Below are 55,344 nucleotides of genomic sequence, written 5' to 3'. Positions count from 1 at the left end.
TTTTGAGGCCATGAAGGAGGATCATTTTAGGTACCTTCCTCGCAATGATCATGAGAGTAACTGGTAGGTCCTGGCTCCACCAGAGAGTGACCCAACTCTAGAAGCAATAGTGCAACATGTCCATGCCATGTAGGGGGTGGATGAAGAGGTCAAGGGAGAGCTACGTGCATCACAGAGGGCCGAGAGACGTCTCCAAAAGCAAGTTGATGAACTATGTGCTCAACTTGGGCAGCCACCGATCTACAAGAAGAAGCGCCGGTCGTTCACCATGATTGACACCGCCCCATAGGTGTTAGGTGCCTTGTTTAAGATTACAACGTTGTTAGTTCGTGAGTCATGTTTAGACTTGTTGGTCTTGTGAACTTTGATGATTAGATGTTTATAATTGTGAACTTGGTTGATTTGGAGTTTGGTTGTTTGCTGGAAGTTTGTGGGCATGTCCACAAATTCCATAGATTGGAACCTTAAGTTTAGATGAAATCTTAATGCAGATGGTTTGCTTTATCTTATCTCTGTTGTGCTATTTTCTGGAGCAGCCTGTGATCTTTATTTTGTATCTCAAAATCTAGGCTGTCAAAAATTCTAAAATTTTTGTGGAGATATCTACACTTCTGTATCTTTCAAATGTCTCTAGAATCACGTCAAAAATTATTCAGGTTTGTGAGATCTAGCTATCACAAGTTGATGTTCCTGCGTAGACTAGAACCCAGAACAGATTCGGTTTAGCTCTATTTTTGACCATGTGTATGTTAGAATCTGTAAAATGATCTAAATAAAAGTTGTAGCTGATCTCCTAAGCTTTCCAACCGTTCTTGGTACACCTCTGTTGGATCTCTAAAACTCAAGTTATGATAGATTTACTGAACTGCTGTTTTTGGAATCTTGTCCAGAAAATTCTCAGCATTGTTTCTTATCTTTTGTAAGCTCTCTATAATTTGGAAATCTCTAAATTTTACGCATTTGTTGGAAAATAGATGACTGTAAGTGGAGGAAGAGGCAAAGGGTGTGGTCGTGGATGTGATGCTCTCATAAATCCACTACCACCGCCACCAGTGACTATGGAACAATTGATGGGAATGCAAGCGCAGTTGATGAAAGCTATGATGTAGCGCTTGGATAATGAACCTGCAAGAGGACTACCGCCTGTTCAGGTCAGAGATAAGCATGGAGAGTTTATGAAGGGTTGCCCACTAGTGTTCACCCATGCCTCAGACCCTATGGACGCAGATGATTGGTTGCGTGCTGTGGAGAAGCAACTTAACATAGCACAATGCAATGATCTTGAGAAGGTGTTGTATGCTTCTGGTCAACTCTAGGGAGCAGCTCAGGATTGGTGGGATTCTTTCCAGTATGGATGCCCCAACAATGCTCCTGCTATCACTTGGTAGGAATTCAAGGACAATTTCTGGTCTTATCATATCCTTGATGGACTCATGGAATTGAAGCAGGAGGAATTCAGGTCCCTCAAGCAAGGATCCATGACTGTGGCGGAGTATCGTGACTAGTTTGCTCAACTGTCATGCTATGCTCCAAATGATGTAGCTGAGGACAAGGAGAAGCAACACCATTTCCTCAAAGGACTTTATGATGGCCTGCAGCTCCAGCTAATGTCCAACACCTACCCTAACTTTTAGTCATTAGTGAACCGCGCTATTGTGATTGACGATAAGCGCAAAGAGATGGAAGCCAAGAAGAGGAGGCTTCAAGGGCAAGCTTCTAGAAGTAACACCTGCCCGCGTGCCTATTCCCAGTAGGGTTTTCAACAAAGGAATCAAGGACAATCTAACTAGGGAAACCATGGTAAGTATCCTCAGCGTAACTAGTTCCAGCAACGCCCTCAGTACCAGCAACAGTATGGTAATCAGTGTCCCTTGCAATAGACTGGCAATCCGGCAACACGCCAGGGAATGCCCAACAATGCTCCTATGAAGAGTGGTGCACCCAATAACCTCAATGCATGCTACCGCTGTGGAGATGTAGGTCACTATGCTCATCAGTGTCCAAAGAAGCAGAACTAGCAAGTCCCTCAGAACTAGAATGGCAATCAGAAGTTCAACGCCTGACCACCTCACACTGCGAAGGTGAACTATGTGTCATCTGATGCAGCTCAGGAGACGCCCGAGGTTATGTTGGGTACGTTCAGTGTCAACTCTATCTCTGCTATAGTACTTTTTGATTCCGGTGCTTCGCATTCATTTATTTCCCAAGCTTTTGTTGGAATGCATAGCATACCTTTGTGTGCCATGAGAAACCCCATACTAGTAAATTCACTGGGAGGTAGTATGCCCGCTTCTTATTGGAGTCCCTCAACTAGCATTTCCTTAAGGGGGTAGACTTCAAAGTGAAACCTATTGTGTTGAGAACAGCGGAAATTGATCTTATCCTAGGAATGGATTGGATGAAACAACACCGAGTAATGATTCAGTGTTAGGAGAAATCTGTTGTTGTGACATCACTCAATGGAGATAGAATCTATGTAGAAGTGGTAGTGCAAGCTCAGCCTATAGCCACAGTGAACCAGCTGGATGGTGATGCCCATAAACAAGATCATGTTATGGAGGAGTTCCCGGATGTCTTCCCCGATGACTTGCTAGGTATGCCACCTAACTGAGACATTGAATTCATTATTGAATTATCACCTGGAACTGCACCAATAGCTAAACGTCCATATAGAATGGGGGTTAATGAATTAGAAGAGCTTAAGAAACAACTAAAAGAGTTGCAAGAAAAAGGTTTTATACGCCCAGTTCTTCCCCGTGGGGGGCACCTGTGATCTTTGTGGATAAGAAGGATGGTAGCCAACGGATGTGTGTGGATTACCGTTCACTTAATGAGGTTACAATCAAGAATAAATACCCTTTGTCTAGGATTGATGATTTGTTTGATCAGTTGAGAGGAGCCTATGTGTTGTCCAAGATTGATCTCCGCTCAGGATACCATCAGCTTAAGATTCAAAACTCGGACATACCCAAGACATCATTCACTACACGGTATGGCTTGTATGAGTATACCGTTATGTCTTTTGGATTGACCAATGCACTTGCATACTTTATGTATCTGATGAATAAGGTGTTCATGGAGTTTCTAGATAAATTTGTGGTGGTATTCATAGATGACATACTGATATTCTCCAAGACCGAAGAAGAACATGCTGAACATATAAGGTTGGTCTTGCAAAAGCTTAGAGAACATAAGTTGTACGCTAAGCGGAGCAAGTGTGAGTTTTGGTTGAAGGAGGTCTCTTTTCTGGGTCATGTTGTCTCAATGGTGGAATAGCAGTGGATCCAGGCAAAGTACAAGATGTGTTGAATTGGAAACCACCAACCAGTGTAAGTGAGATTTGTAGCCTTTTGGGATTGGCTGGATATTATAGGAGGTTCATTGAAGATTTTTCCAAGCTTGCTAAGCCTATGACAGCCCTATTGGAAAAGAATGCCAAATTTCTATGGTCTGATAAATGCCAAGCAAACTTTGATGAGCTAAAGAAGAGATTGACTATAACTCCAGTATTGATTTTGCCCGATTGAAGCAAGAACTTCTCTATATATTGTGATGCATCCCGTTTGGGCCTTGGATGTGTGCTTATGCAAGAAGGAAGAGTGGTGGCATATGCATCTAGACAATTGAGGAAGCATGAGTTGAATTACCCTACTCATGACTTGGAATTGGTAGCTGTGGTTCATGCTTTGAAAATCTGGAGACATTATCTAATTGGGCATAAGAGTGATATCTATACAGATTACAAGAGTTTAAAGTATATCTTTACCCAATCAGATCTGAATCTGAGACAACATCGTTGGTTAGAATTGATCAAAGATTATGATTTGGAAGTGCATTATCACCCGGGAAAAGCAAATGTCATAGCTGATGCACTTAGCAGGAAGAGTTATGCTAATGGACTTGGGATGACATTTATGTTAGCAGAGTTGTGTGCTGAAATGGAGCATCTCAACTTGAGTTTTGTCACTAATGCAATGGAATTGGTGATAGAGCCTACATTGGAGCAAGAGACATGCAAGGGTCAATTGGAGGATGAGAAACTAAAAGAGATAGCGGAGAATGTAGTGCTTGGAAAGGCACCAGGATTCAGGATGGATGAGAATGGTACTCTTTGGTTTAGGAAAAGAATATGTATACCTTAAGTGAAGGCTATCCATGATGCAATTCTGCAAGAGGCACATGAATCTGCTTATTCTATACATCCCGGAAGTACCAAGATGTATTTGGATCTCAAGGAGAAGTATTGGTGGTATGGTTTGAAGAGAGATGTGGCAGAGTATGTGGCTTTGTGTGACACTTGTCAAAGAGTGAAAGCTGAGCATCAAAGACCTACAGGGTTGTTACAACCAATGAAGATTCCTGAATGGAAATGGGAAGAAATTGGTATGGATTTTATCGTAGGTTTGCCCCGCACTCAAAGAGGTTATGATTCAATATGGGTAATAGTGGATCGACTCACCAAGGTTGCTCACTTTTTACCAGTCAAGACTACCTATATAGGTGCAAGGCTAGCATAGTTGTACATGGAAAGAATAGTGTGCTTACATGGTGTTCCCAAGAAAAATGTGTCGGATAGAGCAACTCAGTTTACATCGCAATTCTGGCATAAAATATATAGATTTTTGGGGACAAAGTTGAATTTCAGTTCTGCTTACCACCCACAAACTGATGGACAGACCGAAAGGATCAACCAGATTTTGGAAGATATGTTGAGAGCTTGTGCATTACAGTATGGTAATAGTTGGGATAAGAGTCTACCATACGCAGAGTTCTCATACAACAACAGTTACTAGAAGAGTCTCAAGATGGCACCTTTTGAGGCGTTGTATGGACGTAAATGTATAATGCCTTTGTTCTGGAATCAGACTGGTGAAACTCAAGTGTTTGGACCCAATGTCCTTAGAGACGCAGAAGAACAAGTAAGAATGATTAGGGACAATTTGAGAGTGGCTCAGTCCCGACAGAAGAGTTACATTGATACTCGTAGAAGAGAGCTGACTTTCGAAGTTGGTGATTATGTGTACCTGAAAGTGTTACTAATGAGAAGTGTGAGAAAATTCAATATGAAGGGTAAGCTAGCACCAAGGTATATTGGACCTTTTAAGATCCTAGAGAGACGTGGAGAAGTGGCCTATCAATTAGAACTGCCTGAAAGTTTGTCAGGTATGCATGATGTGTTCCATGTTTCTCAATTGAAAAAGTGTTTGAGAGTACCAGAAGAGTAGATTCCTTTGGAAGAGCTTACTGTTAAGGAAGATCTTACATATGAAGAGTATCTGATAAAGATCTTAGGAACTACAGAAAGAGTTACAAGAAGCCAAACCATAAAGATGTGCAAGGTGCAGTGGAATCGATATACAGAGGATGAGGCCACTTGAGAAAGAGAAGAGGATCTGAGAAAGTCTTATCCCCAACTGTTTGAGTAAGCAATCACCCAAATCTCGAGGACGAGATTCATCTTAAGGGGGGTAGAATTGTAACACCCAAAAATTTCAGTCTTTTGAAATAAGAAAATTCGATTTAATTAGGTTATTATGTGAGCATTCAAATATAGGAAATTAATAATTTTTGGGAAATTAAAATCAAATATAAGGTTAGTAACCTTTTTATGCATACATGTTGCTGTATATTTATTTTTGTGATGATTGGTCTTGATTCAAAGTTCAATGATTCAAAAACTCTTTGAAAATGAATTTGGAAATGTGATTTGGAAAAAGAAAAGGAAATACCTTTCCCTCACCACCCTTCTTTATTTTCGGCCTGCTGGCCCACTTTCTTCCCCGCGGCCCGCTCGCCCTTCCCCTCTTCCCTTCTTGGGCTGGCCCAGCTTGGCTAGGCAACCACCGCCGCTCCCCCGGCCCAGCTCGCCTGCCACTGCCCGGCCCAGCTTGGCTAGGCGGCCATTGCCGCGCGCCTCCGCACCGCTCTCTACCGCTGCTAGCCTAGGCCCGCCAGTCAGTGCCGTCTCCCTCCTCCCGCAACCACCGCGCGAGTCCAAGCCACAACCGCCGCCGCTCCTGGCGTCGTGGGCGCGTTGCCCCGCTCCCCGGCCTCATTTAAAGGGTGTCGAACCCCCCACGCGCACCCCTGCTGCCTCCTCGCTCTCTTCTTCTTGTTCGCCGGGCGCCGAGGAAGCCACAGCAACCGCCGCAGCATGCACCGGGATCCGCCGTTCGCCTCCATGTGGTCCGCCGTCTCTGAGCCACCGTCGACCCCGTTTTTCCCCGCTGAGCTTTGTCGTTCTCCCCTCTCTCTCCTAGTGCAGTTTATTTCTTGTTTCATGGCTTCTAGAGCCCATTTCACGTGCGGCCGTGTGCTCTCGCTGCTGGCCATGGCGACCCCCGCGCCGGCCACAACCTCTGGCCGCCTTATCGGTCTGGCCGAGTTCCCCTGCTCCCCCTCGTTCTCTCGGTGTCCTCGGTTCTTCGAACCGTGGCCCGTGGGCTGAGTTCCGCGCGCACCGATGACCACCTCACCACCGGCCATGGCTAAGCCGCCGCGGCTGCACTGTTCCCCGCTGGCCTCCCTTTCTCTCTCTTCCCCAGACCTAATCCGAGCTGTTCATTTCAAATCCAACGGCCCAGGGTGACCGATACCCTTTCGCCCTAGCAGTTTTGCTTAAGAGACCCTGAGTTTTTCTAAGTCCTAACCCATAGTCCAAAGCACGTTTCTAGAGTACACTTTATCGTTTTGATGACGTAAAGTATACTGTTTTAGTCCAAAATACATTTTCAGTATTTATAGAAATGCCACTAGATTTGTTTTGCTCATAAAAACTTCGTTTTAGCTTCGAATTGACCCATTCAAATTGCGTTAGCTTCGTAATTTCATAATCTATGTGTTAGTACCACTGTTAATCAAGTTTGCAACTTTTAAATTTCATGGTTAGGTTTAATTAAATAAAGTGCTATAGGAAACCACGTTTAATTCATAACTTTCGCGTTTTAGCTCCGATTTTCGTGAACTTCGCGTTGACGTGATCGTAGCGAGACGTAGATTCTTTTCATAAACATTTTATCTTGTTTTCTATACTGCTAGTGTACTGTTCTAACTATAGGATTGTTTGCTTTGCATGAATGTTCCTAGAATGTTGTGTGTTGCCGTGTTGGTCGTGTTCAGACGGTGAGGAGAACGTTGGAGATCAAGAGTTCTTCGACGACCAGCAGGACCAGCAGGAGTTTGTGAACCAAGGCAAGTATAGCATAGGCCTACCTTGTTGTCCTATTCACTTTAATCATTCACTCATGTGCATGTGTCTAAATTTGATAGCCTTAAGGACATCCTAGTTATTTGATGACATGTTCCCTTGACTCCTTTGGGTTAGTTGCATATGGGTAGATTGCTAGTGCTCTAACTGAACATGGTCTATACAATGGTTAATGGTTCGATGGAACTAAAGGTAAAACATGCTTTATAACAACTGATCCATAGGGCGAAGGAGCAGATGACTTTCGATCATGTTGCTCTCGGCCCTCCATAAGGACTTATCTATCGGCAAAAGCTGGGACTGACAGTGCAACCGTGAGAGTCATATGGCTCTGACTTTAGCTCAATAATAGGACCTTTTCTAGCTTGTTAGAGATTACCTTTATGGCGTAAAAGGGGCTTGCCACGTTGGGTATAGGGCTGCCTCTGTTCCTATGTGTATAGCCGCGATGGATTTGTGCCATAGGAAAGGGGGGTTCCTACATCTGCCTGCCGAGGAAACCTAGCGGCCCTAACTTGTTAGAGAAATCTATGAAATGGCTTCATAGTGTACCCTGCCCGCTCACCTTGGTAGTGACATGGGAGTAATTAACCCGGGCATATGGGAATCACGACTCGCGGTGAATGTGCACCACCTCTGTAGAGGGTTACAAACTGTTATAACAGCCGTGCTCACGGTCATGAGCGGCCCGGAAAACTCACAGAATAATTGGTTACTCATTGTGGTTCATTTATGATGGTATACGATGATAATATGATGTAAATGATTCTGATATCTGCTTATGTGGGATTAAATGGGTGCTTAAGCATAACTTGATTATACTTGATAATAAAATCTGGACTTACTAAAAGTGCTAACTGCAGTAAACCTATGTCATCCTTTTTGAGCTTCATAACCCCATGTTGTCTTGTTAAGTACGGGAAGTACTTACGCTTGTTTACTTTCTATATTTGGATAAAAATCCCGGATGGGTAACAGATGACAACGGGTATGAGGAGTTTCCTAAGGATTATTAGGCTTGTGGTCAACCAGTTGACCTTCCCTATGATGGAGTTCCATGAGAGAGTTATCATTTTATCTTCCGCTGTGTTGTGTAAGACTATGTGTTGTTATTAATCATGATGTAAGATACACTGTGACGACACTTTTTATAATTTGTCAACTTGTGTGTGTGACTGATCCCTGGGCACACATGAGTTTAGTGCATTCAATTTTATCCTTAAAATTGGGTGTGACAGAGAACCTAGACTTCATCGTTATGACAGAGGGAGAGTTGGCACAGGTTCCCACTGCCGTCCAGCCTCTTCACTCCGACGGCCTCGACGTGATCGATGAGGCGTTTGAGGAGTTGCGGCTACATGCACCAGAGGCCCATGCCCCAGGAGCGACTAGCTCCACGACTTCGATTACAGGAGGCTAGATCGCCAGCTCAGTGCCTTCCTAGGACCTCGACCATCTCGGGAGGACCTGCACCACCTCACCTTCTCATTCGCCAATGTCATGACGCATCTTGCCAAAGGAGAGCCGCTCTCTCTAGAATACCTCATCCAGAGTGCCCCGACAACGCTCCCATTTGGTATGCGCAACGCCGTAGAGACCGTTGGCCACCCTATGGCGCAGCGCACGCCCCCATCCCCTACGAACGATGAGTTTGTGGGGATGACCGAATCACGGAATCTTTCCACGACCTTTTTGTGGGAGAATCAAAGTTGCCCTCTGACTCTGACTCTAGCAGGGGGAGCCATCACCCCTCGCGAGAATGTTTCATGGCAGGTACCCCCAAGGGATACATCGAAAGCAACCACAAGGGAGGGGCTACCCCAATAGATGACCTCGATGACGAGGTCGAGGGGGATGCAGGGGCCCCACCATGCCTGTGGGTTGAGCAACTGAGGGCGTGGCACCAAGAGCTCGAAGAAGCATGACTCTAACTCAAGCAGGAACACGTGAAGCTCGAGCGAAAGATCAAGCGCCACGGAGACGGTGGGCGTGTGCATGTCGTGGCCCGCAATGTGAACCAGAGGATCATCGAGGATGACAAAGCCCTCCCACACTTCACCCGGGGCAAGCCTGAACATCGCTGTCGTGGCGGCCTTGCTCCGGGGGCTTCCAAAGCTCGCGACACTCGAGGATTGTAGGGCCCATCACGAGATTCATATGCTACTCAAGCGTGCGGTGTGTAGCAGGCCGAGAGCTCGCTGTCTCGATGATGCAAGCTTGACGCCAACTGGCGCACGCCCTTAGACCAACCCGACGGGGACGTGTCAGTCCACCAGGCGTAGCGAGGCGGCAGGCTATGCGCCATAGCCCCGGTGCATGAGTGTCTCGACCGCCGCCATGATGCGCGCAACACCTTGGATGCCCATAGGCATGCCTGCGGAGATGAGAGGGAGGAGGCTAGCCATGGCTACCACCCTCGTCGTGGTGAAGGCTACGATAGCGGCAAGGACCGAAGCTCGAGCCCCGACTTGCTAGGACCTTAGGCCTTTGGCCGACACATCCTCAATGCCTTCTTCCCACCACGGTACCGACCGCCGACCAACATCCTAAAATACTCTGGGGAAGCAAACCCCAGACTGTGGCTCAAGGATTATCAGCTTGCTTGCTAGGCTGGTGGAGTGGATAGTGACAATTTCATTATCCGCAACCTTTCATTGTTCCTAGCCGATTTGGCACGAACGTGGTTGGAACACCTTCCGCCCAACCGAATCCAAAGTTGGCCAGACCTAAAAGAGATCTTTAGGGGAAGCTTTCAAGGCACATATGCACATCCTGGGAACCCATGGGATCTCAAAAACTACCAATAGAAGTCTAGGGAAACTCTTTGTGGGTACATCTGGTGCTTCTCTCGGTAGTGCAATGAGCTACACGACGTCGTCGACACCGATGTCATAGGAGCTTTCCTATCTAGGACCACCTGCGAGTACTTGGTTCACAAGCTAGGATGTAAGGGCCCGCAAACCACCTAGGAGCTCCTCGACATCGCCACCAGCCATGCCTTAGGCGAGGAGGCGGTTGGGGCAATTTTTGACCACCCCAAGGGCAAGGCAAAGCGGGACGAGGATGTCAGCGAAGGCGCCTCCAACCACCCCAATAAGAAGAAGAATAAACAACAGCATGAGGGCTCGCTCGTGGCCATTGCTGACTTTAAGGGGGTTGGAAGCCCGTCGAGGGTACCCCGGAGCACTTTGAGAAGCTACTCGAAGGGCCATGCCCGAACCATGCTTTCCCCGACGAGCACCTATACAAGGACACATCCTCATGAAGTGGTTCTCATGGTGCTATGAAGCCTGAGGATGACCCCCAGCTAGGCCACCGGCTACATGCCATTCTTCATGGTCAACGGTTCCGAGGCTATCCTCCCGACAGACCTTGATTATGGAGTGCCGAGGGTTAGGGCGTACGACGAATAGGGAGCCGAGGCGTCCCTCGAGGATTCCATGGACCATCTAGATGAAGCGCATGACGTTACCCTCCTCCGCTCAGCCAAGTACCAACAAGCATTGCGACGGTACCATAGCCGTCGAGTGCGGGGTCGGGCCTTCAACATCGGGGACCTGGTGTTCTGCCTCGTCCAGAGCAATAAGAACCGCCACAAGCTCTCTCCGCCATAGGAGGGACCATACGTCATTGCGGAGGTGCTCCGGCCAGGCACTTATAAGCTCAAGACCATCGATGGCGAAGTCTTCATCAATGCCTGGAACATCAAACAGCTACGTTGCTTTTACCCTTAATCTACGCACGCATTCTCTTCTTAGTTTCGCTATCGACTCCTCGATCTTTAGTGGCACCCGATCCCAGCAACGACAAGGGGTCGGGCCTCGGTGTAACACCCTCGGTGTTACGCCTTAATCAAAATACTAAACCATGTCATGAGCATCATGTTTATGTATTATTGCATGTGGTAAATGAGAAATTAAATTTTATTGCACTAATTCTCAAATTGAGCCCTAATTTATTCCTTGTCCAAGTTGTCCTTCCAGCACGTCATCTCTCTCCACGTGAGAGCTCCATAGCCACAAAGTCAAATGATAAATTATTGTCATTCACTAATTATTAGCATACCACTTGGCAAGATTTATATCTCCATCAATCTCGCGACGCGCCACTGTCATCTCTCGTTGTTCTAATTATCCCGCCTTTACTTTGCTTGCTAATCTCCTTGCAAAATTATCAGTGCACGACGCGCTACCACTGCCATAGTGTGTCGCACACGCTACGCATTAATCTCACTCACAAGTTCGACCGGCGATCATGCCGCTCGCTCACTGCTCTGCAAACGCGGTGCACGCACCCTTTCCTCACGCAGCACTGTAGCAGCAGGAGTTTCAACATGTCAGAACGGTACCAGAGCAGATTTTCAACACGCGCAGACTGCAGCAGCGTAGATTTTCCAACCGCGGCATTGCAGCAGCGCAGAAATCACTGTTCACCCGTGGAAAATACTATTCACACGTGGAAAACACTGTAGCTCCGCAGAAACACTGTTTATCCGCAGCATCGCGTCGTTCCCGTGGCGCTTTATTACCTTTAAGCAAGCTAGTTAGCCACTAATCTTACGACGCGTCACTGTCGCGCCTTTGCTTCTCCATTTCCTGCGTCTCCTGCCTTTAAAAGGATACGCCGAGCTATTTCGCTCCGCTGCTCACTTGCTTCTCTCAAATCAAGTTTCTCTGTTCTTACCCGTGAAAGCTGTGTCTATTGATTTCTCCCGAGCTGCAATAATCAGCTGAGGTAGCTAGTCTATAATTGATCTTCTCATTCTCTAATGTTTCCTTGACTTGTAGTCTCCTCCCTCGTTAATTCCTTGACCTGCATGAATGAACCAGCACCCCACCGCCAAGCACGTTCAGCCCAAAGCCCACTCCAGTCCTGACGTGCTCGTAAGTCCAAGACCACTCAAAGTTCATCCTTGAATTAATTCTCTCATGACCAAAGACCACACCACCGCACACGGCACGGAGCTAGAGGACAACCCTGCCAACTCGTTTCGTGCTTCCAGACTACCTAGCTTGTCATGACCACCCACAAACAGTGCTATATATGGTTCTGCTCCGCTCCACGTAGGGCAAGCAATTGCTAAGCTCCCTGGTGTCTCTCATCTTGCATTGCCTCCGCACATCGATCACCGTAGGAGGCACTTCATTCAATTCCGAGGTAGTTAGCCTACAAGAATTCCTTCATTCTTCTTATTTTCTTGACCTGTGGTCTCATCTAGTAATTCTAGACCCACAGTCATGTGCAAGTCAACAAGTTCAATTGCCTGATTATCCTTCTCCAATAATATCATTTTCTTCATCTCTAGAGCTCATTTGAATTTATTTATTGATTGTGAAATAAATTTTGTTAGATTCCTAAATTCATGATCTATCTGTTAGTGTAATTAGTTCGTATAGTTCAGTGATACCTTTAGGGTTACTTTATTATTTTGAAATGCTTATTATGGTTATTTAGAAAATAAATTTTTATGATGCAAGGTAGCTAGTGCACCTTGTTTTATTATATATATAGTAAATTGATATTAACAATAAGGATGCCTTTAGTTGCTAAGATAATACATGAAATGTTTCATACCTATTTAGTGGGAATAATAGGTAACTTTGCGTATTAGTCATTAGAGTTAGCTTAGTAGCTTGGTAGATGTATTCTTATTTTAAGAGTTGCGGTTGCCTATATATTAATTATTGCATCATCATCCCTGCATGCATATAGAGGACGAGCCACTGGAGATCGTGACCTTCGGCGAGCAGGAGTACGACGAAGTCGTCGAAGAGTACGAGGAGATCCTCTTGCAGGAGGATGTTCCGGAGCCGCCCGTCACTGACTTTGCTGACACCGCGCCTACCCAAGGCAAGCCCCGGTGCATAACCCCTATTTTTAAATGATCACTGAATATATTTATATGATATGCATTTACGTTATAGGTATTTTATGGAAGCTACATGCATAAATATATCCACCATGAGTCCTACTAGTACAGGTCGAGTAGATGCTATGCTCAGGATGTCGGTAGCGTGAGTAACCTATCGTTACTCGCAAATAGGTGATTAAACTATGATATCATGATGAAATAATGGAAAGGAAAATGGTGACCGGACAGGGATGTGGATTTGGTACTGGTGGGTGTGAGGGGTTGTGTCCTGCGGCCAACAGGGCATAGCCCGGTTACACTTTTTCCCTGTCTGTGTTGACTAAGGACCGGTCGTTGCATATGACTCTAGGCAAGTCACAGATTATTGTCCCGAGCACATACTTGGGTATGGGCGTAGGGAAGGCTTGCCGCTCTCTTGTTATGGATCTGGCTCTTTTCGGACCGACTGATGGGAAGAGGAGGTGGTGGAGGTCCTTGCACCGCACTGAGTCCGGGACTCAGAGGCGGGGGCTTGGAGTCCAAGTTTGGACGGGGACCTGGACACCCAGGACAGGAGAGTGGTGGGTTAGTCCTACTTGTGCCTGGGGTACAAACGGGGCGTGTGTCTTCGGGGCACCTAGCTGGGCACATTGATTCGCAAATCGCCGGGTTATCCGGTACGGCTTGTCTACGGTTTAGCACCGTAGTAAGAACTGGAAGTGGAAAAAGAGAAGGAACAATATCGATTGCTCAACTCTTGCTTGAAAGTAGAACATGTGCTTATATAGATTGACTAGATGAAAACTTAATACGGCTGATGATAATAATGTATCAATAAGGACTCACTATTAGTATTGCTTTTTGCTAAAAGAGAACCAGCAAACCATAAAGCCTAGCATATTCCTTGGAGTCGGAAAAGTATTCCCACTATCAGATAAGTCTTGCGAGTACATTGTGTACTCAGGGTTTATTTACCCCTGTTGCAGGTGACGCTTGAGGAGTTCCTTGTGTGGAGGATCCATCTGGTGGGCTCAGACAGAATCCTCGTTATCTTATCGCTAGATGTTATCTTTTAATATTCTGCTGTTTATCATTCCGCACTCTGTATTTGGTATTATAATAATGTACTTTTCAAGAAACTCTAATGTATGAGATAGACTTGTGTTGTAACTCGTTTTCATTATTGGATCCTTGGGAAAAATGTGGATCTTTCGGGTTCTCCCTTGGGGTGTGCCCGACGGACACCGCTCGCTGTAGTTACTTTTGGGGTGCTTAGTGTCTGATGGAAGACGAGCGCCTTCGTAAGTACGCTATTTCGGGTGGTTCTGCCACAGTTGGTACCAGAGCCAATAATGGTCACGAGTTCCTCACTCTTTTACAAAACTAAAAGTGGACCAACAAAAGTTTTGCGAAAAGTAGGATGCGATTAAGTTAAGTATAAGCCCTAGCTATATGGTATATCTAGGATAGCGGCACTGGTTTTATCTAATCAATTTCTACAGGTACACTAACTTACATGACGTAAGAAATTGCTTAGTATACGGAAAGTGAGTGTGCGATGTGCCGAAAATTTTACGAACGCCGCTATATTCCGGCTTGAGTGAACGTATAGGTCGAAGCATGCATCATATAATAGCATCTTACTTGAACTAGGAATCCCCCTTCACGTATAATGAAAGTAGTAAATTGGTAGGACTAACTTAATGAATGCCTTAAAAATGTGCTGCCATTTCTTTAATCCCTGGATCCTGATCGGGAAGGTGTCCTAATGGATGGTTCGTCTCTCTTATAGATGAATCTGAGGTCCAGACGTGGGAGCACCAGTTCGGGAGCGGCCAATGAGGGCCATGGTGACAGTGCTCGGGCCTTTGAGCATGGCAACGAGGGAGCTCGGGAGGTTCCACCCTTGGTTCCTCAACCTTTTCCACCACCGCCTCCGCCGCTGTCCGCCGCGGAGGTCATGGTGGAGTTGTTGGCTGCTCGCTAGGAGTCAGCCGCTGCTCGTCAGGAGACAGCTCGTGCCATGGAGATTATGGCACAGGCCGTCGCGGGTCTCGCCCGTGGAGGCCTCAGAGGCAACGGTGGGAATGGGGGTAGTGCTCGTCGTCCTGAGGGACAGTCCTCTTACCAGGACTTCCTCAAGACCCACCCACCCATGTTCACACTGTCGGACAATCCGTTGGAGGTAGAGCACTAGCTTCGCACGCTGGAGCAGAAGTTTCGGCTGCTCAGAGTGGCCGACGAGCAGAAGATGCACTTTGCGTCCCAGCAGCTTTTGGGGTCCACAGGTGCCTGGTGGGAGACTTTCCAGGCCGCGGAGCTGCCAGATCACCCGGCGACGTGGCAGGAGTTCTCCACCGCCTTCCGCGAGTTCTTCATACCTGCTGGTGTTATCCACCAAAAGGTGACCGAGTTCATGGAGCTGCGTTAGGGGAGCAGGACAGTAATGGAGTATGTGACCCAGTTTAACCACTTGGCTCAGTATGCTGGTAGTCAGGTGGACATGGATGACAAGAAGAGGGATCGCTTCTTTCGCGGTCTCACCCCTGCTCTTCAGGAGAAACTGTACCTGGGGAACTATCAGACCTTTGGGGCTCTGATGAACACCGCCATTGCTCTTGAGGGTTTCCAGCGGGCATCCCAGGCGGATTGGAAGCGGAAGCGGGTGGCAGCTGGATCCTCCAGCCATCCCCATACTCAGAAGGTGCAGATTGTTAGGTGGGGGCCCTATCAACCATCCAGCGGGCCTCCGTACCGGTCACCCCAGCAGACATCATAGACTTCTGCTACTCAGTACAAGGCACCTCAGCAGCAGGTGCAGCCCTAGCAGACTCAGGGACAGCAGGTCCTACCTCGTTAGGGATTCGAGAACAAGCCTGGTGCTTGTTTCAAGTGTGGCAAGGATGGCCACTATGCCAAGGAGTGTCCTCACCAGCATGATCAGAGTTTTTTGCCCACACCCCGAGCGTTTTAGCCTTAACTACGAAAAGAGTTGGAATGCATTAAAAGAGTATATCTATCTGGTAGACATTCTCTATGCCTGACCCTTTCTCATATTAAGATCTAGAAGCAAGGGTTGTGGAAACAAACGCTGAGTAAAACTAGTCAGACCATAAGAAACCTATGGCCCAGCGGCTACGACATTTTTGCTCACCAGCGTGATTAGAGTTTTTTGCCCGCACCCCAAGCTTTTTATCCTTAACTATGGAAAAAATTGGAACACATTAAAGAGTATATCTACCCGGCAAACATTCTCTGTGCCCGACCCTCTCTCACGTTAAGATCTAGAAGCAAGGGTTGCAGAAACAAACGCTGAGTAAAACTGGTTAGACTGCAAGAAACCTATGCCCCAACGGCTACGATATTTTTGCTCACCAGCATGATTAGAGTTTTTTTATCCACACCCTGAGCTTTACAGCCTTGACGACGGAAAGGGTCAGAACGCATTAACCTTTTTATATAAAAATAGGAGAAGTGCTAAAAATTTGTTTGGCCATAGCGAAATTTAAGAGCTTGTCCACTTATTACAAATTCACCGCCTGGCTTATCTACCTAACTAATTTCTTGGGGGATGATCTCATCCTCTACTCGGTAGGTAAGTCCTATGCCAGAAGGGCCACCTCCTTCTTGATGTCATCTAGCTCGGCATCGATGTAGACAGGCACGAGAACCATCACAGGTAAGGAGGGATACGGAGCTAAAAACGCTCCTATGGCCCATTCAAGCCTAGGAGTTTGAAGGCTAGCCCTTCGACGGGTTCACAGCCGCTCCATGGCACCCTTAGAGTGAGGGGTGGAAAGGGATGGGCCCATTAGCAGCCAGTACCTAGGCGCATGAGCACCGTGGGCATCCTGGCCCACGTTCGAGTCTTGGTCGGTTCCCAGTCCATGGTTTTTCCTCAAAGAAAGGCAGCGAGCCCTCGGGATCAGTCGAACAGACCCAAGAACTATATGAATTGGCCACTGAGAATCTGGAGTCGGTCACCAGCTGACCCATGCCGGACCCCCATGAATAGGAAGCTAGGGCCCCACTCGGACTAGCCCATTAACAGCTCACCGAGCACCATGTTTCGCCCATTGAAGAAAAACGTGGCATGGCTCAGCTCCTCTGTTTTATCAAAAAACGCTTGAGGGATGACAATCACAAAGATGAGCTAACCCCTCGACTGGACCCCTGCAATGCGCGGGGGCTTGAGGGAAGTTCGACTCACAAGGAGAACGAATGCATGGTCACAGGATGATGGCTCGGATCCTAGGGAGGGGTACATACAAAAACTAAGAATAACGTTTCTGAAACAAAAAAAAATGCTTTCTCTTACCAGTTTTGCTATCGTCTCCTCGATTTTTAGTGAAACCTGACCCCGACAATGGAAAGGGGTCAGGCCTCACTCGAGGGCTGATAAGGGTATATATATATCCATTCTAAAACAATCACCGTGCCTAACCTTTTCTCACGTTAAAACCTAGAGGCAAGGTTTACGAAAACGAACGCTGAGTAAAACTGGTCGGATTGTAAGAAACCTAAGCGCCAGCGTGATTAGAGTTTTTTGCCCACACCTCGATCTCTATAGTCGTAACAACAGGAAGGGTCAGAACGCATTAACCCTTTTTACACATAAAAAGGGAGAAAGAACAAATTTGTTCAACCAAAACAAAAGAATAAGCTTGTTTAAACGAAACAAAAGGGATTTAAATTGTTCGCTTATTACAAATGCTCTGCCTGACCTATCTGACTAAACTAACTCCTCGGGGGGGGTGATTTCATCTTCTTTTTTGATAGAAAGGTCATGCACCAGGGGGATCACCTCCTTCTTGATGTCGTCTAGCTCAGTGTCGGTATAGACGGGCGTGAAGCCTTGGCTCATCATCGCTAGATTGATGTTCTCGTAATGAGAACGGGCGATCGTGAACGATCGATGAATGCCAAAGCAAAGCATGCCCCTTGCCATATCACATGCCCGGTCCATGATCTGGGTGGCATGAACCATGAGCGAGCTTGTCTCCTCCTCCGGGGCCAGCTCGAGCTCGTCGCAAACCAGCTGGACGACAACGTGCAGGTTGTCGTGTTTGTCGCTCTCCTTCTAGAGGGTGTCCTTCACCTCGCTGAGCTCCTTCTCTAGGCCACGACTCTTCACCACCTCTGCCTCGAGCTTGTCATCGAGACCTACCCAAGTCACATACCGACCATGTCAAAAGTCTTACCACGGATTCTAGGGAGAAAGACAACAAGGGAAACTAGAGCCTTACCATTCACATCCACCCGAAGCCTGCACACCTCATCACGCTGCTGGGTCACCTCAGCCTCCAGGCGCCCGACCTCTTCTTGGCGCTGACCGACCTCTCTGGCAAGCCCGAAGGACACATCCTCGGCTACAACCTTTAGGTCCCTCTCCCCTGAAGCTCATCCTCGAGGTGGTCAATCCGCTGCTGAGCATCGACGTGCTCCTGGAGAGCTAGGTCAATCCCCGTGCGAAGCTCCTGTATGGTCCAGAGCAAATCGTCCCGCTCCTTCCGAAGCCGCTCGGCCTCCACGGTGTCCGTGCGCACCCTCTCGATCAGGGCCATGAGCTTCTCCTTGGCCTCATGGGCATCATCACGAGCATCCTTCTCCCTAACTCAGAGGTTGGCCACCTCCCTGGCGGCAGGGGCAAGCTTAGTCACCTCTTGATGGGCGACAGTGAGCTATGTGGCCAACCCCTCACTCCACTGTGTCTCCTCGGCAAGGAATTGTGGGCCATAAGGATCTGCAAAGAAGACAAGACTTAGAGGCACAGAAAGAGAACATGAGGGTCAGAAGCACGGTCATATCATACTTGGCCAATCGGGCCGACAATATCGCACATCAAGCTCAGCATGGTGGTTAGGGCACGAACCACATCCCCAACCTTCATGTGGACGCTCCCCCATTCCCTCTCCTCTGCTATGTCATCGAGGGTAGCCATCCAGACCAGAGACCGGGACGTCCGTGCACCGACCTCAAGCGGCGCTGACCTCTCTTGCGGTGGTAGCTCCTCCAGAGCGGCTCCTCTAGCGATAGAGGGGGCGGGTGATGCAGACATGGAGGACTACCCTATCGCCACATCCGCAAAGGATGCCTCAGGTGCGCCCCTTCCGTTTGCCCCACCACGGACACGACCACCTGCATGGACGATGGCTCCGGTCGTGCTGCCTCTGCCTGCGACGTTGAGGATATGACCGGCCATGCCACGCCCACCACGGGCGTCCCAGATGCGCCCTCCTCCGCCTGCTCTCCCATGAACATAGCCATTGGATGCGCCTCCCCGGTCGACGCCGTGGCCACCCTAATGCCACTCACGCTCACCACCAGCGTGGCGCTAGCCGGCTCCTGGCACGTTTATCGGAGGAGGATATTTTTTAGAGTGAGCTGCAGGAGAGTCCCATGTCCTCTGACGCTGTAAGGGACATGGTGGTCAGTTCACGGCAAAAATTCATTAAGACCAAAGGATGAAAAAACTCTTGACTCACCCTGACGTCATCATGCGAGGACGTTTTGGGGCCGGTTTGCTTGACCCCGGCTGCTCCTCATCGACATGTTGCTGCTTCGAGCCCTCCCTCGACTCAGAGGGCTCGGACGAATCAGAATGGTCGCCTCCCGCTGACTCCGGAGGCGCCGCCAAGGGCTCAGATGGAGCAGGGCGACCTATTTCCGTCGGCTTCGGGGCCACCATAGACGGCCCCAGACGGAGCAGGATGGTCTAATTCGGCCAGCTCCAGGGCCACCGTCGAAGGCCCAGACAAGGCGAGGCGGCCTGATTCTGTCGGTTCCGAGGCCGATGTCGAAGGTCCAGATAGGGCGGGGTGGTTTGATTCTGCCGGCTCTAGGGGCATGTCCTCCCCCTCCAGCCCCATGGCATGCTGCAGGAAAGGCCCCACCTACGGTGAAGGTGGGTCCTCATCCCTAGTGGCCAGATCATCCCATGGGATGGGTGGCCTAAAGCCGCCATCCTCCTTCTCCTCCTCCTCTTCTTCTTCCTATTCTTCTCCCGATAAACCTTGACACCACTTCCCTCGTTGCAGCTTCGCTCACTGCTTCGACCGCTGTTTCTTCTCCTCGTCGTCCTTCTTCTTATTCCTTTGTTCATCCATGGCATGGTTCACCACCCTCACGGCCACGTGCTCTAGCAGCGGTGAGATAGAGTCCCAAAAGACTAACCCCATCGGCAGCTTGATGAAGCCCGAGTCTGACCGCATCACGGGATGCACCAGGATCGGGAACATAGCATCGGCCTCCCCCATGGTCATCTTGATGCGCTGTGTGACCTCGCTATCATGGAGCAGCCCCTGAGCGAGCATCGTCCCAATGAGCTGCGCACCAGGTGTCATCCCATATAGTGGGAGGACGCGCGCCATCAATGGCGCCACCCTCCTCACGTGATACCCCCCGATGATGCTGGCCCCCTAGAGGACGTGGGTCTTTAGGAACATGATGGCATTGAGGAGGTCCCACATCCTCTTCTTCTTGACGGGTGGCCCCCCACGGCCATGACGGCGGTACCTCTTTGACCAGGCGACCGAAGAAGACCGGCAAGGGAGCAACAGGGTCACTCTTCAGGTAGAATCAATGCGAGTGCCACCCCTTGTTGGATCTAGAGAACTGGCAAGGCATGTACTTGGCCGCCCGCTACCCCCGGAGGTGGATGCTCACGCATCCCATCGGCACCGGGGTCTCCCGACCTCTCTCCTTCTTCTTGATCAAGGAGATGGCAAAGAAATATCTCCACAACTCAAAGTGGGGCTCGATCCCCAGGTACCCCTTGCACATCACGATGAAGGCCATGATGTGCTGGATCCCATTAGGGTTCAAGTGCTACAGCTCGATCTGATAGTGGTGCAGCAGACCTCAGAAGAACGGGTGGGGAGGAACCATGAGTCCGCGCTCGTGGAAGGGCGCGAAGGAGACAACGTAGGGTTGGGCGGCACCGGCGCATCGTCACGGCCGGGCACAAGCCACTCCACCGCATCGGTCCTCCCACGGAGAAGACCACACTTGACGAGGCCCTCCATGCACGCATGGGTAACATCAGTGTGGTACCATGAATCCATGGAGGATGGAGGCAGCTGTGTAGAGGCAAAGGCGGCGGTGGAGAAGCGAAAGCTACAGATCTAGGGCTCCGGCGGTGGATTAGCAAGCACGGCAGATCCGAATCGCGGCGATGGAGAAATGGAGAAGATAAGGCTGTGGTTTTGGTGTGCAGAAACAGGAAGGGGGGCCACTATTTATAGGATGGAGCAGGGCGAGAAGGCAAACCATTCGCCTAGGTTCACGCACCCGCTGCGCCGCGTCACGTCACCTCCCTCCAAAGATCATGCGCATGCTATCTCTGGCTGTGCCCTCGAAGGACACGCCGGATGACGGTTCGCCCGGTCAATGGGCCAAGAACCATCGCAGGTAAGGAGGGATACAGAGCTAAAAACGCTCCTACGGCCTATTCAGGACCAGGAGTTCGAAGGCTGGCCTGTCGATAGGTTCATAGCTGCTCCAAGGCACCCTTAGAGCGTGGGGTGTAAAGGGATGGGCCCACTAGCAGCCAGTACCCAGGCGCACGAGCGTCGTGGGCATCTCAGCCCATGTTTGAGTCTTGGTCGGTTCCCAGTCCATGGTTTTTCCTCAAAGAAAGGCAACGAGCCCTAGGGACCAGCCGAACGGACCCAAGAACTATATAGATTGGCTGCCAAGAGTCTGGAGTCGGTCACCAGCTGACCCATGCTGGACCCTCACAAATGGGAAGCCGGGGCCCCACTCAAACTAGCCCGTTAATAGCTCACCGAGCACCATATTTCGTTAGTCGAGGAAAAATGTGGCACGGCTCAGCCCCTCCGTTTTATCAAAAAAATGCTTGAGGGATGACAATTACAAAGATGAGCCGACCCTCGGCCGGACCCCTGCTATGTGTGGGGGCTCGAGGGAAGTTGGACTCGCAAGGAGACTGAATGCGCGATCGCAGTACGACGGCAGACCGATCAGATCCTAGGGGACCGAAATCAAGAAAAATCTTTCCAATCTCCCGAATCCTACGGTAACATGCCCCCAAGAAGACCGATCGCGACAAAAGGGAATCGCTGTCCTACCAGGACACACCGCGGGCTACAAAAAGAAGGCCAAGGCCCTTAGAGTCCTCCTGTCCATAAAAGCCTCCAAAGGAGTATTCTACTCCTCTGCAGGCTCGGGGGCTACTGTCGGGTATCGATATTAGGGATACCCAAAGCAAGGAAGTTAGCGCCCACGCTGACTTTCCTGGATGGATCGAGATGTATTAAAAGGTCTCGCCCGACCCTAAGGCCATGGGCTTCGTCTCGCCCGACCTCGAGGCCGTAGGCTCTGTCTCACCCGACCCCTTGGATGCGAGCTCCGTCTTGCCTGACCTCAAGGATGTGGGTTTTGTCTCACCCAAATCTGCGGGCTCTGTCTCGCCCGACCTCGAGGCCATGGGCTCCGTCTTGCCCGACCTCGAGGCCGCAGGCTTCGTCTAGCTCGACCCCTTGGGTGAGGGCTTCGTCTCGCCCGACCCCAGGGACGCGGGTTTCATCTCGCCCAAGGCCACGAGCTCCATCTTGCCCGACCTCGAGGCCGCGGGCTCCATCTCGCCCGACCCTAAGGACGCGGTTTCCATTTTGCCTAAGGTCGTGGGCTCCGTCTCGCTCGACCTCGAGGATGCGGGTTCCGTCTTGTCCAAGGTCACAGGCTTCGTCTCGCCCGACCTCGAGGACGTGGGTTCTGTCTTATCCGACGGGGACCCATACCACCACCAACCACTCTAGGTCCAAGCGTATGACCCTGGGTCAAAACTCTAACGCCAAGGAAGAGGTTGGCACGCCTTGATGTAACTGTGGCCATGACAGGCCATACCTGGGGATTCACATCAAGAACAGTGTCGGACGTGCCGGTGCTGTTCTGCCTAATCCTCGTACGGACGTTGATAGGCGCGTCAGTTCACCACGATGTCCGTCTGGACGGAGTGGAACGCCATGACTGGTAGATGACGCCTACGTATGGTGCTTGTGACGAACAGGGCCGCGACATTGAGCCATCCCTGTTGACATCTACAGGATCAGCGGCACCCGCATGAAGGAGAAGAAGGACCCGACAACCCTAGAAGCCTTCTTCTCTCTCTCCTTTTTCTCCTTTTCCTCCGCTGTAACCCGCGCTTTCCTTTCGCCTATAAAAGGGGAAGCAGGGCGCCCCATGAAAGGGGAGGTCTGAACACAAGAGCACGACACAAGCACACGGCTGAGCGGCAAGCGAGCTCTCAGCACCCGTTCACTCCTTCCACCAGAGACTTGGAATCCTCTCCCTCTCTCACCTGTTTGTAACCCTTACTGTAAACCAAGTGCCGCTAACACGAGCAGCAGCGAACTGGACGTATGGACATTTCACTCGAACCAGTATAAACCCTTATGTCCTCCGAGCACACCATCCGAGCCAGACGCGCAAATGCAAATTTACTCGCCGGTGGTCCGAAAACACCAACACCCATGATCTCAGACAAATATAAGCCCAATTTTTTTAAAAAATACAAATTTTTTTCTATGGATTCCAGATAATAGAGAAATATATGTCAAATTGTTCACAAATGTTATTAAATTGTTCACAAATTTACAAATGGAAGAAGAGAGTGTACACAAGAACACAACAGAGAGCACATCTCGTCTTCGAGCAGCAGAATAATGGAGAACAGAGGACGGCGGCGTCCGTGCCGGGGACAACGACGCCCACTCCAGGGACGCCCGTCGGGGACGCCCCACCGAGGACGCCTGCCCCGGCCGCGTCCGCGCCGGGGTAGCGGCGGTGGCTTGCCCGCCGGGGACATCCGCGCTCGTGCCCGCGCCGGGGCGACGGCGTCAGCTTGGGGGCGGCGGTGGAGGAGCGGCGAAGGAGCACGCGCTCGCCCGAGCAGAGGTGTGGCTTGGGGGCGGTAGCAGAGGAGCGGCGAAGGAGCACGTGCCCGCCCGAGTAGATGCCTGACATGTGTACTGGGATGAATAGCGTCCCAGTACAGTACTACAGTTAATACACAAGAGAACCCACGAGGATACTGCTGTTTCAGATTTGTTAGTAGTATATAAGACATTTTTTTGACACCGCCAAATTTAGGCGGATTCCTCTGCCATGCACATGCCTTTAAGTCTGTTTTGTATGTAGTGCGTATGCAGAGCATGCTCTGAAGTCTGAACAGCACGACTAAGTTGACGTTTGTTCCTGCTTCGGTGTTAGCCTTATCTAACTACTAGTCTACTACTACTATTAGCATTGCCTTGCAAGAAATAATTATGTATGTACCTGCAAATACGTCTCGGCCGGCATAAACGGACACCACAAAATGATGGGAAATGCCAAGGCAAAGGAGAGGAAAAGAAAGGGGCTAGATAGCTAGCCCCCCTGCAGCTGCAGCTTCCTTTCGTTTGGTTTTTCTTTTTTCAGGGGATGAGTAAAGCATCAGCCACACCGCCCTCTGTCGCACGCTCATTTTTTATCATTCACTTGCACTTCAAGTCCTCCCCTTCTTCCTCCCCTCTTTCTCTGCATCACAGCGCGTGTGTGCGGATACACAATTGTTGCATTTTGCATCACGCTATTCACGCGTGCGTACGCTAGGTCGGTGCGGTGACACTCCACAGTAATACGCTATTCATGAGGCCTGCATCGCAGGACACGCACAAAAGCGCTCCATTTCCTTCCTTGAGGTGTAGTATTGCAATGTGAAATCATGTGGCCTGGACAGGTGCATAGGAGTATGTCTGCTGTACGGCTGTGCTAGCAAGTGTGTGTTAGTGTGTATGCGTCCTCGGTGTGCATGTCGTCTCACCTGTAACTGAAAGCTGAGCCGTCCAAGGTTGAACCAACACGCAACTCTCTTCTTCTGTACCAAGTAACAAAAGCCCACACCTGATGGATATTATCTGATAAAAAAAGGTTACTTGATCTGTCTGAATAACGATGTTGTATGTTGAGTCAAGTAATTAAGAAGGTTTCACGCTAGCTAGATCAGTTGCTTTCAGGGAGAGCATCATGTCAGCGGTGACAGTGGCATGAAAAGAGTAGGAATGAACTTCTGCCTGAACGATATTACAAACAAATCTCCAGTTATACATACACACACTGACCAGTGGCATGCATATATAAATGAAAGGAAATGAGACGTGAGATATATCTATCTATCACCAGTTCCACCAGTCGCTTTGCTTGGAAATTAGACGACATAGGATTACACATGCTCTTTCCGTTCCAAATTGTAAGTATGCTCTTCTAGTCTAGATACATAGCTTCTACTACGTATCTATACGCATAATGTATATCGAGGTAGGAGTACGTAGTACCCAAAATGTCTCTGGCCGTGACAGCGGCATGAGGAATATAGGAGGATCCAGACGTTGCGATACCAGGACGCCACACTTTCCATGTGATGATGACGATGACGATGGGGTTGGTAGCCAAGAACAAGAACGGAAGGAGATCTGATGGCGACGCCTTGCAGCCCTGCAGCAGCAGGAGTGCAGATGCTCCCTCGGCGGTTGTTTAGCTTCGTCATCCACCCACCACCACAGGCCACAACTCTAGCACTCACACATCCATCCTACTCATACGTCGCCGCCATGTCAGCGTGCAGATCTCGCCGAGAGCTTCCGTACCTTACGTGCGTCAAGAAACGGGATGCGATCCGCCGCACGCCCGAGCTCGAATCGATAAGATCGTCACCTGCATTTATCTGCGCTTCGTTTTAGTTTTTTTTTTCTGAACAATGTTTTTCGTCCATGAACGGGTTCACTGAATGTGGTTGGTTCATGCCGGCGCCGATGACGCCGGGCCGCCGGCAACGGCGGCGACTGCATCATTGGTTGCCATCACTCATCAGGCGTTCGCAAGCGCGTGGAAGAAGGCGTGCTCGCTGGACAACGCGGTGTTCAGTTCAAGGAGGCAGTCGCAGTCGTAGGCGTAGAATGCATTGTGATGTGGTGATGGACTCCGATCCGTGTGATTGATGGTGCAGATCCAGGGCACGATCGTGGCGCCCGAGGAGCTGTCGGAGTGGGACCCGCGGAGCCCCCGGCTGTGGCTGCTCTTCTCGGGCCTCGCCGGCGGCGTCATCGACGGCTCCGGCTCCAAGTGGTGGGCCAACTCCTGCAAGATCAACAAGTCCAACGTACGTCGGTGCAGTTGCCTCACTACTGTTACATTGTTCCTTCGTTTCGTTCTTGTTGCTTAAGCATGTCACTGACGCTGTGACGCACTGCCTGGCTGCACGCTGTTCTCGCCGCCGGCGACGACCTCGCTTGCTGCAGCCGTGCAGGGGTGCCCCGACCGCCGTGACGATCGACTCGTGCCGGGGCGTGCGCGTGCGGGGCCTCCGCGTGCAGAACGCGCAGCAGATGCACGTGACGGTGTCCCGGTCCCGCGGCGTGCGCGTGGCCGGGCTGCGCATCGACGCCCCCGAGGACAGCCCCAACACGGACGGCATCCACGTGGCCGAGTCCACGGCGGTGACCATCCAGAGCTGCCGCATCGGCACCGGCGACGACTGCATCTCCATCAGCGGTGGCGGACGTGGCGCTGGACAGCGCGCGGATTAGCCGCGCGTAGAACGGGGTGCGGATCAAGACGTGGCAGGGCGGCGCCGGCTACGTCCGCGGCGTGCGCTTCGCCAACGTCGCCATGGACGGCGTCGACCACCCCATCATCATCGACCAGTTCTACTGCGACGTGGCCCCGGGTGCCAACCAGACCTCCGCCGTGGCGGTCTCCGACGTGTCGTACCGCAACATCAGCGGCGCGCCGAGGCCATCAGGTTCGCCTGCAGCGACGCGGTGCCCTGCACCGGCATCGTGCTCAGCGACATCAACCTGCGCCGGGATGATGATGATGGTGAGGTGCAGACCGTGTGCAACTGCGCCGTCGGGTTCGACTACGGCCGCGTCCGACCCGCCGCTGACTGCCTCCGCAGCAGCACATGCGGCGGCGCGCCTGATGACCACCACCCCGACGAGGAGGAGGAGGACGAGAAGGGGACGGACGAGGCCGTCGTCCTGCACACAGAGCTTTGACTCGGAGCAAGCAGCTGCAAGTTGACTGCAACCAATGGCCGTCGCTCTCATCCATCCGACCTTCACTGCTAACTAGTAGTAAATGCTAATTAACCGGCAAATAACCATACCATAATTTCCTTTGTTTCACCGCTTGCTGTACAATTTTTTTACACCGGGCCGTCGGTCGGATCCTTTTTTTTCGGGCTTCCGCCAGCGGGAGAATTGGCGCTGGCAGCCCACGCAGCGAACCATTTTGAGGTCCGGCACAATCCATCTCGCTCAGCCCCATTGTATCATTCCGGTCCGCTGTCCGGACAACATGCCCACAACGGCGAAGACAGGTTGGATGGGCCGGGCCCCTGATAACTTAATTGTTTTTTTATATTAATTATTATGCCCTTTATAACAATATAATCTAGCTAATCTATGGTGTGCTCTCAAAAGATGCTAATCTATCGTGTGATTAAAAAGTAAACGTCTCCTGTATCGAAATTTCTCCAATCTAATACTAAGTCCTGGCTTGACCACTGACCACAAAGCGAATAAAGCACTGGATGAAATGAAGCAATGTCGTATGAGATTAGAGTGTCCATGTGGGCGGAGCCAGAACGGTTAGTGATCAATTGGACAATTGACAAATATGATATGTCCCACTGTGACTGTTAGCGATGACCAAGCTATGCATATTGGTTTCAAGTCAATTCTTTTTTTTCCTTCCTAAATCCAATAATCCTAAACAAAATGTGCCTATTGGTTTCAAGTCAATTCTTTTTTTTCCTTCCTAAATCCAATAATCCTAAACAAAATGTGCCAGTGCCTCATCTGCCGTTGAATTGTATAGCTAACCCTTTTTTTTATTCGCTCCAAGCATACAGCCTGATCGGCGGGGCTTATTGCCTCGTAAATGATCGTAAATTTCCAATCGGAACAGTATTTTTCTCTCACATCAAATCAGCCAGCAGTACTTCTTCACGATCCAGCAACGATCCAGCCTAGCCAAACGAACAGGCTGATAGGCCGTCACACTAATACTAGCTAGTACTCCATCCGTATCGACAGCATACTTTGCAAGCTTAGATGTATGGGGGTCTTGGTATCTTGAACTTGGAAGTTCAGAACTCGTGTCACCTTAAATGGCTATTCAAACTAGTAAATGAGGAAGGTCTTTGGCATGAAGTGCTGAAAAAGAAGTATTTGAAGGGCAAATGTTTATCTCAAGTGACAAAGAAGCCGGGAAACTCCCATTTTTGGGCAGGACTTATGGATGTAAAGGACTGTTAAAGCAGAGTACGTTCAAAGTTAACAGTGGCAGCGAAACTAGTTTTTGGGAAGGTTTGTGGATTGACAGGAGCCTTCAAAGGCAAGATTCCTGACACTTTATAGAATAGTGAGAAGGAAAGGCCATTTGGTAGCTAGAGTGCTAACCTCGACACCTTTGATGTTTGACCTGTTCTGACAAGAATGGTAGTTGTTTTGATTTGGTGTTTTGTGTGCCCCGCTTGGCGGAAAGCAACCTTTTAACCTAAATTTGTAACGATCGGTTACACCCATTCATTCGTGAGTGTGGGAGACCGGAATGCTTATTTCTTAATTAGAAAAAAAATCGACACTTGCCCGTTGCCAACAAAGCGAAGAATTCATTGGCGATGAAACGAAGCAATGCAGTATGATTGATTGTCCATGTGGGCGGATCCAGATCAGTTGGCGATCAGTTGCCAAATATGATATGGTCCACGTGAGCGACGACCAAGCTATGCAGATTAGTTGCAAAGTCAATTCTATGTTTTCATCAAAACAAAATGTGCCAGTGTGCCTCGTCTGCCGTTGAATTGTACGTATATATAGTTAACCCTTTTTTTTATTCGCAACAAGCAGGGCGTCAGACTATATACATTAGCTAATATTCCATCATTTCGTTACACCTCGCCCGGGCGGCGACCATCATTTGGTTACGTCTCTGTGAATTAAGCTGCAGGGGAGGGGGTCCGTCTCGTCGTTCCGGCCGGAGCCAGGCAACACAGTCCCCAGCAAGGGGAGAGGAGCTAAGCAAACTGGTAACAAATGTATGTTCAATTCAGAGCGTGTTTAGTTGCCTAAATTTGGGAATTTGGGCTACTGTAGCACTTTCGTTTTTATTTAGCAAATAGTGTTCAATCGTGGACTAATTAGGCTCAAAATGTTCGTCTCGCAATTTCCAGCCAAACTGTGCAATTAGTTTTTTTTTCATCTACATTTAATGCTCCATGCATGTATCGCAAGATTCGATGTGATGGGTACTGTAGCACTTTTTTGGATCTTTGGGTGGGAACTAAACACGCTCTCATCTAGCCTTGCATACCCCCTGTCAGTCTGTATTCGTCCATACGAGATACTCACTGCGGTGAATTAACAGTGTCTTTATGTTCAACGGCAATCTATCTTCCAGTAAAGTAGGAAGCCACGGTAGTTTCAATCCTAGCTTAGCCTAATCATGCTCACTACCTCAATTAATTAGCTGTGGAACTTCGATGCTTAGGATATAGTTGATGTAGGTCCTTAGTGTTCACTGGATGGGACTTGATGCTCATGATTGGTAATAAAGAACTTGATATAGATGTAAGATGTGTAGTACAAGTCTCCTAGACACGGATTCGACCTTCTAGACCCGCTGATGCCTTATTAGGCCGGTTCTAGTGTATCCAGGGTTCAAACTTTCAGCAAAATTTTGCCGAAATTTCACGAATTATTTCTATAATTTCGGTGGTGGCCAAAAGAAAAATCCTAAATTTTGTTACACTAATACATGTGCTATATAACTTTTTTTTAAGAAACCGCTATATAACTTTACACCCATATTTTCTATTATTTATGTTGCATATTATTATACTCAATAAATGTGTAGTTATAAAGCATGCTAATATTTGTTTACATCTATTTTTTTTTAGAAAAAAACATACTTCTTGTGCATGTCTCTAAAAAAATTCGGCAAAATTTCGTAAATTTTGGGGATGGACAAAACTTTTTTAATAGCAAAATTGAAAACCCTATTTCAGTAATTTCAGTTGAATACCCTTCAATAAAGCTAGATCCACCCCATGGTAATGCCCGTGGTGATTTGGTCATTGCAGGCCCCCTTTCTGTGGTTACCACTTCCTTGTCTCCATACATCACCTAAACTACAGACTACAGTTGCTACCCATGGTTCACATCGTCCTGTGGTAATATGCGTTTACGGCAACTGTTTTGCCTGACAATTATTATCACCTTGATTGATGCAGAAGGATTCTTGTGCTGGCGACGGCTGAGGAGGTAGAATGGATGACTTTGAACATATCCGTATGACATATAAGTCTCTGAAACAAATTACAGGCGACTTCAGCACTGTGATCGGAAGAGGCCCGTCTGGAGTGGTTTACGAGGTAACTTTACCTGTTCATTGTACTAGCATGAAAAAGAAAATTAGTGCACCTTTTAACGACTGCACAGTAATTGAAAATATGACCACAGTAATTGTTTGTGCAACTAAGGCGTACTCTGAATCTTGGTTATGTATCTGATTGGTAATCGGAGGCCAGGGATCTATTCTTCTGGATTTCCAAAAGAAATACTCATATAAACCATTGATGTTCACCAGGGACACGGTAGTGGCACCCAGGAACTTGCCGTGAAGGTTCTTGACTCCTCTGCCGGAGTTGGTGGCCAGGAGGATCTTGACAGATTTGTAAGGGTCCTTGCTAAGGTCAAGCACCCAAACATTATTCAGTTACTGGGCTACTGCTACGAAACATCATTCAAGCACCCAAACATTATTCAGTTCATGGCGCTCTGCTTCGAGTATATGCACAATAGAAGCCTCCACAACTATCTTTGGGGTGCGACCGATTTTGCTGGACATAACATGAATCATATATGAGGCCTGAATTTTTTTTTAGTATTACTTACAATTTACACTTCACTGGCAACCAACATTCGGAAGGTGGCCTCAGAGGTGTGTGGAGTAACCAAAGAAAGGGGACGCGAAGCTAAAGATACTTGGTGGTGGAACGAGGAAGTCCAAAGGGCTATTAAGGAGAAGAAAGAATGCTATAGACGCTTGTACCATGACAGGAGTGTAGACAACATAGAGAAGTATAAGGTGGCAAAGAAGACTGCAAAGCGAGCTGTAAGTGTGGCAAAGGGTAGAGCGTACGAGGATCTTTACCAACATTTGAGTACGAAGGAATGCGAGAAGGACATTTATAGGATGGCTAGGGTTCGTGAGAGAAAGACACGGGACTTCAACCAAATTAAGTGCATTAAGGATGAAAGGGAGCATCTCTTGGTAAAGGAGGATGAGATCCAACATCGATGGCAAGAGTATTTTGACAAATTGTTCAATGGTGAGAATATGGACGCAACCTTTCAGTTGGATGACTCTTTTGATGACACCAATAGGCGCTTTATGCGGAGAATCCAAGAATCTGAGGTCAGAGAGGCGTTGAAAAGGATGAAAGGAGGTAAGGCGATGGGACCGGATGGTATCCCAATCGAGGTGTGGAGATGCCTCGGGGACATAGTTGTAGTATGGTTAACCAAGTTGTTCAACCATATTTTTCGATCGAACAAGATGCATGATGAGTGGAGGAGAAGTATATTGGTACCGATCTACAAGAATAAAGGGGATATTCAAAGTTGTACAAATTACCGGGGAATTAAGTTGATGAGCCATACTATGAAGCTATGGGAGAGAGTTATCGAGCATCGCTTGAGAGCAATAACGCGGGTCTCTATGAACCAATTTGGTTTCATGCCCGGAAAGTCAACCATGGAAGCCATTTTCTTAATAAGACAAGTTATGGAGCGGTATAAGGAGAAGAAGAAGGACCTACACATGGTTTTTATTGACTTGGAGAAGGCTTATGATAAAATACCAAGGAATGTTATGTGGTGGGCTTTGGACAAACATAAAGTCCCAACGAAGTACGTCGGGCTCATTAAGGACATGTACAACAATGTTGTGACTAGAGTTCGAACAAGTGATGGAGACACGGATGACTTCCCAATTAGGATAGGACTACATCAAGGGTCAGCTTTGAGCCCTTATTTGCTTGCTTTAGTGATGGATGAGGTCACCAGGGACATACAAGGGGACATCCCTTGGTGTATGTTTTTCGCGGACGATGTAGTGCTAGTTGATGAAAGTCGGACAGGAGTGAATCAGAAACTGGAGTTATGGCGGAAGACTTTGGAGTCCAAAGGTTTTAGACTTAGTAGAACTAAAACTGAGTATATGAGATGTGACTTCGGCACTACTACTCGGGAGAAGGAATATGTTAGTTTGGAAGGTCAAGTAGTGCGTAGGAAGGATACCTTTCGATATTTAGGATCAATGCTACAGAGGGACGGGGATATTGATGAAGATGTTAGCCATAGAATCAAAGCAGGGTAGATGAAGTGGCGGCAAGCGTCTGGTGTCCTATGTGACAAAAGGATACCACAGAAGCTAAAAGGCAAGTTTTATAGGACGGCGATTAGACCTGCTATATTGTATGGTGCAGAATGTTGGCCTACGAAAAGACAACATATTCAACAGCTAAGTGTCGCGGAAATACGTATGTTGCGTTGGATTTGCGGTCATACAAGAAGGGATCGAGTTCGGAACGATGATATACGTGAGAGATTAGGGGTAGCGCCAATTGAAGAAAAGCTTGTCCAACACCGGTTGAGATGGTTTGGACATGTGCAACGGAGACCTCCAGATGCACCGGTGCGTAGTGGAATCCTAAGTCAAGATAGTAACGTGAAGAGAGGCAGAGGAAGACCGAAGTTGACTTGGGTAGAGGCAATAAAAGGAGACTTGAAAGGATAGAATATACCCAAAGACTTAGCCTTAGATAGGAGTGCTTGGAAGACAGCTATTCACGTGCCTGAACCTTGATTGCTTCTGTTGGGTTTCAACTCTAGCCTACCCCAACTTGTTTGGGACTTAAAGGCTTTGTTGTTGTTGTTGTTGTTGTTGTTACAATTTACACTTCACGAGTTCTCTGTTTTCTTATACAGATGACGCAGACCATGGACTTGGTTGGCACATACGCTACAAAATAATTAAAGGAATATGCGAGGGATTAAAATACCTTCATATGAACTCGGAAGCTCCTATCTTTCATTTGAATCTAAAACCAGCCAATATACTGCTAGATAAAAAACTGGTCCCGAAAATTGCAGATTTTGGTTTACCTGTTCTCCACAGTTCTGAAACAATAATAACATCTCTTGAATCGATGTAAGTTCCCTGCAGAAATGTATGTTTCACTTTTCCTCTACTGAAAACATAACTATATTAATAATCACTGATTTTATTGTGATGCAGTGAACACTGCCCCCCAGAATTCATAAGAAGTGGGGCTGTGTCAAATAAACACGACATCTTCAGCTTGGGTGTTATATTCATAAAGATAATGGCTGGAAATAAGGGGTACTCACTCGTTCATGAAACGGGTCCAGGCAGCTTTAGTGAATATGTAAGGAAAACAAACTAACCATTTGTAACAAGTATCAGGTTTGGTTTGGAAAATATATATACTATATGTCAGCGCATTACGATTTTATATATTCTGATTTTTTGAGGTTTTCAACAAATGGAGGACAAGGCTGCAAGCAATACCAGGGTACACAACACTCGATACAGACTGCCAACAAGTGAAAACATGCATTGAGATTGCATTAGAATGCATAGCGGAAGAAAGAAATAAAAGGCCTACTATAGGGGACATCGTGGAACAGCTAAATCTGACAGAGGTATGTACGTTGATGGATAGATAATTTGATGTTATCTTCTTCATGTAGAGCTAGCCCTCCTCTCAGGCAATGTTGAAAAACAGACCATGTTTTACGTTGCTATACATGCAATCTTGTACAGTTTGGAATGCCAAGGTTACACGCATGCTATACTCACTGATACCTATAGTGGTCGTATCTTGATTGGCCATAATTACCTAGAATATGTTCAGAGCCTAAAAAAGAGATTATTGTTGACCACAACAGAAGAAAAGAAATAAACCAATAGTACAAGAAAGAGTAGATAGGAAATTTGGCTCACCTATTTACCATGGCAGTCGCTGGCTTGCTGCAATTTCCCACTATCATGGATGCGTTATTTCTTCTCCTCCTTCCCTAACTTCTGCAGAAAATGGAAGCAGTGAGAAACTTGAGAACATTTGCACCATACATAATGCAGTCCAAATTGCCGCATTTGAAATTTGCTTTTCTGGTGCAGTATTGACATTAGTAAGAAGTGGTTGTTGCACATAAGACTCTAAGAGAAAGGGGCCAGCAAGTAAGGAAAATGTGTTCCAGACTATAGATAGGAAGACACGGTATAATGAAACATCCGGCCTCCACCGTACATAGGGGTTGACAAAGGAAAGGAATGTACAACTGTTCAAGCTTCTAAGAAGATAGCAGTACTTATACAGCTGTTCATATATCTAGCACAACTGTACTGTACTGTACTGCATCTCTAAGAATATGTAGCAGTACTGTACTGCTCTTCTTCTCACCCTATACATCAAATAAACTGCATCGGGACCTAGGCAATTCTCAAGTGTAAAAAATAATTACAAATGGTCTTTTGCAGAAGCAAGTATCCATGTTCTGCGGATGAAGAAATAAAATCTGTATAGCTTCCAGACCTCTAAAGAATTTTCAATTGATCTAGTCGCTTATTCAATTTAGCAGAGAACTTCCCATATATGAACTAATCTACCTTAATGTTACAGAACAGACTTAATGTACCTTCATAGTATATGAACCTCTGTATATTTTAATACCAAACTAGATTTAGTATGCATAATTGTTACAGAACAGAGTTAATGTACCTTCATAGTATATGTTTTCTCCTTGGTCACAGTCCAGCCAAAGTATCAAATAAGTGCAGCCGTGAGCTTCTTTAGCTAGATGTCTGCGTATGAGCCTTTAACAAAACTACACATCAGTGTTGTATTTAACCCTGGGACATTACGATCCTTATTGGGTAAAGGGAAACACATAAGTAAAAAAAGCTGGAACAGTGGAACATATAACGAAGATACAAATAAACATAACATCAGACAACTACTACTATTGGGATTCAGAAATTTTGCAGGTTCTGCAGGTGTAACTAAGAGGGGCATACCCAGTGCAGAGAGCTCCCGCTCTGTGCGGGGTCTGGGGAAGGGTGTCAGTGGCAAGTCTTACCCTCGCCTGTGCAATGCGAGGAGACCGCGACTCGAACCTGGGACCTTCCGGTCACAGGCGGTAAGACTCTACCGCTTGCACTAGGCCCGCCCTTTTGCAGGTGTAACTAAGAGCCTGCCAAAAATTGGAGGAAACAATAACCAGGACATTTGTTGATTAAACTAGAAATTAAACTATTATCCTTTATTGACATAGACTAATCTGCCTTAGAACCTGGAGTAACACTTTTCTCAATCCATATATTTGCCATCTGTCATGAGGATTAAACAGGTACTTAGGTACGAACTGGAAGCATAGAACTCACAGATACTCAGGTTTCTACAAGTTTCCACTTTCCAGGCAGTTCCACATAAGAAATAGCTGTCCTATACAGGAGTGATATACAGGAAAATTAGACCATGACCAACTGTCCAATACAATACACAGGAAAATTAAATAACTATTAGTCTACTGCAGATATAAGAGCATCAACTGATCATCTGACAACAATTTAAAATCACGAGCAGAGCCAAAAACATCTCCACCAGACCATCACAACATATCAGCATATCAGAGCAACACGGGATAAGAAACAGTAAGAGAAAAATGACAAGCCACATCCATCTAAGTTCCTATTCCATTACCATTCCTATTCCATTACCATTCATCAACAGCAAGCAAAAATTGAAGAAATACATATTATCAAATACTGTTCAGCAAATATTAACCAACCAAAAGCATAGTTCAACTACAAAAACAAGATTCCATCACCATAGTTCAACTACAGAGACAAGATTAACCAACCAAAAAAGCAGTTTTCCTCGACTACATTCCAAATTGAAGTAATGCATATTATCAAATACCGACATATCATTGAGCAAATAATCCAGATCTGTATGCTAATCAAATGGCATATACTAATTAGCAATGAACTAGTATAGAAAACATGAAAAGATGTTCGGGATGAGAAAAATCGGAATATTGAGAGTTAACCAGATCTGGGCACAAGATGCGCAGGCCACCACGGGCGACGAAGGCGCGGGTGGGGAAGACGGAGACCACGGCGGGGTCGAGCTCAATGCTGGCATGAGCGCTGTTGCTGGAGTTCGCAGGGTGGCGGGCTGTAAGGACGGCGAAGCGGAGGCCAGCGACATCTTCTGCGGGAGAGTGGGGGCGTTACAGCGGTGGCGAATCCGGTGACCTGCTGCTCGCCGAGCGGCGACCGGCGGCTGCTATGTGCCTATGTGTGTGTGGACGACGGCTGGACCTGGAGGAAACAGTGAGATAGAGTTTTGGCGCAAGAGACTGACAGGTGGCCAGGTGGGTCATCGAAAAAGTTTACGACTGTTGAAATATATCAACAGATATGAGTTGGTACAAATGAAAATAGCTATCGATATCGGCTAGAAATTTTTACATACCAATCGTTCGCCGTTATTATTCCCCTTTAGCGACTGTTGTTCGACACTAATTTTTGGCCGTGGTATAGTTAATGGAGCTCAACAGCGTAGAACGCATAGTTAATGGAAGTGAGGAACCAAGCCATCTAGATTTGGCACTTCTACATAGCATCACGGAAAATTTCTCTGAGAAGAAGAAAATTGGTAGCGGTGGATGTGGAATTGTTTACAAGGTAATTTATTTTTTATGCCACAAGACCTTCAAATTTTCTAACTACTGACTGCATAGAAAATTTTGATATAATGTGTATGGTTGCGCTCACAAGATGATTTAAATAGGGCATCCTTCGAAATGGGGTCGTTGCTGTGAAGAAACTCAAGGATGATAATTGGAAAATTAATGACGGGATGTTTCATCGGGAGGTTATAAGCTTGATCTCGGTTAAGCACCCAAATATAGTACGATTTCTTGGTTACTGTTCTTTTACAAAAGAACTTGCGATACCATTGGAAGGAACAACTATAATGGCCGATGTACGAGAAAGGTTGCTCTGTTTTGAATACATAAGAAATGGCAGCCTTGACCAACATCTTTCAGGTACATTACCACATTGTAGTGATCACTTAAAAAGCCATTTGCTAATTTAGTTTTTTTTATCCACCAGACCTGCAAATTTCCTCACTGTATAGAAAAAATTATCTTACTATTATTAGTTAGAGGCTCTATGTTAATTCTCACTAAAAGCGTTAGAAAAAAAAAAGATAAACCCAAAAAATTGTTACAATAATAAAAAAACATATGGCCTCTAATTGGTAGACTCTAATCATCATCATCAGTAATAACCATTATATCTATTTTATTTTATAAATAATTACTCACATCTAACATTATGAAAAATACATAAAATAACCACCTAATTTTGCATCTAAATTACATATTTATGCAATTATGAAAGATAATTCAAAACAATCCCCCTAGATTTGTATATAAATTACCCATCTCTGTCATTATGAAAAATTGCATCTAGACTGCCCACCCTTCAATTATGAAAGATAATTCAACATAACCCCCTAACTTCTATCTAAATTACTCATCTCTACCATTATCAAATATAATTTAAAATAACCCATTAATAACCTTTTAAATTTTCACAATTGCTATTATGAAAGATAATTCAAAGTAATACTTACATTTACATTCAGATTACCCATATATACCATTATGAAAGAAAATAAAAAGTAACATATTTTAATTTGTATCTAAATTATCTACCTCTTCCATCCTAAAGAAATAAACAAAAATATTTCTCACCTACATATAAATACTAATATAAGGTATCAAGAAAATAATTTTATATCCATGAGGACTCTGTATATATATATGTATTTCTTAATTACACACTCCTATAACAGTTAAGTTAAAAGTAAGCACAATACTATGTTCTGCAATGTTGACCAAAAGTAAACATGTATCCTTCCTAGAGGCGTTTGTAGGTTTTCGTGGGTTCCTTATGCAAACACACTAGGCCGGTTTCAGAAAATAGCTAGGCTAGACTTTGCGGCCTTCACCGTGAGGTTATCTTTGTGTAATATTTTTGTAAGAGTATTTTGGTGTGTGGTATAGATTTGCACCAACATTTAGTAATCATAAATCAATTATTGATGACTACCACCTTCTAAAATACTATGTTTTCATCTTTTATTTCTTCAGATGAATTGAGGGGACTCGAATGGCAAACACGCTACCAAATAATTATCGGAATTTGCAGGGGTCTGCATTATCTCCACAAGGATAAGGAAATCATTCACATGGATCTCAAACCAGGCAATATACTACTAGATGACCTCATGGTGCCCAAAATTACAGATTTTGGTCTATCTAGACCCGAAAGTGACTCACATGCTACAACTACACGTCTCATAACACCGTAAGTTCCAAATTCTTTCATATGTATAAACTCTTTATTATGTCATGTGCATCAAACTGTTGTACTATTGTGCAGAGGATATACGGCTCCAGAATACATTTCAGGAGGCAAAGCGACTAGCAAGTCAGACATATACAGTTTGGGTGTAATAATTATAGAGCTGGTGACTGGAAGTAGAACAAAGCCCAATATTACTAAAGTAAGACAAACGGTCTAATTACCTTTGTACATTTTTCATAATCATGCATGATTAGATCTTCCAATATATATATGTGCCTGTGAATTTCATGAGCTATTGGTAATACGTAGATAACTATGGTCCTGCCAGAGCTAGCATGTCCTTGAATCATAGAGATATGCTTGTGTCACAGTTTGAGGCCAAGTAATGAAGTGTCACCAATGCGGGATTGGGTAACCTCCTAGAGATGAGAATTGTTTTGGGTTTTTTCTTACTTTTTATGGTTGGTGGTGGTGGTGGTGGTGGGATGTGTGTGTCTTTATTTAGTACTTTAATTGTGAACATGGCAGGTAATTAGAAGGTGGAATCACCGGTGGATTAAATCAATGGAACAGTCATCATTGGGTTACCAACAAGTGGCAAAATGTCTGGAGTTGGCCCTAAGATGCACACAAGATGAACCGAAAAACAGACCTGATATATCAGATATAATCGATGAGCTGAAGGAAATAGATACTAAATATGGCCAAGCCCAAATCCAGGTAAGGGCATATATATGTTCCCTAACAAAACCTAGACAGCACTAGATTTGCATGATACACCATGTGTGTTATCTCACGCGTCCTTGTTGTTTGCAGGACATCCTTGGGATTGAGCCGCTGGAAATACACATTCCCTTTGAAGAATTCAAGATATCACACTCAATAGAGCTGACCAACGATACTGATGATCACATTGCCTTTGTCACAAAGTCAAAGCTAGAGCGCTTCTACACAGAGCCAGATAGAGGCATCGTCCCACCACGATCTAAGTGCAGTGTCACCCTAGCAATGCAAGCACAGGTTAGTGCACAACCAAATGAGCACTACACTGAGGTGATCACTGTGCTGAGCACTAGAGGTGATGATGGAGCTCTCGCTACTATGGATATAGTAACAGCTGGAGACATCTTCATTGACAGCGAGGAGGGTAAAGTGGTTGATGAGATGAACGTGATGGTTGTTTTTGGCACGCTAGAACTGCCAGGAGAAGAATAATCCTGAAGAATGTCAAAGCAGGTTTCGGCACGATTATTACTGAAATATTTCTGAGTTACCAGGAGGCAGCAGGGTCATGTGGAGAGGTACTAAATCCGTTCCAAATTATAGTTCGTTTGACTTTTTTTTTTGACCCCAAGTTTAACCACTCGTTTTATTTAAAAATTTGCGCAAAATATCGTTTCTTTTGTCGTGGCTTGTTTTATTAACAAAAGTTCATAAAAATGACTCAAATTTGACTATGTTTGCACAATTTTTTTGAATAAAACGAGTGGTCAAACTTAGGATAAAAAAAAATCAAACGACCTAAATTTGGAACGGATGGAGTATATATGAATATGAGGACGTTGACTGATACCTATGTGTCTTGAGTCACCGTATAATTACTAGCAGTACGGCGCTAAATTTATTTTCCTATTTTGCTACTGTGGTATTTCAAACATTTTATATATTACATACAGATAGAAATATGTTTGCAGTATAATGAAAGTTCCCGTCGATCCTGATGATGGACCTGCTGGGACAGGAGATCATGGAAAGCACAAAAATGATGCCCCATTCTTTTTTTTTTTTGAATGAACAACGCCCGACATGTGTGTTTCTATTGATATATCAACAGAAGAAGACAATGGCCCTGATTGAAACCGCTTATCTAAGAATTGATTATTTTAATCTGGTCATGGTTTTTTAATAAGCTGTGGTCTAAAGAACCTCCAGTTTGTATAATTGGGGTATTTGGCAATCCTGATTAGTGTAAAATGAGTTGTATGCTCTGACACTGATGATAGCTTATTTTCTGACTGAATATAAGATTGAGCCTCACAAAATAAGGAAATACATAAGACGCAACTGTTAGAAAGCAACAGGACTGGATGAAATGTACGTTCCAGCAGACAGCTCCCTACATGATTTGTGGCTGATAGAGTGATAGTGATTGGAAGTATGGATGAATATCAAGACTTAAAGTTAGTTGATGCAAGGTCACATTGGAACGAGTAGATAAAATTCATGACGAGTGCATGAATCCATGACTGACGTTGCAAAACCAGAGACTCGTCGAAGTATCAGAGGAGCAAATCTTAACACTGCACAGAGGAAGGAAGCGCGCACATACCAGACTCGGCGCTTCCGCGGTCGACGTCGAAGCCGCCGAGCAGAAGAGCGGAGGGGAGAGGAAAAGGGACTTTCCGGCTTCCACCTGGCGGCGCTTCTCACTGCGGCGCGCCCCAATTACCAAAGTCTGTTGGGCTCAATGATCCATTTAGCAGTCTGTCCTGTCGTCCTCGATTCCCTGCCCGTTGCATTTAGCGAACGCTGACCTCGGCCTGTTCGCTGCTTGTTTCTGGGCCGGTTTGGGATGACCGGTGCTGGTTTATTGTGAGAAAAAACACTGTTGACTGATTAGTTTGGGCTGACTGAAACCAACACACGAACAGACCTTGTCCTGCTCCTGCGTGGGTGGCCGCTCCTTTTCAGCATTCCGAGGTCAGCGTTCGTGCCTCCATTCATCGGTCCTAGTACCTCCGTTCTTCATCCTTTCCTCGTGCTTCAGTTCCTGCTACTGCTTTGTATTTACTGTTGCTGATGTGCTTCTGCCACCCTCAATTCGAACAGCTCAGCAACACGTCCTAGTACGGATGGTGACCTATGCCAACGTACAGACTGTAATTGAATGCTCGCCTATCCCTTTGCCTTCCTTCCCTTATCAAACAGCTCAGCAACACGTGTAAAGACTGTAGGATCATAGATCTAGACTTTGACTGTTCTATTCAGTATAACATGTAAAACGGTAAATCCTAGGACATGTAGAACGGTCTACAGAGAGACAGGGAGAGAAAGGGAAGGGTACCAAATCTGAGACCGCAGGGATGGAGGATCTAGTAGCCTCCATCAGGTTAGTCGATGTAGGCTGCGCACGGGCAGCGACGGTCGGTGAAGAGAGGCGACGTAGTGGAGACGATGATGCAGTGCAGTGACGATGGGATGACGGTGATGACGGTGGCGGCTTCCCGTCGCTGGCTGCGCGTCCTCTTCGAGATCGGAATTAGGGTTTGTCGGTGGGGTTTGCGGCTCACGGCGAACCTCGTGCTTTGAGCCGCCGGCCCCCACCTCTTTATATAGCGCAGTGCGACGGGGGCCCACCAACCATGTAGGGTTGGGCGCCCCCGATCAGGGCGCGTGACCAAGGCCCAATAAGTCGTTGGGCTTATTGGTTAGGAGATCAATCTAACATTCTTCCCCTTGATCTCACTATTACTTTTATCTTTAAACTTTAAAACTTCAATCCTTTTATCCTTACTCATTTCTTCACAGATGATGCATAGAGCATGTCTCATCGCCACGGTCAATCGCCGATAGATTTAACAGCTACAATGCACGTCTCTGATTTGAAATAGTTACTTTAACTTTTGGGCCCTTTATAGTCCAGGAATCATAGGCTTTCCCTTAAACCCATGCCGGCTACATGTTCTCTGAACACGTTGGGTGGTAAGCCTTTTGTAAGCGGATCCACGAGCATCTTTTCAGTACTTATATGCTCAAGACTTATCATTTGATCCCGGACTTTATCATTCACAACATAATACTTTATGTCAATGTGTTTGGCAGCACCACTTGACCTATTGTTGTGAGCATACTGTACTGCTGGATTATTATCGTAGTATAACTTCAGTGGTCTATTGATGTTGTCAACCACCTTCAAACCGGGTATGAACTTCTTTAGCCAGTTCACCTGCCCCGTTGCCTCATAACACGCTACAAACTCGGCATACATTGTGGACGATGTAGTGACGGTTTGCTTTGAGCTTTTCCATGAAATAGCTCCCCCTGCGAGAGTAAACACATATCCAGACGTGGATTTTCTATTATCTCCCGCATAATCAGAATCTGAATATCCTACTATATGGAGTGAATCAGATCTTCTATACGTCATCATGAGGCCTTTCGTTTCTTGCAAATAACGTAAGACTTTCTTTACCAATTTTCAGTGTTCTATTCCAGGATTGCTCTGGAATCTGCCAAGTAACCCGATAACAAATGCCAAGTCAGGGCGCGTACACACTTGAGTATATTGCAAGCTTCCGACAGCTGAAGCATATAGAACCACTTTCATTTGATCGATCTCATATTGGTTCCTGGGGCATTGAAAATCCCCATATCTGTCGCCCTTGACTATAGGAGCAGGTGAGGGACTACATTTGTGCATACTGAATTTTTTTAAGACTTTTTCTATGTATGCCTTTTGTGACAGTCCTAATACCTCTTTACTTCTATCTCGGTGAATCTCGATCCCTAGAACGAACGAAGCTTCACCAAGATCTTTCATATCAAATTTTGAGGACAAAAACTTCTTTGTCTCCAGTAGTAGACTGACATCACTACTAGCAAGTAAGATGTCATCCACATACAGGACAAGAAAGATAAACTTCTCATTCTTAAACTTTACATAGACACAATTGTCCTCAACATTATCTTTAAACCCAAAATTCTTTATTGTCTGATCAAACTTCAAGTACCACTGTCTTGAAGCTTGTTTTAATCCATAAATAGATTTCTTTAGGCGGCATCCCAAACGTTCTTTTCCTTCCATGACAAAACCTTTCTGTTGTGCCATGTAAACATTTTTCTCTAAGTCTCCGTTGAGAAATGCCGTCTTTACATCCATCTGATGTAATTCCAAATCGTAATGTGCCACTAATGCCATTATGATTCTGAAGGAATCCTTACATGAGACTGAAGAAAAGGTCTCATTGTAATCAATCCCTTCTCTTTGTGTAAAGCCTTTTGCCACAAGTCGGGCTTTATATCTCTCTATATTTCCTTGAGAGTCAAGTTTTGTTTTATAGACCCATTTACAGCCTACTGTTTTGGCTCCTTTAGGAATTATCTCTAAATCCCAAACTTTATTTGCATTCATTGATCTCATCTCATCTTCCATGGCCTCAAGCCACTTTGATGAATGATCACTTTTCATGGCTTCTTTAAATGAGGTGGGATCATCCTCCATTTGAAATTCTTCAGTATTGTACACTTCATAATCAGTAGGAATAGCTGATTTTCTAACTCTTTGAGACCTTCTAGGGGCCTCCTCAATTGGCATATTTTCTGTTTGAAGCTGTTGTTGCTCCCCCTCATGTGTGGCAATAGGTTCTATAGGATCCTGAGGCACAGGTTCCTCATCATCATTTATTGTTGCCACAGGCGGGATAACAACAGGTGCTGGCACCACAGTGTCTTGTACTGTTGGTGCAGCAACAGCAGGTAGTGAGAAAAATGGCTCATGAATGATCGGAGTGAGTGCATACACCCGTTTCTCTTCAAGGTCAATTTCTCGAGCTACCATGCTCCCCCTAATCATTTCATCCTCTAGGAAGACAGCGTGTCTCGTTTCCACAAACTTTGTATGTCTGTTAGGATAGTAGAAACGAAAACCTTTTGACTTTTCTGGGTAGCCAATGAAATGACAACTTACTGTTTTGGGATCTAGCTTCCCAATGTTTGGGTTAAAAACTTTAGCCTCAGCAGGGCTCCCCCACACACGCAAGTGGTTAAGTGAGGGTACTCTTCCTGTCCACAACTCATACGGTGTTTTGGGCACCGACTTACTTGGTACTCTATTAAGAATATGAATGGCGGTTTTTAATGCCTCCATCCATAGACTCGTGGGTAAAGTGGAGTAACTTATCATACTATGCACCATATCCATCAGGGTACGGTTACGCCTTTCAGCTACTCCATTCTGCTGAGGTTCGTCCGGTGTTGAATACTGGACGACTATACCATTCTCCTGTAAGAACCTTGCAAAAGGTCCAGGAACTTGTCCATATAGGGTATGCCGACCGTAGTACTCTCCTCCACGGTCAGACCTGACTATCTTAATCTTTAAATCATGCTGATTTTCAACTTCTGCTTTAAATATTTTAAATTTATCCAATGCTTCTGTTCTTTCTTTAATTGGATAAATGTAGCCAAACCGAGAGTAATTGTCTGTGAATGTTATGAATGAATCATAACCATTCACACTTTTCACAGAAAAAGGACCACATATGTCTGTGTGAATAATCTGTAGGATTCCTGTGCTTCGTTTGGCATCTTTCTTAATTTTCTTTATATACTTTCCTTTTATGCAATCTCTACATTGTTCTAACTCTGAGAGCTCTAATGGAGGAAGAATATCATTCTTAACTAGTCTTTCTATTCTCCCCCTCGAAATATGGCCTAAACGACAGTGCCATAATTTCGACAACGCATCGTGAGCTCTCTTTTGTTTTCTGTTTCCATTGTTCGATGAGGATACATTTTCATTCACATCACATACGGAATTCACATTTTCTCGAAGTGATAACAAATAAAGCTCGTCTTGTCGGAAGGCAAGACCAACATATTTATTATTAAACAATATCTGACATTTGCCATTTCCAAAATGGCAATCATAACCATCATGGTCCAACTTTGATACACTAATAAGGTTTCTTTGTAAAGAAGGTACATAAAGAACATCTCTAAGAAAAAGTATGAAGCCATCTGGAAGCTCTAGAGGAAGATCTCCAACGACCTCAACATCTGCTTGTACTCCATTTGCGACTTTAATGAAACTTTCGCTTCTTTGCAAAGTTCTCATCGAACGGAATCCCTGTAATGAATTAGCAACATGAATAGTTATACCTGAATCAATCCACCAAGTAGATTTTGAAAACTTTACATACAAGGATTCATTTACGAACGTAATAATGTTCTCACCTTTATTCTTCATAATCATCTTTAAGAAATCAGGACAATTCTTTTTATAATGTCCCGTCTTCTTGCAGTGGAGACACTGGTCTTTAGCCACTGGGAATTGCTGGTTCTGAGACTGTTGCATGGGACCTTTTCCAGATGACTTGGAGGAAGAGCTGTTATTATAGTTCTTTTTCTTATCTTTTAGGTAGTTGACTGAACCACCTTGTGAAACTTTTATTCTTTCCTCCTCCTGCACACACATGGCTATGAGCTTTTCTAAATCCTATTTTTCAGGCTGTATGTTGTAATTAACAACAAAGATGTCAAATTCTTTGGGCAAGAAAGCAAAAATTAAATGAATAAGAAACTCATCCTTGAGTGCCAAATCCATTGGTTTGAGCTTAGATGCCAGATTGCTCATTCTCAGTATGTGCTCTCTAATGCCACTGCCGCCACCAGAGTATCTTTCTGTAACCAGCTGCTTGATCAGCTGGGTTGCATATGTCTTTGAAGAGCCAGTGAACTGACTCTTTATTCTATCTAGGTACTCTGTGACCGTGTCACAGTCTGGAATTGAGCCCATAATAGCAGGCTCAATGGTGTTCTTTATCACTGCCAAACACTTCTTGTTGGCAGTGACCCATTTCCTATGCTCAAGGTCATAGAACATCTTTACGGGAGTAAAATCCCGCTCTCTATTCTGCCATGCAGCATCAGTCTCATCAGTCTCCCTCACCGGTGCCACAGGTTCTTTGGGACACGGTGTGGTGACAACCCAGTCCACCTCAGCGAGGATAAAGGCCGGGTCTATCTTTTTCTTCCACTCAATATAGTTATCACCTTTTAGAGTGGGGATCTCTTTGATACAACTCATCAAGTTGTATCCTCCTGAAAACACAATTCAAATAGTGTGAGAACAGAAATAATAACAATAATTGCATGCCTTAGTTTAACGTTGGTCAAAATTAAAACATACAATTATTTTATACATTAAATCTACATCACCGTTGGGCAGAAATAGAAATAATGCATAATCATTAAAATTATAATATTGCTATTAACAACGTTGATCAGAAAATAACAATATCATAATCAACTCATTTTTAATCTCTTGGCTCTTAAAATCAAATTCTCCCGTTGGTTCGAATTTAATTAAAAGTCCATAATTACTTTAAATACGCAGCGGAAAAATATTCAATTTGATGAATTTTACCCACAGGGAAAATTACTTTTTCTATTTCTTTTGAGCCAATTTCCATTTTTCAATTTTCTGGAAAAAGAAAATGCAAAAACCAGACTCAATCCACTCTGTTTTGGCCCAAAACCGCAGAAAACGGCTCGGCCCTTTTCTTTTCGCGCGCACAGGCCGCACCCAGGCCGCAACCTGGGCCTGGGCCGGCAATGTCCCGCGCGCCCGCGCGCCCGCCTGGGCCGTGACTTGGCCCAGTCCATCTCGGCCGTTCCTCTCCATCCGACGGCTGCGCGCGTGCATCGGAGGATCAAAACGGCGACCGCCGCGGCGCCCTTGAACCCTAGCGCCATTCGGCCTTCTCCACTCTCTGTCTTCACCGCTCTCTTTCCTCAGCGCAGCCAACGCAGCACCGAGCGGCGAATCGGTGGAGCCTTGACGCCGTTGCCGGCCCCCTCGCCGGCGTGCGCTCTCCCCAGTGGGTGAGCGCGCCGCCGTCGAGCGGCCTGGCCGCGGCGCCCCTGTGGCTTGTTCCGGCAAGGAGTGCCCCGAGCCGGCCTTTTTCTTCCCCGCGCGCCGGCGTGACTGTAGTGCCGCGCAACGGCGAGGTCGGCGAGGGTAGGCCACCCGCTTACCTTTCTTCCCCTTTCTTTTGATTCTTTTGTTCGGATTTCATCCGTTTTCATGATTAGAGTTAGGGTTGGGGTTTGGGATGGCCACTGTTTTGCTTTTCCCGAATCGATTTTGGGTTTTAGGGTTCGGTTTTGTCATGAAAACGAGCCCTCAATTTTCCTTTAACCCAGTTAGGGTTAGGGTTCATCCGAACCCACTGCTTTTCTCAGATCCGAAAGGATCGAGTTTTTTAGGGTTCAACCGAACCCTTTGTCGGCCGAAGCCCCTTCTACTTTCTAGATCCACACTGGATCTCTTCATCTTTTCCTTTTCTAATCGATTTATCCGTTCTAGATCAAAACCCTAGCCATATCTATACCTAAACCGTGGCTCCGGTACCATTGTAAAGACTGTAGGATCATAGATCTAGACTTTAACTGTTCTATTCGGTATAACATGTAAAACGGTAAATCCTAGGACATGTAGAACGGTCTACAGAGAGACAGGGAGAGAAAGGGAAGGGTACCGAACCTGAGACCGCAGGGGTGGAGGATCCAGTAGCCTCCATCAGGTTAGTCGATGTAGGCTGCGCACGGGCAGCGACGGTCGGTGAAGAGAGGCGACGCAGTGGAGACGGTGATGTAGTGCAGTGACGATGGGATGACGGTGATGACGGTGGCGGCTTCCCGTCGCTGGCTGCGCGCCCTCTTCGAGATCGGAATTAGGGTTTGTCGGTGGGGTTTGCGGCTCACGGCGAACCTCGTGCTTTGAGCCGCCGGCCTCCATCTCTTTATATAGCGCAGTGCGACGGGGGTCCACCAACCATGTAGGATTGAGCGCCCCCCATCAGGGCGCGTGACCAAGGCCCAATAAGCCGGTTAGGAGATCAATCTAACAACACGTCCTAGTACGCGTAACGCGTTGACGAAGCATCGCTGCTTCCTCGGTCGCTCAGCAGCCTCGACGATTCCCATTTCCCAAGATCAGAAATCACCGACGTTCCGCTTCTCCTCGCCCCCGTCGCCGGCCGCCGCACGGCTGATCAAATCGTTCGTTCCATCGTCTCCGTCACCTGTCCAGGATGTCGGGGAAGCGGAAGCTGGACCAGGTCGACAGCGGCGTCGGTGCCGGCAGCGGCGCCAATGGGCAACCGCACCACCACCAGCCGGTGGATGGCGCGGCCGGCTTCCCGGGGACAGATGTGGAGTTCGTGAGGCTGCGCACCACCATGCGCGAGAAGATGTAAGTTTTAATTTGTAGCCTTCGGTCTCAAAAAAAGTTTTAATTTGGGACTCTCCAGTGTTGACTTCACCGATCGCAGTTAGTCTCCAACCGAAGGGATTGGAGGAGATTGGTGGGGAATTTCCAGCGAATTGGAGACTAAGGGCGTCCCAGTGATACGATCGATTTCACTAGCTTAGCTGAAAGTGAGAGAGTGAGAAAATTATTATCTTGTTTCCTTCGTCCCCACCTGCAGAGCGTTGCCCTAAATCCTGCTCTCACAGTTCCTCCGTCCTAGTGAAATAGCCTGCCGATTATCTCATTGCTAGAGAGATGCTTTTTTCATTGTTTAATACTTCCACGTCGGACGAAGAGCTGGTGATGTAGCCGGTCATTGAGGACGCCCTAAGGACGTAGCTCTCTACACGAGACTTAGAAATAATAAAAAATGAATACTTTAGTGCAGGGTTATCTGAGCTGTGAGAGAGTTGTTTGTAGGAGATAGTGTTACACTAGTTATTTGAAAGTCGCTAGCTATTTAATCTCTCTTCTTAACAGCCAATAGAATTCTTCCTAGACTAGCTATGTGGGAACCATTGGAAACGGCCTAACCGAATGACCAGTTCTGCTATGTTTTTCCATCTAGGCCTTGTTTAGATGCCATTCAAATTCTAAGTTTTTTCACTCTCTCTCTATCACATCAATTTTAGCCGTTTGCATGGAGTATTAAATGTAGGTAAAAAAAATAACTAATTACACAGTTTAGTTGGAAATCACGAGATGAATCTTTTGAGCCTAGTTGGTCCACGATTGGACAATATTTGCCAAATAAGACGAAAGTGGTACTATTCATCGGGTTCACTTTTTTTGCAAAGTGAACGAGGCCCTAGGCACTTGTGGCTGTCTGGACTGCTAAACAGGGAATCAATTTTTTTTTTGGGAATGGAATCCAAGGTTTTTGAAGTGTGCCCGTTATCAATTTTTTTCCACAATACTTATTTCCTAATTTCCGTGATGACCAAGGCGACAACAGAGTTTTTACACTTAGTACTACTTATGTAGGTTACTGAATATAGATATATTGTACTTAGTAAGTACTACTCATGTTATTGTCTTCCCTTCTCATGAGGAGTTGCACATAAATTTTCACACTAGTTGAATTCTAGTACAAAACCCCTGTACCCCAGCATTTTTTAGTGCATGTGGCTGATTTTGTGAACCCTGTAGAAGGTATGGGACTGAGGTTTTGACTATTCTTAAGGATATTTAAGTTATTGACTTCCTTTTGTATTTTGAAATTAGTTGAATCACCTTCCTAAGCACCCTAAAGTTTAGGTTTGTGATTGATTTTTTCAGATAGAACATATATATGACTAACTTTTTTATACTGTTCTTAATCTTAAATCGGCAGATTCGAGCATATAGGAAAGAAACCGACGACATCAGCTGAGTGGTGGAATAAGGTGCCAGAACTGGCAAAGCGGCTTGAGGAGATCTTGTTTAGAAAATTTCCAAACAAGGTACCGCTATCCCCTTCCCTTTTATTTTGCGAAGATTTGTTCTACTAGAGATCAAGTACATTTGTAGGGAGCAAAAGTAAATCCTGCTGTTTCACCCTTTCGGTTGTTTGATCATGGTATTGTTTGAGCAGAATGACTACTACAAAATGATGAAGGGACCAATTGAGCCACAATTGCAGTTTGCTATTAAGACCTTGTCCGCTCAGCAAAATCAACGAAACCCACAAGTGGAAAGGCAGACACCACCTTTATCCAGCTCAAATCTGGTATATCTTTGTGCATTTTTTTTAATACTTTAACCATCTTCATTTAACCTACGGGGCTACTCGCAAGCCAACAGTTCACTGCTTCTGTTGCTTTAATTCCCTTCGTCCCTCTTAATGGAAAACGGACGCATAGCCTTGTTCACGAAAAAAAAGGTTTGAAGCCAGGTGGGCACTATGTGTGAGTGTGTGACAGCAAGAGGGCAGTGAGAGGAAGAAGACGGGGACATAACTGGCATTTCTAGTGAGGATTAATATAATGGATTAGATGTTTTACGATGGGTAATTTTGGCTGGATAAATTTTTAGTGGCAAATAATGAAAATCTTCCTGAAATTCAATAGCGGTTTGCAACCCAACCCCCCCCCCCCCCCCCCCCCCCCCCCTCCCCTCTGTAGCGTGGCTTGTTAGATTATTTTAACTTAAAGTGGCCTCTCTCTCTGTGTGCGTGTGTGTCATGAGATGATAGGTTTAACATATATATAATCTCTACGTACCAGTGAGTTAATGCGAATGAAATTTCTGTTGATCCATATTGGGGAAAAAATGCATCCCTAGTGTTTCCTTTATTAGTATGTATAATATACCAGTGAGCCACTTGGACCACGAGTTAGAAAAATGAAACTGAATATCATTTGTATGATTGATAACGAGAATGAAAATGAGAGCAAAATTTCAGTTTAGATCTGTATATCAAGTGACTGTTTTAGCACCAACTGTTTTCAGAGTATAAACTTGTTATTTCAGAAACCTTTTCTTTCACTGTCAAAGGCACCGATATATGAGCGCAGGCTTATTGCTTATGCTGCTGGTACTTTTTTTTTTACAAATCCTCAACTTACACTTGTTGATAGCCGCGGGCCGCCTACATACAGAGTTATCCTTCATAAATGGAAATGCAGGTTGTGCAAACATCCCAGGGACTGTACACAAAGAGAGTTCATGAAGATTCCAGGTACGCATGTGTGACTTTTGATTACTACAAATGGATTGTGTGATATTTTTACTGATTTGATTTGAGACAGCCACGGTTAGGTACAGAATTTCACAAAAGTTATATGCTTCACCCTTCAATTTCTCTATGTATGACATTGGTTAGTTCAAATTTGAGCTAGCCAACGTCATACATAAAAAAAAACTAGAGTAATTCATTAATTATGTATTTATTTTATCTGTAATCTCTAAAGTTTTCTTTGTTGTGCTCACATAAATCTCAAATGAACTGCAAAAATTCCTTGTTCACGTTTGAAAGCTGATCTAATCCTTATCTCTGGCTTCCTCCCTCTAGAGGCTAGCACTTCATAGCTCCTGAATTGAGGAATATGATAATTAGTATTCTATTATAATGCTCAAAATCTAAATAATTTATTTTGCTTCAATAATAAATAAGAAATTACTTCCTTAATTGTCACAAGAAAAATGTCTTATATGAATAGGAAAATTGGGGGTTATCCTATCAAAATTGCAGTATTAATGTAGTAATATAGTAGTAAACTACTAATATTGAGTTTCCATCAATTGTTGTAATGCTATCCCCATGCATCACAACTGGTTAGATATGAAAATGCGGTGATGCACTGATGCACCATATCATTACCAGTCAAAAATCAATCAGCAATTGCTTTTACACTGAACAAATGTTGCCCTTGATTGCAGTTATGGTCAATTCGATAATCAAAGCTATTTTTCCTTTGTCTAAAATTCATAACACATTCTTTATTTTTAATACATGACAGATACATGGAGCTCAACATCCTAGAGCGCATAGTTAATGAAAGTGAGGGAACCAGCCCTCTAGATTTTGCACTTCTACATAGCATCACAGAAAAATTTCTCTGAGAAGAAAAAAATTGGTAGCGGCGGATGTGGAATTGTTTACAAGGTAATTTAGTTTTTTTATGCCACCAGACCTTCAAATTTCCTCACCGCATATAAAAATTTGATATAATGCTTATGTTTGTGCTCACAAGATGATTTAAACAGGTCATCCTTCGAAATGGGGTTGTTGCTGTAAAGAGGCTTCACAGTAGCCGAACAATTAAAGACAAGATGTTTCATCGGGAGGTTATAAGCTTGATCTCGGTTAAGCACCCAAATATAGTACGATTTCTTGGTTACTGTTCTTTTACCAAAGAACATGCGATACCATTGGAGGAACAACTATAATGGCCGATATACGAGAAAGGTTGCTCTGTTTTGAATACATAAGAAATGGCAGCCTTGACAAACATCTTTCAGGTACATTACCCACATTGTAGTGATCACTTAAAAAGCCATTTGCTAATTTAGTTTTTTTTATCCACCAGACCTGCAAATTTCCTCACTGTATAGAAAAAATTATCTTACTATTATTAGTTAGAGGCTCTATGTTAATTCTCACTAAATACGTTAGGAAAAAAAGATAAATCCCAAAAAATTGTTACAATAATAAAAAAACATATAGCCTTTAATTGGTAGACTCTAATCATCATCACAATAATAACCATTATATCTATTTTATTTTATAAATAATTACTCACATCTGACATTATGAAAAATACATAAAATAACCACCCTAATTTTGCATCTAAATTACATATTATGCAATTATGAAGATAATTCAAAACAATCCCCCTAAATTTGTATATAAATTACCCACCTCTGTCATTATGAAAAATTGCATCTAGACTGCCCCACCCTTCAATTATGAAAGATAATTCAAAATAACCCCTAACTTCATATCTAAATTACTCATCTCTACCATTATCAAATATAATTTAAAATAACCCATTAATAACCTTTTAAATTATCACAATTGCTATTATGAAAGATAATGCAAAGTAATACTTACATTTACATTCAGATTACCCATATATGCCATTATGAAAGAAAATAAAAAGTAACATATTTTAATTTGTATCTAAATTATCTACCTCTTCCATCCTAAAGAAATAAACAAAAATATTTCTCACCTACATATAAATACTAATATAAGGTATCAAGAAATAATTTTATATACATGAGGACTCTGTATATATATATGTATTTCTTAATTACACACTCCTATAACAGTTAAGTTAAAAGTAAGCACAATACTATGTTCTGCAATGTTGACCAAAAGTAAACATGTATCCTTCCTAGAGGCGTTTGTAGGTTTTCGTGGGTTCCTTATGCAAACACACTAGGCCGGTTTCAGAAAATAGCTAGGCTAGACTTTGCGGCCTTCACCGTGAGGTTATCTTTGTGTAATATTTTTGTAAGAGTATTTTGGTGTGTGGTATAGATTTGCACCAACATTTAGTAATCATAAATCAATTATTGATGACTACCACCTTCTAAAATACTATGTTTTCATCTTTTATTCTTCAGATGAATTGAGGGGACTCGAATGGCAAACACGCTACCAAATAATTATCGGAATTTGCAGGGGTCTGCATTATCTCCACAAGGATAAGGAAATCATTCACATGGATCTCAAACCAGGCAATATACTACTAGATGACCTCATGGTGCCCAAAATTACAGATTTTGGTCTATCTAGACCCGAAAGTGACTCACATGCTACAACTACACGTCTCATAACACCGTAAGTTCCAAATTCTTTCATATGTATAAACTCTTTATTATGTCATGTGCATCAAACTGTTGTACTATTGTGCAGAGGATATACGGCTCCAGAATACATTTCAGGAGGCAAGCGACTAGCAAGTCAGACATATACAGTTTGGGTGTAATAATTATAGAGCTGGTGACTGGAAGTAGAACAAAGCCCAATATTACTAAAGTAAGACAAACGGTCTAATTACCTTTGTACATTTTTCATAATCATGCATGATTAGATCTTCCAATATATATATGTGCCTGTGAATTTCATGAGCTATTGGTAATACGTAGATAACTATGGTCCTGCCAGAGCTAGCATGTCCTTGAATCATAGAGATATGCTTGTGTCACAGTTTGAGGCCAAGTAATGAAGTGTCACCAATGCGGGATTGGGTAACCTCCTAGAGATGAGAATTGTTTTGGGTTTTTTCTTACTTTTTATGGTTGGTGGTGGTGGTGGTGGTGGGATGTGTGTGTCTTTATTTAGTACTTTAATTGTGAACATGGCAGGTAATTAGAAGGTGGAATCACCGGTGGATTAAATCAATGGAACAGTCATCATTGGGTTACCAACAAGTGGCAAAATGTCTGGAGTTGGCCCTAAGATGCACACAAGATGAACCGAAAAAACAGACCTGATATATCAGATATAATCGATGAGCTGAAGGAAATAGATACTAAATATGGCCAAGCCCAAATCCAGGTAAGGGCATATATATGTTCCCTAACAAAACCTAGACAGCACTAGATTTGCATGATACACCATGTGTGTTATCTCACGCGTCCTTGTTGTTTGCAGGACATCCTTGGGATTGAGCCGCTGGAAATACACATTCCCTTTGAAGAATTCAAGATATCACACTCAATAGAGCTGACCAACGATACTGATGATCACATTGCCTTTGTCACAAAGTCAAGCTAGAGCGCTTCTACACAGAGCCAGATAGAGGCATCGTCCCACCACGATCTAAGTGCAGTGTCACCCTAGCAATGCAAGCACAGGTTAGTGCACAACCAAATGAGCACTACACTGAGGTGATCACTGTGCTGAGCACTAGAGGTGATGATGGAGCTCTCGCTACTATGGATATAGTAACAGCTGGAGACATCTTCATTGACAGCGAGGAGGGTAAAGTGGTTGATGAGATGAACGTGATGGTTGTTTTTGGCACGCTAGAACTGCCAGGAGAAGAATAATCCTGAAGAATGTCAAAGCAGGTTTCGGCACGATTATTACTGAAATATTTCTGAGTTACCAGGAGGCAGCAGGGTCATGTGGAGAGGTACTAAATCCGTTCCAAATTATAGTTCGTTTGACTTTTTTTTTTGACCCCAAGTTTAACCACTCGTTTTATTTAAAAATTTGCGCAAAATATCGTTTCTTTTGTCGTGGCTTGTTTTATTAACAAAAGTTCATAAAAATGACTC

The 55,344-nt window shown here is 45.4% G+C and overlaps 1 protein-coding gene, 2 long non-coding RNA genes and 1 pseudogene across 12 annotated transcripts; 3 read left to right on the top strand and 1 right to left on the bottom strand.

Moving 5' to 3' along the window:
* Positions 1–25,468: 25,468 nt before the first annotated feature.
* Positions 25,469–27,274, top strand: LOC136462665 (probable polygalacturonase At1g80170; annotated as a pseudogene).
* Positions 27,275–30,050: 2,776 nt separating this feature from the next.
* Positions 30,051–36,536, bottom strand: LOC136466592 (uncharacterized). Of its 10 annotated transcripts, none has more exons than XR_010761382.1 (5): positions 36,263–36,536; positions 35,595–35,655; positions 35,229–35,404; positions 34,933–35,027; positions 30,051–34,235 (listed from the first exon to the last, which is right to left on the bottom strand). It is a non-coding gene; the product is annotated as an uncharacterized lncRNA (long non-coding RNA). The 10 variants fall into 10 exon arrangements; XR_010761380.1 differs by lacking the exon at positions 35,229–35,404 and having other exon boundaries at positions 30,051–30,517; positions 30,610–34,235; XR_010761385.1 differs by lacking the exon at positions 35,229–35,404 and having other exon boundaries at positions 30,051–33,149; positions 33,293–34,235.
* Positions 36,537–37,093: 557 nt separating this feature from the next.
* LOC136462664 (G-type lectin S-receptor-like serine/threonine-protein kinase At1g11303) lies at positions 37,094–40,301 on the top strand. Its single transcript, XM_066461732.1, has 5 exons — positions 37,094–37,267; positions 38,381–38,597; positions 38,673–38,796; positions 39,126–39,317; positions 39,414–40,301. The coding sequence occupies exons 1-5, from the start codon at positions 37,195–37,197 to the stop codon at positions 39,810–39,812; spliced, it is 1,005 nt and encodes a 334-aa protein (XP_066317829.1). The 5' UTR covers positions 37,094–37,194; the 3' UTR covers positions 39,813–40,301.
* Positions 40,302–52,166: 11,865 nt separating this feature from the next.
* LOC136462663 (uncharacterized) lies at positions 52,167–53,966 on the top strand. The gene is made up of 3 exons (XR_010760785.1): positions 52,167–52,216; positions 52,318–52,572; positions 53,683–53,966. It is a non-coding gene; the product is annotated as an uncharacterized lncRNA (long non-coding RNA).
* The last annotated feature ends 1,378 nt before the right edge of the window (positions 53,967–55,344 follow it).

This window comes from Miscanthus floridulus, chromosome 7 (genome assembly GCF_019320115.1).
Source record: "Miscanthus floridulus cultivar M001 chromosome 7, ASM1932011v1, whole genome shotgun sequence".
Lineage (NCBI taxonomy): Eukaryota > Viridiplantae > Streptophyta > Magnoliopsida > Poales > Poaceae > Miscanthus > Miscanthus floridulus.
Note: the sequence above shows the minus strand (reverse complement) of the source record. Positions and strands in the feature narration are given on the sequence as shown.

What these genes read in the sequence shown, in the direction of transcription:
- LOC136462664 (XM_066461732.1), top strand. Translation starts at nt 37,195, where the DNA reads ATGGCCGATGTACGAGAAAGGTTGCTCTGTTTTGAATACATAAGAAAT. An exon ending in CCTTGACCAACATCTTTCAG is followed by an intron (nt 37,268 to 38,380) that starts GTACATTACCAC and finishes TTATTTCTTCAG; the next exon opens with ATGAATTGAGGGGACTCGAA. An exon ending in ATGGCCAAGCCCAAATCCAG is followed by an intron (nt 39,318 to 39,413) that starts GTAAGGGCATAT and finishes TGTTGTTTGCAG; the next exon opens with GACATCCTTGGGATTGAGCC.